We start from the raw sequence: 71,410 nt of genomic DNA, 5'->3' as shown, positions 1-71,410 counted from the left end.
GAGAAGATTGGTAGGAGAGGCATTATAGTCCCAAAGAGTAGGGGAACCAAGTGTCCAAGACGAGTGGTCATTCCTTAAGGAGACGATCCTCCGAGCCCAAGTGGTGACAGTCCCAACGTGAGTCAAAGGGGGCAAGAGTGCTCAAAAGCCCCCTTGGCTCGCCAAAGCCATTCAGGAGCACCTGAAAGCCAAAAAGGAGGGGTACATCCAGTGGAAGGGGGGTGCTATCACCAAAGAGGATTATACCTCCATCGCGCAAGTCTGTAGGGGGGCTGTTGGGAAGCCTAAGGCAGAGACAGAACTAGGACTAGCATCAAGGATCAAGGACAACAAAAAGTCCTTTTTTTAAATACATAGGGAGTAAAAAGAAGGCACCAGGCAACGTGGGGCCCCTGCAGGATACGCTTGGCAATCTGGTGGTTGCACCAGATGGTAAAGCTGACCTTTTAATTTTTTGCCTCCATTTTTCTGAGCGGGGACCGGGACATCCCCACCACATTGGCATTCAGGATGGACTCTGGAGAGACTCCTCCAGGCCTAGGTTCAAAGAGAACTGAGTTAGGGAACTCGGACGCTCTTCACCCCAGGGTGTTGAGGGAATTGGCAGGAGTCATCGCGGGGCCCCTGGCACGGCTTTACGAGCACTCATGGTGCTCTGGCCAGGTGCCAGACGACTGGAAGAAGGCCAATGTGGTCCCCATTTTCAAAAAAGGGAGGAGGGAGGACCCGGGCAACTATAAGCCCGTTAGTCTTACTTTGGTCCTGGGGAAGCTCTTTGAGAAAATTATCCAGGAGCACATCTGGGAGGGACCGGCAGCAGGGATGATGCTCAGGGGCAACCAACACAGGTTCATTAGAGGCAGGCCCTGTCAGACCAACCTGGTGGCCTTCTACGATCAGGTCACAAAAGCATTGGACGTAGGTGTCGCAGTGGATGTAGTCTTTCTGGACTTCAGGAAGGCCTTTGACATGGTCTCTCACCCTACTCTCATTAAAAAAACTAGGGGACTGTGGTGTCGATGCCTACACAGTCAGATGAGTCGCTAACTGGCTGGAGGGCCACACACAGGGAGTGGTGGTGGACAGGTCTTATTCAACCTGGAGGGATGTGGGCAGTGGGGTTCCCCAGGGCTTGGTCCTCGGGCCCGCACTGTTCAATTTCGTTATTAGCGACTTGGACGAGGGGGTAAAAAGCACCCTGTTCAAATTTGCTGACGACACCAAGATTTGGGGCAAGGTGGGCATGCTGGAAGGGAGGGACAGGCTACAACTGGACCTGGACAGGTTACAGGGGTGGGTGGATGAGAACAGGATGGGTTTCAACACTGACAAGTGCAAGGTGCTGCACCTGGGGGGGAAGAACCAGCAGCAGACCTACAGGCTGGGGAACTCCCTTCTCGTCAGTGCAGAGGCAGAAAAGGATCTTGGAGTCATTATTGATGCCAAAATGAACATGGGCTGACAAAGTGGGGACGCGGTCAGGAACGCCAACCGCACCTTGTCATGCATCCACAGATGCATCTCGAGCAGGTCCAAGGAGGTGATCCTCCCCCTCTACGCGACACTGGTCACACCGCAGCTGGAGTACTGCGTCCGGTTCAGGAGGGATGTGGACAGCATGGAGAGGGTCCAGAGGAGGGCCACCTGCATGATCTGGAGGCAGCAGGGCAGACTCTACAAGGAGAGGCTACGTGACCTGAACCTGTTCAGCCTCCATAAGAAAAGGCTGAGGGGGATCTAGTGGCCGTTTACACACTTACCAGGGGGGACCAGAGAGGGATGGGCGAGACCCTGTTCCCCCGAGCACCTTCTGGAGTAATAAGGAACAATGGCCACAAGTTGGTGGAGAGTAGGTTCAGGCTGGACATCAGGAGGCACTACTTCACAGTCGGGGCAGCTAGGATCTGGAACCAGCTTCCAAAGGAAATGGTGCTCGCTCCTGCCCTGGGGGTCTTTAAAAGTAGGCTTGATAATTACCTAGCCGGGGTTATATGAGCTTAAACTTACCAGGAGGCATATGAGCCCAGTAATCATTCCTGCCCAGGGCAGGGGGGTCAGACTTGATGATCTGCTCAGGTCCCTTCTGACCCTACGTCTATGAACCTAATTAGTGGATATTTCCAGAAGCTTGGATAAGACTGGCTTAATTAGTAATGTCACCACAGTCTGAAAGTGTTGCTGTGACTGAGCTCACGTACTAGGGTTTTACAAGGCTGTAACAAAGAGGTATTCTCCACTGTTCTGAAAAGGTGTAATGGGGAGATATGAGATGTTTAATGGGGTAAGATTGACATGAGGGTGCACAGGCTGCCCAGGTCCTGGCTAGTGGCTCAAGAAAACTGGTATTTTCAGAGGATGAATCTGTGAAAAAGGAAGGAAGAGCGTATAGTGGCTTCATAGGAAATTGGAGTGTCAGGGATGCTGGTTCTACGTATGGCTTTGTTGCTGGCTTCTTGTAACAAAGCAGTCCTATTAGGTCACAGCTCTTCTATTTCCAAATTTCTGCTCTGTAAACTGAGGATCCTTCCATACCTCAGGATGCATGGGAGAGCTGGTGAGTCAACGTCTGCAAAGTGCATTGAGATCTTCAGGCAGAAGATGCTCTCTATAGAAAAGGTTACAACTATGCGTGAGATCCTGGAGTAAAATAAGACTCCCTCTTCCCTGGCATAATGGCTGAGAGATGTCCAAGGATCTGCATGTATTTGGAAATGACCCACAGTGGATGGCGATTGCTAGCAGTGGTTCGCTTTTTGCTGAACGAGTGAAGATGTGACAAAATGGTTTTCAATGCTGTCGCAGAAGAGGTGACTGCAGCATGGCACATGGCAGGTGAGCTAAAACAGGTAAGTCTTTCCTTGATGTGGCCCCAGACTTTAGGTCTAGACGTCTTTCTTGGGTGGTCGTTAGCTAGCAGTGAAACTAGACAGACAGCAAACAGATTTGTGGAATGTGGAAATGTGGAAAGAATGCAATCCTGGAGTGATTTTTTGTTTTTAGCCCTAAAAAAAGCCAGAATATCTCAGTGTTTTCTACTATGGGATTCGCCTCCCATTTAGAGATATACAGAAGATACTGCAGGTGGAGTCAGTGCAGCAGAGCTGCTCTGTTCATTTCCATGAAGGTGATTCAGACTCATGTAAATGAGGAAGAACCGGCCTGGTGATAAATTTTACTAACACCGAAAACCTAAACTCCTCTAGTGTAACTTTAGTCCCAAATCAGTCCACACACAGAGTTAATGCACTTTAACACCTGCATGTGTAGATACCGGCCTATTCCTGCTTGCTGCGCAGTAAATTTAAGCCGGCGTAAATGCACGTGTAGACATGCCCAGATACACACACACAAACACACCCTCCGTAAACTGGTAATAACTTGTTTCCTTTGCACACACAGACACACACCCCCTCCACAAGCTGGAAATAGCTTGTTTGCTTGACACACACACCTCCCTGCAGAAGAAGCATCTCACTTCCATTGATAGCTGATGGCCAAATTCTACCGCTAGATATTTCAACCACATCCTTAGTGAAATAACGCTTTTTTACACAGGGAAATAGGAATTGCCATATTAGATCAGATATATGCTCCATCTTGTTCACTGTCCTGTCTCATAGATTATGAGGCTGGAAGGAACCTCAGAAGATCATTGGGTCCAGCCCCCTGCACCAGGTAGGAAAGATAACTAGGGTCAGGTAACCCCAGTAAGGTGACTGTCCAGTCTCCTCTTGATTTCCAGAGTAGGCGATTGCACCACTTCTGGAGGGATCTCATTTCACAGTCTGGACACTGTGACTGTGAAGAAGCGTTTCCTAATGTTGAGCCTGAAACGGTCTTCCAGGAGTTTGTGGTCATTACTCCTGGTTTTCCCCAAGGGTGCCCTGGTGAACAGTTGTTCACCAAGCCCTTGATGATCCCCGCCAGTGTTGTGGTAAGCTGCTACCAAGTCCCCTCCCAGCCTTCTCTTTTTCAAGCTGAAGAGTCCCAGGTCCCTCAGCTTGTCTTTGTCTGGCTTGTGTCCATCAGATAAGTGTTGTTGCATCTCTGATGCCCTGGGCTATGACCCAATGACATAGTGCTCAGCTCCATGGATTTTCCTACTTTCATTTCTCTTAGTGTACTTTAATTATGTCCCATGTTGCGTAGGCACCTTGGAAAGTTGGATATGAGAGCAAGGATGTTAAGATAGAGAGCTGTGCATGTGGCACTTGGAAGTTGGTAAGCCTTGCATCGATGCAGCCCCAGTAGACCTGTAACTACTGTTCTGTAGAGAAAGCAGCTGCTCCCGCTTCTTTTCCAGTCAGCTGTGGCTTGACTTCCTCAATCCATTTATTATAAAAATTACGTATGTGAAAAGGGGTCTGAGGGCATGACTGCACTGCTGCCCTCAGCTAGCTTCAGCCACCAGCCCAGTCCATGTTACCTTGGGGTGGCTGCAGGTGAAGCACAAAGGGAGAGACAAATAGTGGGCAGTCTGATTCCCAGAAGGGCTCTGTGCAAGGACCAGGCTTTATATCTGTGCTCAGCTACAATTATAGGCAATAGGGACAAGATGCAGTGTGCAGAAGGACTGGAAGTCAGGCACACCAAGTTGTGGGATTGCTGCTGAAAACATCTTATGCTTGAGGAGTGCGGTGCTCAGGTGAGTGCTGCAGGGAGGAGGCTTGATCCCAGCACCTGATGCTTGGCCGAGAGTCTGGAGCCAGTTAGGTGTTTCTAATGTAGATGGTGAATGGGCTTGAGCTGGACGGCAGCCTTGAGCCCCCCTGAGCAGTGCGGGTTTCATAGAAAATGAGGGTGGGAAGGGACCTCGGGAGGTCACATCTAATCCAACCCCCTGCTCAAAGCAAGGCCATCCCAAACTACAACATCCCACACCCCAAGCAGGGGCTAATTTGAGTTAATTGCCAGTCAAACTCCCTGTGTGATTATCCCACACCTGTTTTAATGCGAGTCAGACCCGGGATAAGCCTGACATCTGTTTTTAACCAGTGACTTCTGCAGAAGTCAGGTGAGATCTCCATGGGGGAGGGATCGATCCCTGCCTGCTGAAAACCAGACCAGACCAATTTAGGTGCCCGGCTTTAGGCAGCTAATTGTAAAAATTCTGGCCAGGGTTGGTTTTAAGTCATTCTAATCATAACATGTAGGTCAACGTGCTGAGATAAAAGCCTAACGCTTACAAGTACAAAGCTAATTCTATTAATTATCTCTTACTCATCTAGCATTTCCTAACGCCGACAGGCTACTTGTTTTCTCTGCTGCCCATCAAATAGTTTCAAAGAAAACAGCTACCTGAAAAGCCATTAGCAGAAGAAATAAAAGGAACGGCCATGTGTAAAATTAACTGTTTTATCATGCGTCATCGATAGCACCTTTACAGATGACAGTAATTGGTCTTGCTGCTACCCTTTTAGAGGATTAATTCCTGGAATATTAGCATAATCGTTTGATCATTTCCTAGAAGCAGAATCCCTGTTCTGCCAGATTAGTTTGATACTATAGGGTTAGTCATCTATAAGGTGTGGCATGCAGCTGAGCTGCTCCAAAGGAGCTGTGGGAAGGACTCAAAGCATATTTATCTTGTTTATGGTATGTAAATATTTCATAGGGAAAAAACTATGGGATACTAAAGAGCTCTGATTCTAGCAGAGAAAGCAGAACAAGAATCGACGGATGCAAGTTAAAGCCACACAAGCTCAAATTAGCAATGTTTAATAAAGGGGTACAAACTAATGTTAGCTTACCCCTTGTGTTCCCAGAATGTCTTTTATTTCATAGAAAATGAGGGTTGGAAGGTCATTTAGTCCAACCTCCTGCTCAAAAGCAGGACTGGCCCAAAGCCAAGGCTTTGTCTACCCAGGCCTTAAAATCCTTCAAGGATGGAGAGTCCATCACCTCTCTGGGTAACCTGTTCCAGTATTTCCCTACCCTCCTCATGAGAGAGTTTTTCCTAATCTCCAACCTCAACGTCCCTTGCTGCAACTTGAGCCCATTGCTCCTTGTTCTGCCACCTGCCCTCACTGAGAACAGCACTTTGCATGGCAATGAACTGCACTCCCAGAAGGTTTTGCACTCATGTTACACACTCCACGGTGCTAGATACAGCAACACAGCAGAAAAAACAGGATAAAGGATCCTAAGAAAGTAGAGCTGAATGATGCACAGGAAACACACACCCTATACTGGGGCTTGCTTAGTACAAATGTTTGTAAGATGTGCTAATTTTCTGGAATGGTTTATTCAAAACAAGATGGAAGATGAGTAGAAACTTGATTAGTAAGACTCTGATTAATGCACAGAATAGTCTTTTGGAAACCAGAGGGGTATAGATAAAAGCATGTCTAATGAGTCTGCTTCATCCCATAGCTGTAGCTGCTGTCACTCCTGGACTGCTGACACACAACTCTATACCTTGCTGTTTGCATGTGAGTTTAATCAAGAAACTGAGCTTGATTCTTGCAGTCCTTTTCTTAAAAGATTAGTTTTTGTCAGGAACAACAAATAGACAGTGCTCCCAAGAGCGGTGGGGAATTCTCTGTCTCTTGAAGTCTCCCGATCCAGGCTGGAAGACAGTTTCAGCAAACACAAGTTATCAGGCCCTATAATTATTTGCTTTAAATGGTAGAAAAGGAGACTTCCTGGTATATTGGATCTCAAGAGCAACTGCTTTCTTGTTAGGAAGACAGTAGAGTGGACCACCCAGGGAAAGGGTGGAATCTCTTTCATTGGAAATTTTCAGGAAGAGGCTAAGATGATTTTACAGAAACTTCAGGGATGATTAAAGAATAGGATCCTTGTGTTTGTGGAAAGGGTTGGGCCATGTGACCCTTGAGGTTCTTTCCAACCCCATGATCCTGGGATAATGCTGGGGATCAGAGTGGACTTGAAAGGCCTGTGGAATAGCAGTGGTTCAACCAGCTGATCTAAGCGACCAGAAGAAGTGTGAAGATGTGCAACCTTTTCAGATCCCCTCCCCTGTGACCTCACTGTGATGCATGGGGGAGTAGCACAGCAGCAGAGGAGGGTGTAACCAGTATTGTTCTCTTGATCACATTCAGCTGGATCATATTCTGACCTGAAGTAATTAAAGAAGGGGGAAAATGAACCTGGCACCTTCCAAACTATAGCATGCTACACCCAAAAGAAATGTATTCATTTTTTGCTCATGATCTTTCAAAATATCAATAAGGCAAAATGCATCCCTATGGGGAGGGGTCAAGACCTGATCCCTGCATGATTTATGTGATATTTAAGTCTTAATGTCTCTTTGTGCAAAAGTCAGCATGGAGTCTATTCATCGTTTTAAATCTTGCTGGATTTCAAGGGTGCGTTGGCCTTGGGGTAAGGTGTGAGTAGAAGTGAATTTCACTTGGTGCATATGTAGATGATGGGGATATCTGGAGCGGGACTTGTATCATGTCTACGGGTATTGACAAGTACCAATTGGAATTTCTAGGTGGAGTATTATGTTAGCAGGACTGTGAAAAGGTTAATTAACCTCTGCAAACCTTTAAAAGTAGAATTAGTGTTTACTCAGGGTATTGCCAGACAAGAATATTAATGGCGTTGAGATCATTGCATGGAAGGTCTTATAAGTGAGTCAGGTAGTTTGTACTTGCTGGTAGCTTGTTTTTTTTGTTGCTCTTGGCTTTAATCCTCCTGTTTTGTTTCTTTTCATTTTTATACTGACACTAGGTTTCCACGGGTTACCTGTATTTATTTTAGAGCGGAGAGCGGCAGATTGAAATGTCAGCAAAACTGATTATGCCCTTTGTAAATGTCAACCGCAGTGAAGATAAGCAGGACTCCTTCGTTCCGGTGATATTTGTCTACGAGTGATTCGACTCCCCTCCTCACTCCTGTGTCCCATTGATCACTGTTTCCCCTCAAGCCTTTCTATTAAATCAGAGAGGTGGACTGGAGTTGCTTTATATAGAACTGGTCGTTATAGCTCAAGTGCATTGAAACAGGAATCATTTGTTGGCTGAGGAATGAGACTTGCTACAGAACACACTTCTACTAAGGTTTCTTGCCATACAGGACTTGTAGTAGAGGTGATATCTTTTATTAGACCAACTAGATTTTTGCAAATGCGATTCTTTAATTGCAAGCTTTTGGGCACTAACACCCTTCATCAGGTGTCGGAGAAAAGATTGTAAAAGTTCTCCTGGGTAGAAATGAAAGTTCATGTTTCAAAGGTGGTGTTGAAGGTGTTAAAATCTGTTTGGAAAAGTTCATTTTATATGCAGACTAGGCTCAAAGTTGGAATCGTCTGCTTACATCTGCTTGATAATGACCTTGTTCCTTTACTCAGGTTCGTAAGCATGGCTCTGGGGAGCTTTCAAATTCCTCCTGCCCTGCAACAGCCTTTTTTTTTTTTCACTTTGTTCAGTGGAATTTATTCTGGAGTGCAAAGGAGTCCCATTAAGACAGAAAGAGTTTTAATGGGGAAGTATAAATGTGATTTTTTTTTTTTCTGTACGACACCTAACCCAATATGACCTTGACCTTTGACTGGGTCCTTTACTTTCTGAGGCAATATAGATAATCTCACCAAAATAGAAACCTCGTTCAGTAGTACAGGTATGAGAAAGCCCAAAGCAGTTTGATTAATTTGGATATAAGGAAAAACATCTTCACGGTTCGTGTGAGCCGACTCTGCAAGAGACTCCCAGCGGGGGTGATGCAGGCCCCTACCCTGGACATCTTCAAAAGGAGACTGGACGTGCACCTTGCTGGGGTAATTTGGGTCTTTCCTGCCCCAAGCAGGGGGGGCTGGACCCAATGATCTCCTGAGGTCCCTTCCAGCCCTATACTTTGGTGAATCTGTGAATTCCTCTGCCTTTGGTTTATTGCTGTTATTTAGTCGCACCATCAAGGAAATAATCTCCCTCACCCATTCAAACTCTGTGCTCATGTACCCTGGAAATGAGGTGGGAAAGGTGTCTGGGATTGTAGCGCATTCAAAAATGATGGCATGGGGCACATCCAGGGTGTTACCACCTCCTGTCTGGAATGGGAAGTGGAGTGGGGCTTATTTCCTGAATGGTCTGTCTGCCACCAATAGTTCAAAACTACCCCCAGTAATGATCACAATCAAGTTCATCTTGATCTGTGCATGGGCAAAAAAGGTAGCAATCTAGGGGAGAGGAGTTAGGATCTTTGGGAGAAAGAGCGATCTGGCAAATGATTTGAAAAAGAATAGACAGCAAAATGGGAACATTAAGCGTTTGTAATTATAACAGCATTCAAGCCTCACCTCTGTTTTAGTTGTTCGTGTTGGTATAGATTTCAGTCTGTGGAAGGAGTACATTCAAGGTTGCGTGTCCTCTAGCATTGAATCCGCATACTGCTCCTTTGGAGATTCGGGTTTGGAATGACCTTTCTCCCTTCGCTTAACCTCTGTGCATCTCAATTCCCCTGGGCTAGCAACACCCGTTGCATTTGTCCCTGGATAAGTTGCACCAGTGTTTGTCCCAGGACAAATATATCCTAGGCTCGGCTTTTACAAAGATCACCCTTCAGAGTGGCTGAATGCACTGCCACTTTCCTGCCATTGATTCAGTGGCTCAATCTTGGGATAACTGTACAGATGTCCTTTGCAATATCCCAGGATAAATGACTACTACCTCTCATTGGGGAAACTTTTCTAGGATGTATACCAGCACAACAGACAGGGCCATCTGTACAATGGCACTACATCCCAGGATAAAATGGTTTATTTGGGGATAATGTGACATCCATTTGCAGCCCCAGATTCCAAGCCAATCCCTTGTTCATGCTTAGTTAGGAGCTGTAAAGCACAGCTGTGCGGTATGCAAGTACTAGAGGTGTCTCCATCCCCCCGTTTGCACTGTAGCTACGGTCCTACATGACCACAGAGGTGGCTAAGGAGTAGGGAAATTAGGGCAACTGGTTGTAAATCCGAAGCATCCAGCTAGCCTCGGCTTGGAGGAGCAGAGGCTGCTCTGGTCTTACACACTCAGACTCAGCTGTGGTGCACAGAGCCTTTTTTGTCGTGACCAGAGGTAGAGCATGATGCAGGGCAAAGCACAAAAGAAGTGCAAGTTGGCAACAGCTGTGGCTGGTCTGATTTGAGATTGAACCCAAGAACGCACGCCGCTTGCAAAAACAGCAGGACACACCACACTCATTTTCTTTCTGTTGTTACTTTACTATTGTTGTTCTTGGTCTGCTTGGAGACAGATATGGCTAGCAGGGTTTGGGGAGACTTAAGAGAACTTGCATTGACCTTAGCCCAGAAGATGTGAAGGCAAAGAAGCTGAAGATTTTCCCTTTGTTTTATCTGACAGGTTGCTGAGCTATGCCAGCACCTTGCTGGATCCTGAGGCTGAACTAGAGATATCTGAGAAACCTATTATTTATCCAACATGCCAGCTGGGCCTATGGGAAGTAAAGGGAGAAAGCAGAGAAGGGAGATGAGTTTTCAAAATATCAGCTGCAGGCTGTATGGATGCCCCTGGCATCACAGACAATGCAGTATCAACCTTTTTAGGATGTATACCAGGACAACAGACAGGGCCATCTGTATAATGGTGCTACACCCCAGGATTAAATGGTTTATTTTGAGAAAATACTTCAAACAAAAAGATCTCCAGGCGATAAACTTTAACCGTGTCCTTGCCACCCTCCACTGCTTAACTAGACCCAACGTTTGGCGCAGTCGGAAAGCGCCAGCGTCAGCTTGCATTTTTTGTTCAGCTTGACAGGACATTTTGCGATGGGGCGGTCTTCCCGAAGCATGCGCTGAATTGTGTGTGTTTGCTGTTTATTACCTTTCCTTGCAACCATTTCTAATGAGTATTCATTGTTTGCCTTACACTAATGTACAGAGATGCCACTGGGATCATCCCAGTGAAGCCCGGTGCTGTGTTGTACCTGGGGCTCTACAAAGGGTAAGGGACATTTCCTATTTCATAATCTAAATAGATGAAAACGAAGTGGGGAAAAAAAAGAAAGGTGTAGAAAGGGAAAACAGCTTGCACAAAGCCAAGTCTCCTCCCCTACCTGCTCCGTAGAAGGGTTTTTTTCTGCTCAACGACCCATGTTCTTCCATTATCTCCGACTTTTGTCTCTGTAGAAGAAACTGCATCGCTGATGGTTGTATCGGGCTGTTTCCCCAGCACCGTTTCGGGACGGCCGGTGATGCTTTTGCATTTGGTAGCCACAAAAAGCAGCAATCCAGCTGCATTCGCATGCAACCAGCTGAGCTATGGGAAGGTTGCAGACATTTGGCTGCCGTTGAACCTGTTGGCTACTGAGCTCTCCTTCATCGCTGGACCCCTGGCAGGCGCCAGCCACTGGGAGGCAATGGGGTCAAAGGAAGACGAGTAGTTAGGACAGTGGTATAAGCTGGTGTCAGGGCTTCCTTCCTTCCTCTGCTATGTTACCTACTCCTACTTTGTTGGGAGCTGGGGTCAAAAATCCCCATCGCGCACCCGCGCAGGGGACCAGAGTGTGAAGGGAAAGCGCCGTGCAAACCAGCCACGAAGACGTTTCACAAGTGATGTGGAACCTCTTAGTGGCTGGTTAGCCATGTCGCTCCGGGGAGGGATCAGTTTTAACAGGCCACAGGTTCACTTTCTCGCACGACTCGCACGTGAACAGTGTGAGACACGTTAATGCCTGTCAGGCCATCGCAGCTCCCGCCAAACGCTGCACGGGGAGACATGCAGGCACCCCTGTGAGGGCAGCTCGGGCCCTGGGGTGTCCCCTTGCACCCAGGCCTGGGCAGGTGCGAGCACCACGGGTGGTTGCCTTGGCAACGCAGCCATGAAGACACCCAGCCTAACAGGGCGCATGAGGGGGCGGGGCTACAGGTTCCTAATTCCCGCCCAGCAGTCCTGCGCCTGCGCACAACCCCACCTCCTCCGTTTGCCCTTCGTCTGCCACCACCTCTTCACACTGCGCCTGCGCGCACTACCCTTCTAACCCCCCCCACCCGGCGCCGCCTGCCTCAGATTTCACAATGCGCTTGCGCACATTGCCCTTTCCTCGCCTCCCTCAGATTTCACACTGCGCCTGCGCATCTGACTCCATGAGCCTTGCCTTCTCTGGTATGCGCTTGCGCACTGTAGGCGGGGCGCGCGCCAGACTGCGCCTGCGCCGCGCGCCTCTCTGGGGTGGGGCCCGAAGGCCACGCCCCCTCCCTTCCCCACCCCGGGAGCCGCCCGGCCCGGCCCGGCCTGAGGGACTCGCTCCGGCGGCGGCCATGGAGGTAGGGTCCCGGGCCGGGATCGTGACCCTCTGCCCGCAACCCGCCCTATGGCCTAGGGGGGCCCTCGATCCTTTCAGGGGTGCTGCGAGATCCTGTCCAGGGTGCCGTGGGGGGCCCGGGGATCCTTCCAGGGGGTCTGAGATCTTTTCAGGGGTGCCGCGAGTGCCCTGAGACCCTGTCAGGGGTGCCGCGGGGTGCCCCAACATCGTGTCCAGGGTCTGCGGGGAGCCCCGAGACCCTGCCGGGGTGCTGCGGAGTGCCGTAAGACCCCGTCAGGGGTGCCGCGGAGTGCCCCAAATTCGTGTCCAGGGCCCGTGGGGTGCCCCGAGACCCTGCCGGGGTGCTGCGGGGTGCCCCAAGATGGTGCCCAGGGCCTGCGCCCCGCCTTGTCTTCTGGACACCAGTAGCTCTTGCACGTGAACTGCTTTCTTGCTTGTTTTAAACTATAGGATGATTTTTCTCCTTGCACGTTGTACGATTTGTGAATTAGATGGTGTGTTGTTGTTTTTTTTTAACGAATGAAGAGGCTACACCAGAAGTTGGTCTGAGCAGAAGTCTGTTTTGTCGACTTGGAGGAATCGGGGAATTTTCTTTTTTTCCTGACGTCCTTCCAAAAGATGTTCTTTATCCTTTCCAGATGCCAGATGTAATGAGGCAAAGTAAAATTGCAGAACTGAAGAACTTCCGCTGCAATCCTAAGGTAAAGTGTGTAGAGCGTCGACGTCGCTCTAACTGCTTTCAGCACATTTTGTACAAATGTCCAGACCAGGGTCCCCAAACTGTGGTATGTGTATCCCTTGGGGTACGTACGCAAGACAGCTTTGCGGGGGGCACGCGGGAGAAATTGCACAATGGCAGATTTAATTTTTGTTATAATAATCATCATTTAAGGGGTTAAAATATAAAATGTATGCTGGTAGGGGATATGCAGGCAGCTGGTGAATCACAAAGTAGGTAGGTGATAAGAAAAAGTTTGGAAACCTCTGGTCTAGACCCTTGTAAGTCCTATGAAAATGTGTATTCTTGGTTCAGGGGGGAATTCGGTCTCTAAGGCCCCCTCTACTTGTGCAGGTAAAGACTCAATGGGATCTAATGAAGGATCCACACAGTCACAACTCCTGCCCTGCCACATGTGAAAGGCAGGAGGCACGATTGTGGGATTGTGCATTAGGTCCCATCCTGCCTTGTTGCCGATGCAGGGAGAGCCCGATTCCAGTCTCCCCTTGCACCAGCAAGACACAAGTTTCTGTGGCAGGAAGCCCCCTCAGCTGGCGCAGTCTCCCAGCTCCAGGGGTGCCACACATCTGCAGGACTGGTAGATCACAGCCGTGCCTCATGGCTGCTGGGACGCAGAGTGGTTCCCTTGCAGCCCATCACCGAGCTGGGCAGATGCAGGGGAGGGCTGGGGGGCAGCGCGCTCCCAGGCAGACCCGGAAGCAAACCGGAAGTATTTCCAGTCCACTTTAGGGTTTGCCGCTGAGCACGTGGATGGCCCCCACCCCCGCACTTCGGTGGGATGCTCGACGTGCTCCAGCATTGCAGCATTTGCAAGCCGTGCCTGCTACCTCAACGTACATAGAAAAAACTTAAAGCTGTGTCTGTCTTAATTGCTGATTATCCAAATAGGCATCGAATCTTCAGATTCAGAATCGTCCAAATTGAAACGGGGCAGTGATCCGAATCAGGGACAGCAATTTGATTCATTGATTCGGGCTGAATCCGAATCTGAATCGAATAGGGCCCGCTTCTCGCACCCCTACTACTTGGCATGTGTAGCTGCTCTTCAGGTAATTGTGCAGGTAACCAGTTCATTATGCGGTACCTGTAACTTGTGGAGGGGGCTATATGTACATACAGCTTAATTGTTCTTTAACACCTTCAGAAATCAGTCTGGCTCCTTTTACATCTGTTGCTGTTCTTTGCATTTCTTCCACTTTCTCAGTATATTTCTCGTAACAAAGTGTCCAAAATCAGAGGCACATTTTAGTTGACAACCCATCCAAAAAAAATGCCTAGAGGGCTGTTTTCTCCCAGAACCTCTACTGAAATTATCCTGGACATTAGACATATAAATGCATGCTACCTTTGCTGCCTAACTTGTTAAGGGTATTCTTAACCAACCTTTATTTTCATTGTTTGTTTCTGTCTGAACCTGATAAACTTGTTAGGCAAGGCACACTTTGTGTTTTTTATTTAGTTGACTTTTGGGTGTTTTTTGAGTTGATAATGGTTCTTCTTCCTTGATGGACTTGAAGAATCTGTGTGTTCATTGCAAGAGAAAAACCTCTTGTCCTTCATGCTTTTACATGGTGGTAGTTTTATGGTCAAACCATTCTGTAAATAAAACAGACATGCTGTCATATGGGTATTGACTTAAAGGGAACAAACCTGCCTGGATGTGCTACAGCGCAGATGAGCTTATCTAAACAACCCAGACTGGAGAGACACGTCACTAAGTGCCAAGGCAGTAGAGTTTGAGTTGGCTTTTTAATGATTTTCTGATTTAATGTGTCTTGGTACTGTTCCCACATCCAATTCTGTCACAAGTTCAGCTGCTTTGGGAAAAAAAATATAAAAAATAAGTATCTTGTAGCTCTGGTATTTGAAATATTTCTTGATTGAAAGTTAGCAACTGAAAGTAAGATTGCTGGTAAGGAAATATGTTAGATAGCCTTATTTCCGTAAGTAAGAAATGTCATATCTGATAATTTTTGGCCAGTCTCTTAAGAGCAGGAAAAATTCTTATCTTGTAGTCGTATGAAATAAAAAAATCCACTTCCTAGAAAGTATTCACCTCTGAGTATTCTTCAGTAATATGAAAAGATAATCTGAAAGATTCTTGCTTTGAGTGGCTGTAGGAAGAAATTTGTCCTCTATATTTTTTCCTTCAATTTAAATAACTTAACCTTCTGCCCTGAGGGTCAGAGAAACTGATTTGCTTAAGTCAATTTAAGTGTAATTATGGTTATCTTCCCCTTCTGAAATAACATATCTCTGGAGCACCAAAGTAATTTTGCAATGGAGTTTGGCTTGATGGACATTGCTTTCGACTGGAATTCCATTGCCTTTGATCAGCAGCAAAAAGCAGCCTTTTTGTTGCCTGTTGCAATTATTTTCATGAAGGAAGAGTGCAAGAGTCCCCCTTCTTCCTTCAAGAAAGTAAATTCAATACACTTAAGGTTACCATATTTCCAGTTCCAAAAAAGAGGATGCCTGTCGGGAGGATACCTCACTCCCAACTCATAGCCCCCTGGCCCTGGCAGTGCCCCTCACTCCCGACCTACAGACTCCTGGCCCTACCGGAGCCCCTCGCTCCACACCTACTGTCCCTTGCCTCCCTGGGCTAAGCTGGTGCCCCTTAGTCCCCCATCCCTGCTGCTGGCCCTCATTCCTGACCTGCAGACACCTGGCCCTGCCAGTGCCCCTCACTCCTGATCCAGTCCCTCATTTCCCCCGAGTCGCTCGCTCCCAAGCTGCAGCCCCCTGGCACTGCCGGTGCCCTGCACTCCTGACCCATAGCTTGCACTCCCCAACCCTGCTGGTGCCCCTTACTCCCAACTGGCAGCCCCATGCCCCAACCCTGCTGCTGCCCCTCACTCCCGACCTAGACACCTGGCCCTGCTAGTGCCCCTCTCCCAATCCACAGTCCCTTGTTTCCCACCCCCCGGCCACTGACTCCTGAGCTGCAGCCCCCTGCCACTGCTGGTGCCTTGCACTCCTGACCTACAGCTGCTGCCCCCCTCACCCCCCCCAGCCCTGCCAGTGCCCCTCACACCCAACCTACAGCCCCCTGTCCCCCCAGCCCTGCTGGTGTCCCCCACTACCAACCTGCAGCCTTCTGCTCCCCCCAGCCCTGCCAGAGAGGGCCCCCAGCTGCTCCCAACTGGGCTGGAGCTTGGTGGCTCCAATTTGTGTGGGTGATGGGGAAGCAAGTCCAGCCCCGGTGTCGGCTGGAGGGAAGAGGAGAGGATGCCTGTGGCATCCCCTACCCTCGGCGGAGGCTTCAGCACCATGCCAGGCACCCTGGCCATGTCCCTACTTCCTCCCTGCCAGGCAGTGTCTCCTGGGGTCCCCTGGCCCACATAAGCACAGGTGCCGGCCCGGCCACAGAGCTCCCCGCTGCCCTCAAAGGGCCCCCCGCACCTTCCCCCACTGGAGGGGCAGCTGCCTCCCCTGCCCCACTGCAGCCCCAGCACTGCCCCTGCCTCCAGTTGCCCTCCCCTGCTGCTCCTGCCAGCAAAGCAGAACAAAATCCTGGACATTGGTTTCTATTTCACCCGGACAGAGATAGGAGGACTCAAAAAAACCCAAAAGGGCATGTCTGGGAAAACCCAGATGTATGATAACCCTAAATACACTGACACATGGTTTTCAATGCACAAAGCAGTTTATATCCTATTAGAATTGGATTGTAATCCCATAGAAGGTTTCCACATGGTGTTTTCTTTTAATTATTCTTTTGTTCTTCAATTATACTGCCATACCCTTTCATCTTTATTATTGATTTTTAATTGAATGCAGTCAGGCCATTGGCTTTTCCACTTCCCCCACCTCTTTTTCCCCTTACAAACAAGTGAACTGGATCATTTCTACTCTTATTTTTTAAGTCATTTCAAGTCTGCTTTGTGCATGCTTTGGACTAATAAAATTATCTGGTGCAATTCTGGTAACCTTATTTTGCTATCGTATCTGTCCAGTGGAGATAATGAGTCTTCCCTACTGTGCGAGTGGTCTGGGAAACAGCCAGTTTCTTTAAAAGCCTGTAAAAGTGCCTATCTTAAATATAAGTACATCTTATCAAGAGGAAAAAATGCTGCTTAATATTTATACTACGCAAAAGCTACCTTCTCCTAATAGGGTTTTTTAAATCTTGTCTTCTGTCGCGTTAATGTTCTTTACTGTCCAAACATGGCTAATTATGCACAAACAGTGAATTGAGAGTGGGTGGAACCCGATCTTCCTGCTAGCTTGCAAAGTGTGAGATCCACCCAGTGCTGGAAGGCCTGACTCGGCACCCACGGAAACCCCACGGTTATCTTCCCAGAAAAGTGGGTAGGTGAGCAATCATTTGATGGTTATCTGCAGCCTGTGCATGCAGGAGAGATGGCTTGTTCAAAATCAGAGCAGAGGCAGTTACAGGGGACAGGCCCAAAGAGCAACCTCTGGACCCATTTCTGCGGAGAAGCTGTGGCTCCGTATCCCTGCATCAGGAATCTGAAGGGCCAAGGCTGTTGTTGGAAAGTGCACAGTGCCGAGGTAATGCTCGTGGCAGGCTAAGTTGTAGTTTTAATCTATTTTAGCTTTCCTTGAAGTCTAACCACTTGAACTTTGTGTTTAATTTTTCAGAATATTGTAATCTTACTAAGATGTGGCGATAAAGAGGGGTGTTCTTTTATATTTCATCTTTGTCCTGGGGAAAGACTGCCATAACCCAAATTAGCTGTGATGGCTAGGTAATCTTTACTGACCCACGGGAAACTTTATCACTGCTTCATTTGTCAAATGCCCGATATAAATACATGGTCAGAATCTGAAACCGATTTCTTTATTGAACTGATCTCTTTTGCTGAAGCAGTTGCCATGCAGAGCAAGATGCTCTATTTGACGCGATGCTGGAAAGACCAGTATGACTATTCCCGGGGCTGCTTTCTCTCTGAACTCATGCAGCTCTTTTGGCTGCTGGCAGCGCGCTGTCCTTCAGAGTTGACATAATTGTTGGCGTTGTTTGCAATGAAGCAGCATTGAACTTGCTGATCTTGGCATGCCCCAGCAGGATCCCTGCCTGCCACATGAGTCGTGTCTGACCGTCGCAGCCGTGTGTCGTGATATACTCTGTGGAGGCTGGTCCAGGGCCGCTGTGCAGCTGAGCATTGGGAGGAGATTTTGGCTGGACTTCGTTGGCCAAAACTTTAATGCTAGATGCCTGAAGTTAAACTCTCATGTATCTAAATATGGATTTAACTTGATGTGGCTTGACTGTCAAAAGCTCTGAGCATGCTCAACCCCACTTGAAGGCTTTGGGAGTTGAAGGGGTTCAGCACTTTGGCAGGTTGAGCTGCTTTTAATTGGATGTCTGTGTGTACTTTGCAGGCCTGCAGTCCAAATGTTGGAGTCATAATCTTGGCCTTTGTAAAATAACCCAAATCCTGGGAAGAAAAGGCTTTAGCCCTACTCAGAAGGTACAGGGTATTCCTCGTATGTCTAGGGAGAGTCTTTTACTTGGTGCTGTTTAGCCGGCAGAAGCAGACTCAGGATTTTCAAGCCCTGATTAGTAAGGTTTTATGAAGGGTTACAGTGGGCTGCAGTTGTGGGTGAAGAAGTCTCCTTATTTGGGTTTTTGGATGGAGGAGTCTCCTTACTTGATTTTTCAGAGGTTCAGGGAATTTTGTAATTTGTGTATTTATGTATATAACACATATTTGTAAGTACTCACTGCCGTGGGCTGAGAATATACTGTGCTGTCGGTGTTTGTTCTTGGAAACGGTTTCCAAGTAGTGAACTTCTGGGTGTTGGTTTTGGGATCTGTCAGCCCCAAACGGTGTGGAACCATTCCTCTTTCCCTTCCCCCCTCATGGCCACGACAGTGGATATTATCTCAGTCAATTTACTGTTGGTTACCAGGGATGAAATTGGGATTGGGGTCCTTCTTTTCAGGGGACAATCTCTGGGGTCCTGGGATCTTGTTTGCATTTGTCACCGTGGAAATCTCTGCACATCAATGCCACAATTTTAAAATGGGACTAATACTGTTTTCTACCTTGCCTTTGGATTGTACAGCTGTCAGCGCAGGGACTGCCTTTTGCCATATGTTTGTACAGAGCCTAACACACAAGAGGTCAAAGCCCTATTGGAGCCTGCAGGCCCCGCTGAAATACATACAGCAAAGCTAGGAAGACTTGTGAATCCAAATATGCTTTTGTTTCTTTTCAGCTACAGAATAATCTTACTTCCAGTCCTGTTGTCGAGGCAAATGGTGGTCTGGCTCTCTATTCAAACTCCTTTTGTGCAGTGAAGTCACTCCAACACAGACCAGGTATTTACTTCCTCTGCTTAAGTCTCATAAATATTGGTCTCCGTCACTGATGTGTCCAGGTGACCTCCAGTTGTTTCCAACCAGGTGAAGAGTTTTTTGGTTTTGTTGGGTTTTGGCATTTTGCACACGATGAGAAGAATACTCGTTTATGGAAAGCGAGGTTAGAAGTTGATGTGCAGACAGATAAATATTTCACTTTAAAAGTGGCAGGGGAAGCTACCCTGGTTCACCTGAATCTTTTGCAACCGTTTTGTCTATCCACACTTTTTCTGCATGGCGTTGAAGCAGGACTGCAATCATTTCTCCCAAATTAAAACAGGTGGCTAATTTTTGCAGCTTTTATTTTTGCTTTACTGCAAGATAGCAATGGATGGACGAGAACGGTTACAGTGGAGTAGCTGACATGCACTTGTGGGCAGTAAGTCTGCTTCTCTGCTCAGTCATTTTCAAGTGCTCTTAAGGAAAGAAAGTTTTCTCACATAGTATAGTTTCTGCATATTTTTAAAGGGGTCACTCTTCCTAGGGTTTGAGTGATTTTTGGGGGGGGGGATTGTTTTAAACTATAGGGCTTTGCATCCTTGTAAATGTATTGCATTGTATTCTGCCCGCAGAGAAGCCTGTGGTTATTTGCTGTTTTGGTAGTAGGCTGATGATCTTGTTCTTTCTTTAGTATTTACTATCTTTTTCCTGTGGCATATGGATTTGTTTGGGCCAAAGTGGCTGCTGTGAGGGGTCATTGTAGCAGAGGTGGGACTTCTTTGAGGTACCCAGACCCATCCCTTGGGTTTTTTCAGTACCACGCAGGTTAAGTGTTAGCTTTTACTACCAATTTACTTCTAGATGCAGAAGACCCTATACCAGCAATATGTGGGACTTGAAAGAATTGCTGTTCATAAAGCATACTCTCCTTAGCCTGCCCCGTTGTCCCTGAATATTGCATGTAAAGATGAGGGCTGCTTTGAGTTACATTATTCTTCAGTGTCAAGACCCAGTAGAAGGGAAGATAAGGTCAGAACCTGTGTCTGAATCATGAAACCTGTCATTTTTCCTGCTCTTAACAGATTCTAGTCTGAAAACAGTCCATTTGAAAACAGTCCCATACAAAAAAAGGACAATTATCCTTTACCCAGCTGTTTCAAAGGGGCTGAATGCTGTGATCAGTAAGACATTTTTCATTAATAAATGCTTTAGGCCAGGGGTTGGCAACCTACTGCCTGTAGGCTGGATCCAGCCTGTGAAGCCTGGATGTCGGCAACATTTCGGTGGCAGGAGGAATTTTGGGATAGGCCACAGGCATGGAGGTGGGGAGAAGTGATGGCAGCGAGGTCAGAAGCAGAGGCCTGCCTAGGACTGAGCTGTGTTGTTGTCCTATCGCTCAAAAAAAGTTGCCGACCTCTTCTCTGAGCATCTTAAGAGTCAGCGTCCTGCATCCTTAAACTGCCTTTCCCAAATCCAGGATTGACTGTTGGAAAGATGGGTGATCGGGTCTGTGGGAGAAGGGGTTTAATCTCAAACCCAAATGTAAAGCTGTTGTTGATGACAGATAAATGTTTCCCTTAGTCTGTCCAATCTTATCAGTGGTAAAAACTTATTTTTCATATGTGCTTGCACCCAAATTTATGCAATTAGGAAGGCAAAGCCCTTAAAACAAATTGTGGGGCTAACGGGGGGCGTTATCTCAGGCCATTGCTAGCCCCATGCCCTGGTATAGTGTATTAGAGCAGTGTATTAAGGACAAGGGTTCGGGTACACAAGCAGAGCAGCAGATAGGGCTGGGGAAGAGGATCAGAGTGACACTTGTGGGGTGCGTGTGGTTAATTTGTGGCATGCCTGCCGAAAAGGTTGGACCTGTCTAGATTAACGGAAACCTGCCCTGACTTTTTCTCTTAAAGTAGCTTCCATGAAACAGAACAATTAAATAGCATACTACGGAAATGGCAGAGTCCAGGCAGGAAAAAAAAACCCTCCCGTAACCAAATGCGTATGTCTGTCTGCTATAGAATGGAAATTGAAAATGCCAACTCCTCCTTAATTCAGCTTGTAGCTAAATAAATAACGTCTTGATGTTAAGGAAGTTGTCCCTGCCGCTTGGGGCTGGAGTCTGATGGGGGAACTGAAGTACTGTGGTGGATGGTTCAGTATGTAATTATAAAAGAGGTGAGCCAGCCGGCAGCAAAAGAAGTTGTAGCAAAGAAATATATCTTCTCTGTCCACTTGTAGATTCAATTCCTCTGTCACAGCGGCCAGTCTTCAATATAACTATTACATTCACTGAAAGGTCACGGTGCAGTGGGATGTAGTTGTTAAGTTTGACTTGCAGCATGCCATGTCATTTTAATGACTTACTCTTCCTTATCCTTCCCAGTAAGTAGAATCCTCCTGCAAACAAAACCTCTCTAGCTTCAGCATTGTTGCACTATAGAATAAAATGCCTAATTACAGTTTCAAATTGGATATTAACTGAGATGAAATTTAGCTCAAAATTCACTGCAAAGGCTAGCTTTGTTTTCATGTTAAAATCTAAAGTCATTGAAGGGTCTTGACTTCAGAGAAGGAAGACTTTGTTGTTTCAGAAGCTGGTAATATTACACACTTTACATCCTATTCTATCCCTGCCCTAAATTGTTACCTGCTGAGATGCACCTTGAACTAAGCCACCGAGCCCCCCCCCCCTTTAAAAATCCTGCTACAGGTGTGAAGATGAGGCTTTTAACTATAGACCTGAAGATGGTTTGGGCTTTGAAAGCTCCATTAAGTATTTCAGTAAGCCAGCATTAATGAGACACTTATCTCAAAATAACATTTGTCTGAAAATTTTATACATAACATGCAGCAGTTATAAGTGACACCCATAATTATCATCACTGAAAGATGTTGGCAAGGCAAAATGCTTTTTTCTGTTTCGTTTTCTTGTACGTTGACAGCACTTTGTGTAGCTTGTCATTTACTTCATAGTTTCTCCTGTACTAAAAAAAAAGACCCATAGAATTATTATAGAGAGAGAGGGAAAAAAAACCCTTAAGTTTTTTAAAGGGATAATGAAAAGATGAACTACTATTTTTTTTTTTAAATAAATAATTTAAAGGCATCCTGTGAACATTTGTTTTTCCCTTTTTAACCTCTGCTCTGCTTCTTCTGACGGTATGTCCAAGATTATGACTTCCAAGGAGATTTGTCCATTGCTTTTTTTAGCACAGTAACAGATTTCTTTTTTTTATTTTTTATTTATTTATTTATTTTTTAAGTATACTGGTCTGTTCAGGAATCCTACCGACAAATGTTCTGGAAAATGGTTGACAGGGTTTTGTCAAAACCATGCTAATGGTTTGAGCTCTGATCTAATTATCATGGCCAGCGTGGATGGTACAAGAGGTATGAAATAGTATTAAAAAATTAAATAGTTCTGTTCAGAGGGAGAAGAATGTGAAATAGAGAATGGTAGGGGGTGCAAATCCAGAGGCTTTATAGCTCCTTTCTCCCCAAAATAAAAGGATGTGAAATAAAGTTGTAAGGAAGTATAGTATTTATTATCTTGTGGCAACGAGTTCCTTTGCTGGAAGTCAAGAGCATAGTTCAAATCACATGAGGACTGAATATTTACGGGGATAGGATAACCACTGAGCATGTCACATATGTGTCAATTGGTATGGTATTAGCAGTGGAGGCTGACCTTTTTGGCAGACATACCACCAGTTAACACGCATCCTCCCCGAGTATCACTCCACTCAGTCCTCAGTCCTATCTGCTTTGCTTTTTGCTTCCTGCCCTATCTGCTATTGTGCTCCCTGCTCCCTCTCCACATCTGCTACGTGCCACGCAGAAGCTGCCCATGTCACTTGTGGCACCTGCGCCACAGGTTGACCACCCATGAGGCAGAGCAATGTTCACTGTAGCTTTATGATGGTTGCCTACTTGTGTTTCTGTTTTTACGTTATTTTTCTGTTTTATCAACTCCCCACCTAATCGGCTTCCCGATTGCCTTTTTAGGTTTCTTCTGATTTTTAGTGAGAGCTGGTCTGCTTATGATGAAGAAAAGCAGTGACAGTTGTGGATGGTTTAAGGCTCTGTTCACTGCCTTCTGACATACAGTTGGTTTGATTGTACATTAAAACCACCTTTATGTTCTGCCACACAGAGATGGTCATCAGTCAGCCTTTCCCCATACCAGATAATGGCAAAAGGAAAAAGAAAAAGAGAACCAGAGCCACAGACCATCTCCCTGGGAAGTTTGAAGGTTGGTGTCAGTTTGCAGTGTATCGTAATTTTAACACGTACAGTCTTTATTCCTTAGCTCCTGTCTGTTTTCTAAACTTAACCTTAGTTGCTGATGGTCAACAAAAAGAAAATTCATGTTATTTCATCCCGTGTCTCTACCTGTTTCCCCCCGTTTACATTCCGTTCCTTAATTATCGTGGTGATGTCTCTACTTCCGTTTTCATTATAAACTTTTTATTTTGCTTTGGAGTAGACAAGGTACCACGCCTTTAAAAAGTTTCTTCCTTGAGAATGAATGCCTGTAAATGATGTTAAGTCATGTGTACGTAAAATCCCAACTCATGTTATCAATGTTACCGATTAGCTCAATGCAGTTGAACTAATCAATAACATCTTTTATGAAGTTGCACTGATAGGAAACCCAGTTTCAATTACTGAAGTTTAAACTTCAAAATTACAGTGTTATGTAAGGTATTTGTGAGGAACTTGGAGTTACTGCAGATTTCTTAAGCTAAAGCATTTTTTGATAAAGCAGTGATTAAATATGTTCCACTTCAGGAAAAATGTACCCACAGCGCTAAATATTTAAATTCCCCAATAGGTAAGAAAATGGGAATATGTGAAAAGTAGACAACATTCCCCAGTCATTGAGTTAGAAAATGTTTCCAATAGGGTCAGGATTGTAATTTCACTCCTACGATGAAATTCATTTTAACTTTGTTTGGGTGATGAGCACAAGAGATGAAAAATGAAGCATAATTAAACCTGATGCATCTGACTGAAAATGCTGCATAAATCCAACTCCCCCAGTTTATTACCAAGAGAGTTCTCTCGGCTCCTATCATATCAGAAATGTTCATCAAATGAGTAGCTTGTCTCTTTGCTATTCGCTGAAATGCTTCTCTTTACTGATTGCTTTGTGCTGGATTTCTCTGCCAGATTTGTATAAACTGACGACTGAGCTGCTTGGTGAGGGAGCCTATGCCAAGGTTCAGGGTGCTGTTAGTCTGCAAACTGGGAAAGAGTATGCAGTAAAAGTAAGTACAGCATCCAAAAAGAGAGCCATTGGCACTTGCAGTGTTTTATTCCTGATATGTCAGTGATGAATGCCTGTAATTGAGCAGGTAATATCAAGGGCTTTCTAAAAGAGATTTCAGTGCTTGAAACAAAGTCTTCACTATCATACCTTCAGGCTGAAATTGAAATTTCAGCAATGGGCAGAGCTTGCACAGAATACTAATACTGTGCAGTGGTTAGACCCCAGATCCTGACCCCCCATTAACATTTTCTTTCATTTCCATTTTGAATGGAATATGAGCAGCTGGTGCCTTGATGCAGGAAAGTTAGAGGGGAAATGTCCAGCAGAAGCATTTTTTTTTCAGTTTGCTTGAATAACCTTTGATCCACCACAGTGCATTTACTTTTCTGATTGGAGAGCAAGCAATTAGGATGGTTTATTCAGTAGCTTTTGGCAGAGTAGCCCAATGGATAAAGTGTTCCATTTACCACCGTGGTTTCACGTATTGTCGTTTCTTATTATTTGATAGAGGTAAATACTATGGCACAGACTTTTTTTTCATGGCATCTCCCGTGGGGTATTAAAGCATTTGGGGCCTACTTTGACAGACTCATTTTTTGTCTGTATTTTGAGTCAGCAGTTAATTGCAAGTGAAAGTGCTAGTTTAGGCATCTCACTGATTGTCTTAGGATGCAGGCAAGTAAGAGTGTATTATGTGGACACCCACATTGAAGTTGGTTTGAGGCCTCTATAGCAGTCTGGCCCTATAGTTGCTGAAACCTATTGCATTTGAATTTGTTGAAAGTGAAAAACTGACTGGAGCACTAGCAGCTTTATGAATAAACTGCAGTACAGAACTTGCTACCTTGCAGTACTGGCCTATGGGTTTCTTTTTTCATGGGTGCCATTTTCGTGCTCATGAAAGGGAGAAACTAGCATTCAAGACAGAGAATGACAGTACTTGAAGCTACTTCATAGACTTTTGAACCTTATACCTCTCATTTAATCTCACCTCTTTTGCATCATCCTCTTATTTCCACTCCTGTCTCTTCCTCCTTTAGCAGTGTTGCATTATGTACTTTGAGGACCCCATACTTGTGGTTTTCATGTGAGGAGGTTTCTGATTGAGATCTACAGAGGGACATTTGCACTAACAACTCAAACTCTGATCTAGCAAAACCACTTCATTAGATGCTGTAGCAACTTTGTGCTTTTCTTTTTAGTGGTATAAAACACTTTCTTGCAAAAGCTCAACAGGATTTCCTCTTCTATTTACACATAGTTAAAAGTGGCAGGAAAAAACTTGCAACTGATAAACCAGCTTGTGGGTTCTGTTTCCCTTTTTCTCGTCTCTCTTCTTGTTCTTATAATTGCTCTCAATACCAGAGTAATCTGGCTGCCTTCCAGAACTTAATTAGTTGAAGCGATTATAATACTTACCGCATGTGACACTTAGGAAGCCATATATGTATATCCTTGTGACAAGGCATGACTAAAATTTTAACTCTGAATGTCTGGCATCCAAAGCCAAATCCAAAGTTTTTTTTTAAATAGAGACTCCAATTTTTTTAACAGATAATTGAGAAGAAGGTTGGACACAGTCGGAGTAGGGTTTTTCGGGAAGTGGAAACATTGTACCAGTGTCAGGGTAACAAGTAAGTGTTGAGTCTCATATTTTATTTTTAATCGGCGTTTCTTGTAAGTGTGGGATTGGGTGGGGCAAGACACCTTTTTGTCCCCATTCCCACCCCTTCAGATCAGGTTAGAATCCAACTTCTGTTTTGAATGGGTAACTTTCACTTCTGCTAGGTTTGCATTTTGTCTAAAAGTTGGAAAAAATATTTAGAAAAAGGGGGGAGGCTTCAAACCTGTGGTATCCAGATTAGTATGGAAGTAATATGGGTGGATGATGAATGGCCTTTTTTTTTGGCTTTTCCAGTTGTGTCTTGAGAGACCTAAGTACTCTTATTATCTCAATATTTGTAATGTCCCATATTTATGTACACAGCTTTCCTATGTCAGGCTCTTTACAATTAGCTACTTAATATTGGGCACATTATGGCAATATTGCAAAACAGCTCATACTTAGTCATCGAAGGCAACTGAAAAAACGTGTCTGGATCAAACACTAGTGCCTTGTGCTGATACTTTTGGTAAAGCCTCTTTTAAAACAAATTTATACACTAGGCTGATAGACCTTTGTTAGCTTTTCTAGGGGGAGAAATTGCTACATCTCCATTTCTGTTATGCAGCTAATGCTGTGTATGAGCATATAGCATGTCGGTGATAAAAACTGGAACTGTAACGACAGTGTGAAGTATAGATTTCGAATATACCGTAAACGTAGAATAGTCTTAACAATAAATCTAATTCTTAAGATGCCAAGAGATATTTATACTTTCTGCTGCAGAGGACACAGCCTAGCTGCTCTGTACTTAGTTGTGACCACTAGGTAATTGTGCTGAGCCCAAAGTATAGCTGACAGATGCTGCTGTCTCCTTTGAGCGCCTTGAGCCTTCTGCCCTGTAACTTGCAGAGAAGAAAAGCAAGTAATTATTTTTGTTCTTGCCTTTGGGACAGATGTCCTGTTCCAAATTATTAACTACAGCCTATTAGAGGTTATCTTCTTTTCAAGTGAACGGTAACACGGCTCTTTTTATAACCTTGCTTGGTGTACCGCATTATGTTTCAGTGACTGAAATTTAAGTAGTGGAGTCTGACTATTGTGAGGTGATGGAAAATGCATCCTTTTAAAATGACAGTTTATCACAGCAGCTCATTAATTAGTGATTTTTATTTTTGTTAATTATTTTAAAATAGATAAATAGATATTCAATACACTCTTCCCATTGTTTGTTTTTTTATTTTCTCCTCTTTAAGGAACATTTTGGAGTTAATAGAATTTTTTGAAGATGACACAAGGTATTACCTTGTCTTCGAGAAATTGCGAGGAGGTACTGTACAGTATATTTGTGCATTTTTCATTAACAGTTGGTTTGATCTGTTCTTCCCTCTGCTTTTGAGAGCTTTTAAGGCAAAAGATGAAGAATTAATTTTAAATGCATATATGCTTATGGGGAAAAAAATTGAAATCATTTATAGAGTTTGAAATGTAGCTTTTTAGTATGCTCTCCAAGACTTGTCTTCATAAAAGAAAATAGATCTTGTTATATGTTTTACAGATCTGCTTTATAATTAAGCAGTGACAATGTTAACTTTATCAGGATGGAGGACGTGGAGTATAATTATCAAATCAATGGTTGCCTCTAGGTGAAGTGGTAGAATGCACAATTTGAAGTGTTTTTACATTATCTTAACAGAAGCAAAAATACTGGGGGTATATAACATGGAGACAAGGAAGCCTGGCGGTATCTTACTTCACCATACTGTGGTTTTCATGTGCTATCATTTATTTTTTTCCTGGAAATTTAGGGGGAAATATCTTGTGATTGTAATCACAAGACATTTGCAAAATGCCTTGCTAATGTCCTGTCTTGAAGTCCTGGTCAAATTCATTATTCCTTTTTACCGGTTCTCAGACCCTATGTACAACTTTTTTTTTTTGTGCTTAAAACCTCAGCTGGATTGAAGTATTTCACAAAGCCACATGCTTTGCTTGTCTCTAAATGTCTGCCTTCTGATGTCACTGTCCCCAAAGCTGTCTGCTGTTGAACCACATGATGCACAGGAAATGCATGCTTTTTCAGTACAAACTAATTGCCTTATCTCCAGTAGTCACGTTTTGGCATTGAATTCATTCTGCATTGAATTAAGTTCCTCTTTTTTTTTCTCTTAATGGTCTACCATTTCATGCTGACTTCTTTTAAAGCTGCATTTACTTCATTGAGGCAAAGATTTCGTAGTTGAGTTGTAAGCTATTGGCTTTTTTCTTTCTTTAAGGTGCTGTCAGTATGGTTCCTACATCAGTTTGCAGGTAGATTATTTAAGAGGGACTCTCATTCATTCTTTCCTTACCCTTCTATCTTTTTCTGCTTCTAAAGCATCTTGCATAGCATCTAGGGGGTAAGGAACTGAGTTTGGGACCAGAGGATGTAATTTTGTATCTTTTACATATAGTTATAATCTGGTTGCATTACCGCCATTATTTAGTGCAATTCATTTGTGAGGGGGTTTGGCAGACCAATGATGAGCAAAGAAGTGATCTAAAGTAGGCTTGTTTAAAAGAAAAGAGAAAAAAGGCTTGTTTCTTTCTACCAAGTGAAATGCATACCTTTTGATTGATCTGGGCCATTTCATTTGTTGCCTTTCTGTAGAGTCCCCAGGAACTGCTTCATAAGGGCAGACAGGAAAGCTTATTGCTTTCTAGAGCTATACATAACAGCTCTACAGGAAAGACCCTCTGAACTCAGTCTGCTATAAAGGGGCAAAGCTTAGCAAGCTAGTAGGTACTGCCATCAGCAAAGAAGAGCTCTTACGTGATTTGACATTTTCCAGACTCTACCTTAGGAGTAGGCTTCCTCCGGGCCTTTTGAAGCATTGTTTCCTAAGCTCAAAAAGAATCTTTTTGTCCGTGCTCCAAGACCTAATAAAGTAAGTATAGCCTAGTGATCAGAAGCTTAGTTTTACCGATCTGTTCCAATAGCCAGCCATTTCCCTTTTCTATCTGTGGCACTATTTAAGCAGGAGTGGTAGCAGCAGCACAATGGATAATTGTTGGGGAACATCACCCTCCATAGCCCAGGGTACAAAGTTTCCTTCCTAGAACTTAAAAACAATAGAGTTGAAGTAGTTTAGAGTATAAACCTCTACTGCAGTGATTTTCAATCAGGCTGTCCCAAGATCCTTTCAAGGGTTGACAGCAATGATAGCACGGTGCCACAAAATGGTAGCATGGTTGCGTGTGCAGACATGATTCACAAGGTAAACCCAGGGATTTTGAGTAGGAATCCAAGGACTCCCACACACGTGTGCGGAGCCTGCTCTGACACGTTGGAAATCCAGCGTGTCGGAGCAGACTCGATTCATTCAGTCTGCTGGAGCACACAAGTTGACGTGCTCTGGCAGCCTTCCGTGTCACGTGTCAGCATCCCCGCATGTCTCCATGCTGAAAAAATGGTGGTGGGGTGCTTTGAAATAAAACACGTTCAGTGAGCTTTTGTTCAAAGCACTCCACCACCATTTTTTTCAGCACGGGAACCCGTAGGGATGCTGATACACGTGACACACAGGCGCTTTTAATTTGCCCAACTCGCTAATTAAAAGTGCCTGGCACCACGTCCCAGCATGTGTAAAAATTCCCCAAAGTATCTGCAAATGCTACCTCAGCCTGACAAAGGGTATTTGTGCCCAAAAACTTGCTAAGAAGAATTTTTCCAACTATTTGAGTTGGTCTAATAAAAGATAACAGATTTACCCAAAGAACCTTGTCTGCCCACGTCCTTAGACCAACACAGCTACAACTTACACCCCCAAAGTATTAAAAAAATTCTGAGCTGTTGTTGTCTTTCTGGGTCCTTTACAACAGAAAAATAGTAAAGCAAACTCTGTAGTTAAAAAAATATGTGAAAACTAAAAGCTGGCATTTTCTAACAGGTGCTTTGAGTCTAAGGAGGTTGACAACCACTGCTCTGCTGCCTCAGGGCTTTCATTTTGGGTGGCTAGTCTCCTTCTGTGCTTGACTTCTAGGGCAATTTACCACTTCAGTGCATGTTACACAAAATAGGTGATACCTGGCTCATTTGGTTGCATGGCAGAGACTGGCTTTTATGATCCTCCTAACATTTGGTGGCAGCTGAGGTCCTAAGACCTTAGATGAGATTTTTGAAATGTATAGAAAACTTACACAACTTCTCTAATATCCTGATGTGGTAAGAAATGGGTATTCTCCTCCCCTTGCCCCCTTAAGCTTTCCTGGCACTCTAGAGCTGTGGTGCTCAGTCTTTTGACCCAGGTGGGTGGTACAGAACCCATCCTTGGGCTGGATCGGGCTGTCTGCGGGCCTGATCTGGATGTGGGGCCCAAAACTGTTCCCTCGCCCCCTGCATGCCAGGGAGCTGGGAATTTGGCAGTGGGGGAGCAGTGCCATGGATGACATGGCACCCCAGGCTGGAGGTTGAGCACCCTTGCTCTAGAGCATCTGCTCTCTGGCCAAATTATACATTGGGTATGCCTCCTCATTTCTTAAATCCTTACTCTGTTCAGTCCGTATGTGCTATTTACCAGGAGATAATCTGAAAGATGATACTAGATACAGGATTAAGGTTACTAGTCATTCCCTGTAATTTTTTAAATGAAAAGCATGTAGATGTGATGATGAATGAAACCAAAACCATGTAAATCTGTCCTTTTGGGCAAATTTGAAACCCTCTCTTAGTCTAATTACAGATAGTTGATGTAATTGAATTCCCTTTTGGCCCTGTTCATTCTGAGGTTTGCCCTCTGTTATAAATACACCGTCACTAATGCATCTCATCTTGAAGTAGACCAGACCTTTTACCAATATAGGTGATATTTTGCATGAAGTAGCACTTCTGTTTTGTCTGTCACCTTCACAGGTTCCATCTTGGCTCATATACAAAAGCGAAAACACTTCAATGAACGCGAAGCCAGCAGGGTGGTGAGAGATGTTGCCTATGCTCTGGATTTTCTGCATACAAAAGGTGAAAAAAAAATCCTCCATCTATTCACTAGTTTGTCTTGATCTTTCCTTTTTTGGAATAAAGCCAGTTAAATGAGACTCTGGGGATCACTATAATATTGAAAGTTGCATCTGTTTTTGATGTACCTTATTGATTAAGCCAGTGTGGAAAGGCTGCTTTTACATTTTGATCTTCTGTTTTAGTCCTATGTGGAATCTTTTTTTAAGATACTTACCTGGGGTACTCTGATTATAGAAGTACATGTGTGTATTACAGACAAGGTTCTGTGGGTAGATGTGATATCTTTCATTAGACCAACTCAAATAGTTGAAAAAATTCTTCTTTGCAAGTTTTCAGGCACAAATACCTTTTGAAGGTTTGCAAAGAGGCCTGAAAGCTTGCAAAGAAGATTTTTTTTCCAACTATTTGAGTTGGTTTAATAAAAGATACCAGATTTACCCAAAGAACCTTGTCTGCCTATGTCCTTAGACCAACACGGCTACAGCTTATATCCCTGTGTGTATTGCAGATTCTTTTCATCATTCAAGGAGACAAGTGTAAGCAAACCTCCCTCCTTGCTTGAAGCAGAGTGATTTCAATAGGGCTAGGTCCAGGTGCAGAGATCTGTCTGTGCACATCTGCTTGGGGAGAATCATCTTACTGAAAATCTTATTTTCTGTCCTTTTTCAGTTTGGAGCAATTCAAAAATCAAAATGTACAGAAGTGCTTTGTATAGTTTAGGTATATTAGCATGGGAATTGTTTGGTACAAGTAAAGCTAAATTGTTACAATCTGGATTGCAGACCCTCTATAGATTAAATTGTGTTGTTAATGGCGTGCTTTCATCATTGTATTACTGGAGTATGAGAGTGGATTGCAAGTAACCAGACCTTAAATCAACAGCAGGTGGTGTAAACTTGCTTACTTCCTGGATTTGTATCCTCCCCACTGACCACAATCTCATAGGACATTAGGGCTGGAAGGAATCATAGAATCACAGACGATGAGGGTTGGAAGGGACCTCAGGGGGTCACATCTAGAACAGCGCCCTGCTCAAAGCAGGACCAGCCCCAACTACATCATCCCAGCCAAATGTCAGGAAGTCATCTTGTCCAAACTCTTGTTCAGGGTAATATTGTCCTGTTCTATGCCATCTAAGCTGAGTGTCCAACCTGCACTTAAAAACCGAGCAATGGCAATTCCACAACCTCTTTAGATAATATTGCACTGCTGAGCCACCTTTTGTATATAGAAGGTGCTTCCTAATATTCAGTCTACATTTCCCCTGTTGCAATTTCCCCTGTTTCTACTTGTTCTGTTCCTGGCCCAGAGTAGCTGATCACATCCTCCTTAACTACCCACCCCCACCTTTCTTTTTAATTTGAAACCTGTTATCAAACTCTTCCCTCCATGCCACCCCCTCCCACCCCCTTCTTCCTGGAGACAAAGTAATCCCAATTTTTCTAGTCTTTTCTGTAGTACCGCAGCCCAGCTAGTTCTCAATTTATACTTGTGCATGTAATTTTGCAGACTAAATGCAGTATTTTGACATTGTCCTTATTGAATTGTATCCTATTTATTCCAGATGCTTTCTTCAATTTCTTAAGGTCATTTTGAATCCTAATGCTTTTCTCCAGAGTGTCTGCTCCCCACTCAGCTTGATGTCATCAGCAAATTTACGTAGTGTGCACTCAATTCCCTTCTCTAGCAGGAGACCTGCCCTTTGTATAGTGTTGCCCAGGAAGCTTATGACACTTCTGCAAAATGATTTCATAAATTGCGTCCCTTGTCCTGTGTTGAATTTGATTATACGGCACAGATCAGTAGAGCAGGGATATTGCTGCAGAATGGGCTTGCAGTAGTATCTCCTTTGATTCCCACCCCCCCCCCCATATACTTTATGAGTCTATTGTGTGGCATTGAAATAATTAGTCAAGTGACACACAGAACATTTCATGCAAACAGGAAATTAAAGCCGTTCTATTGTAGATTGCTTTGTGGTGGAAGCACTGCTTTAGACAACTGCTTCACTCAAGCTAACGCAACTATTGATGTCGTTGGCAAACTCATTTGGGTGATAGTGTACCCTTTACACTTACTCTGAGGCAAACATGGCTGACAGCTGCCTAATAAACCATTGCATAAATATTTGGAAACTAGGTGCTTGGTTTCCTCAGCACTGTGGTGTAATTATAATATAGAACTTGAATGAAGTTGTTACAGGACTGGGTTGAAGAGCTAAGGGACTTAAATGTAGAAGTGGCATGAAGTTATTTTAAGGCAAGAATACAAATAGTATCAGGAGCTTGCATCCCAAGCAAGAGGGGAAAAATTAATAAGGTCGAAGGTCTAAAAACCTGCGTGGATGAACAGCCACCTCAAATGGGCTATTAAGCATTGGGAAATAGGATTGATAGATAAGGAGAAATAGCTTTCTATTAGAGGTGTGCGAAATTTCGCCCGACGTTTTGTTTTGAAGCCGTTTCAGTGCATTTCGAGCTTGAAACAGCAAAATCAAAATGAAACAAAAGCCTTCGAAACAGCTTTGAAAAGAAACAAGGGAACTCGAAACGCTTCAAACTGTTTCGAGTTTCAAAGTCGGGCTTACTGGCTTCAGCACCGGTCCCAGGCAGCAGCACCCACCTCCTTTCATCCAGCAGGCAGATCGGGGGCTCCTCGCACCCCCAGGAAGGCTGCGGGGGCAGTGCCTGAGTCCCCCCAGGGATGCAGGGCTCCAATCTGCCTGCTAGATGACAGACCGGTGCTGAGCACAGTCCACACCCAGCACCAGGAGGACTCCGGCACAGCCCCCAGAGCCCTCCCGGGGGTGCTAGCAGGCCCCCGATCTGCCTGCTGGCTGACAGGAGCCAGCTGCTGCCGCCTGGGGTCAGCGGGGCCGGGGCAGATTAGCTTGGGAGCAGACCAGGGCAGGGGAGGGTCCCTGCACGAACTGATCTGCCCCGGGCCTCCACCTGGCTGGCTCTGGTAGGGGGCGGGGTGGATCAACTGGTGCGGGGACCCACCGCCTGGATCCCCAGGCAGGGGAGTGTCCCTGCACCAGCTGATCTGCCCAGCCCGCTACCGGAGCCAACCAGGTGGGGGGCCTGGGATGAGAGGAGCCTGGGACTGGCGGCAGCAATCTTCCCAGTGCTGGGTGTGGGCTGCGCCCAGCACCGGTCTGTCATCTGGCAGGCAAATGGGGGGCTCACCCCCGCAGGAGGACTCATGCACAGCCCTGGCAGTGCTCCCAGGGGTGCGGGCAAACCCGTGATCTGCCTGCGTGCTGCATTTTATGTTTCCCCATAATAACCTACAGGCAAAACATCGAAACAGCATCAAAACAGCAAAACAGTTTCAACGAAGCAAAACTCAAAATGAAACACTGTTCCATCGAAACAGAAGTCGAATTGAAACGATGTTGTTTCGCACAGCCCTACTTTCTATGGTCAAAGAATTCAGAAAGTGAGAATGCCGAAGGCTTAGTGAAATTAGACCTTGTGAAGACTATGAAGACAGCAAAAACTTTCTTGGTCACGTAACCCCCCACCCTCCAAATCATTCACCCAGTGAGTTCTTGGGTGAATGATTGCCCATGAAATGCAGGATAGATGTTAGGGTCAGGAAGATCCCATCCAATCCTGTCTTCCTGTAATGGATCAGAGATGCAAATTTGAATCCACATCCCACAAAAACATAATAAACAGCAGAGAAATCCAGGATAGATGTTAGGGTCAAATATTGGGGAAACTTGTTACCCCACTGTAAATCTGTCGTGGACCACCCTAGAGGAATTGTTTATCTCATTAATCTTCTTCCATGCAAAGGAAAGTGGTGTAGCCTGCACTGCTATCAATATTTTGAAGATTCCTTTGGGGTAGAGATCTAATTATTGCTATAGATTTTAAGCAAGTTTGTGTCCTGATCTAATAGATTTTGATTCTCTCCTCTTGAACATTTATGAAGTCCCCTCTAAAGGCATAGATTGGGAGTGCCCAAGTTTAGCCACTGTGATGCTGGAACCATTATTAAATTACAAACAAGTTAGTTTTGTGGCTTGAAGATCATTTGATGCAACTTCCTTTCTCATTTAATTCAGATAAGGTTGGTTGAAAAAGCTTGTGGTAATGACCTGTTTTAGGGCTTTGAAAAAAATTATTTGGCACCCTACAACTGCCTTCATGTGTTGTTTGCACAGATGGGTGTTTAAAATCCTACCTGAAGACTTCTTCCATCAGCAATCAAGCACATTAATTACTTGGAAGGTTCCCTCCGTAAGGCTTTTTAATGCATCTTATCTGTACTAGTTTGGGAATTCCCCATCATCTCTTGTTTTACACAGCAATGAACATACTACAATATCTTAATTAATGGAACATCATTTTCCCCTGATAAACAATCCTTTTTATTTGCCTCAAAGATAGTTATTTTCTTGCTGCTATTGTCACCAGCCAGTCTCAGTGAAAAGGCAAACTGTACTATTAAGAAGGTTAAAAAATTCTTTGGTTCAATTATTGTGTATGTAAATACACCACCTTACAGCTGACTTTCTTTTCTTGGCTAATTTTGTACACGTTTAGAATTATAAAAAGATATAGCAGGACTTGTAGAATTGTATTGTACAAATGTACATCACAAGTAAGCTGTTTACTCCATCATTAAAGGGACTTGAAACAGACTGAGAACCACAATGTAGAATAAGGTGCCCTGGTAGCGAAGACAGGTAAAATGGGATGAACATATTAAATTTTTCCTTTATACACAGTTTTTAATAATGTTTTTCCTTCTGTTTTAGGGATTGCTCACCGAGACCTGAAGCCTGAAAATATATTGTGTGAATCTCCAGAAAAGGTGCTCTTCAATTTTTTTTTCTTAATAGCTTTTTTATACCACTGGTCTTGATGCCTACGGTCTTGTTTCATTAATTCCTGGCTTCCATACCTTAACCTTCCCCCCACCCCCATGTGTTTTCAGGTATCACCAGTGAAAATATGTGACTTTGACCTTGGCAGCGGAGTGAAGTTGAACAGCGCGTGTACTCCAATAACTACTCCCGAATTAACTACTCCAGTACGTAAACTAGGCCTTTTCTGCTTCGCTTGTAAAGCAGTTTGCTGAAATGAAGAGAGTTTATAAAGAGTGAACTGCAACTATTTTGACTATGGAGAGATCATATTTAATATTACTTGTTTAGTGTCAGATGTTGTGGGCATTCTGTAATTAAAGGAATAAAACATAGAGATCAGTATTCATCCACTTAGGCACCAAATTAGCCTATATAAGCAGATGTTCATTATTACATTTGCAAGTTGCATCTTGTCTTAAATTAGATTGTGAGTTGTTTAAGATGAGGGGCTGTGATTATATTTTGTATAGCAACTTGCACAATAGGTCAGCCATCCAGATTGAGGTCTGTGGGTGCTGATGCAATATGAATAATAAAATAGCAGGGCAGAAAACAAATGCCACACGGTTTCAGTGCTCTCAAATGTGCTCTTTGCAATTCTAGTTTTAGTGAACTTCCACTTGAAATGATGTTCTCTTGGGGGAAAGGGACAAATCACCGTAAGACGGCTCTATTGCTTTTTTCTTAAAAGAATCCTTCTCTAAATAGTGAAGGATTCAAAATTCACAGTAGAAATGATGCCTCTACTGAGCCCAGAATTAGTGGGTAGGACCTCTCTATCTTTTATCTGCTGTCCTGAATCTCCCATTTGATGAGGGAAAAGATGGTACCATTTCATAGCAGAATGTGCTTTGCTGTTCATTATCTACCATGTGAAATGCAACTTATTTGATGCACATGATTTTTCTTAAGTAGTTGCAAAAAAATAAATGTTTAAGTTGATATTGCTTTTGGTTGCAAGACTTGAGTTTTCTTAGAGAGTGCAACACAAAAATAAGAGGACAGGAAAGTGTCCGTTGTCCTATCTTTCACAGGCTAAAGGAACTTACCAGTTCTGATTTTATTTATTTGATGACAAATTTCTGCGAGCAACTTTCACATGATTTCTCTCCTTCAAATGCCATCACGATTCTTGCTGTACCGTCCCAAAGCCAGGGGTAGTTACTTTTACCGTATGTTGAAACATACCATGTGCATTAGCTGGAGCTTGTGCACAATCTATTTGACTTTATGACTCACAGCCGAGAAGACAAATTGTATCAGGATTTGGGGGTTCTTTAAAATACTCAAATGAAAACTTGTTTAGAAATTAGTGATTATCATAAGTCAGCCGACTTTTGTTCGAAGGTATATTCAGGACCACTTTTCATGCGTGTTACATATTAAATATTGTTATCATGATTGCGCAGTCTAAGGAAACCAAATTTTTGTACATTTACTTCCACTTTAATTCTTGCAGTTGCCAAGCAACTGGCATAGTAACTGATTATTTAGCTGTTTTACTTTGTTTGTCATTTACTTTGTGGCGTGAGATCTGCCATCACTAAAATTCCTCTTCCTCATTTTTTCTGTTGAAAGGGGGCTTTTTGCATTGCTTTTATTTTTATGGTGATAACTGGGTTTAAATGGCAATTTTCACTGCTTTTCAGTATTTCAGGTTGGTAGCTGGCTGTTGGAGGACTCAGTAGTTATCTGCAGTAAGAATGTCAAGCTTTCCACAGTCTCTGTAATTTATAAGCATATCCTCACATAAAGCCAGAGTACTACTTTTTGGCAGTGCAGTGAAAAGATTGTCTATCAGTGGAGCAGGAGGCTTTTTAAAGAATTTTATTTAAACAATAAATAAACCAGCCCCCATTAATTAATTTACTTTTTATAGCCATGCTTGATCGTGGCAATTATGATTTTAAAATAGCATGCAAATGGAATATTCTGACTCACTTCTCCCCAGCTGTAAGTCACACTTAACTACTTTCCATTCTGACAAGACTTCCGACTGCCCTTCCTTCTCTGAGTTCTGCGTTGGTCCCATGCCGTCAGAAGCTACAGTTAGATAACTTTTTTTTGGAATTGCTTGCTTTTTCCACGTTCAAAACACTTTCTTCATCATAAGCTTCTCAGAATCCGAGTCTTACTCTTGCAACATGCAAAAAGCAGAATGGTTTTGTCTTGAAGCCACTATTGATATTGGAGATGAGATTAGAAGTCCCTGACTTCCAGTCCTGTATTTAGACTGCTTCAGTCATTTCAGTGTTCCTCTAAGTAGCAAAAGGTTAAAATCTGGCCTGTTTTCATTGCCTGCTTTTTGCTGTTTGATTTGGGTGCACTAGCGATAACCGCTATTTAGATTATTTTCTTTTCTGTCCCCTAGTGCGGTTCTGCAGAATACATGGCACCAGAGGTTGTGGAAGTCTTCACAGAGGAGGCCACGTTCTATGACAAACGCTGTGATCTGTGGAGTCTCGGGGTGATTTTGTACATCATGCTCAGCGGCTACCCTCCTTTCGTGGGGAACTGTGGCACAGACTGCGGCTGGGACAGGGGAGAAGTTTGCAGAGTTTGCCAGGTGCCTCTATCATGTGTGGATCTCTTGGGGAGAGCTGTAGGTAGCCTTGTTATCTGGGACAGGAGACTGGGTTACCGAGCAAGCTGTACTGACTTCCTCACATAGCTCAGCCCTTTAAGAAAATAAGTCTCAACTGAAAAGTGGGGGAGTGACTTAATGATATGTACAAAATGCCCCTTTTAACTTCTCAGATGAGAATTAGCAGCCCCTCTTCCTTTTGGGGGGGGGGGGGAGGTTTAGAGGGTGAAATCTCAGGACTGGGTCCCATATTCCATTATCCCCAAGTAAGTTTAACATACCCAGAATCCTCCAGCTAAAAGTGGGATGCTATCTCCTTAGGCATAGGGCTTGGAGTATCATACAGGGCTAATACATGGTGCAAATGGCTGGGCTTTTTTTGTAGAACAAGCTCTTTGAGAGTATCCAGGAAGGCAAGTACGAGTTCCCTGACAAAGACTGGTCTCATATTTCCAGTGATGCCAAAGACCTCATCTCAAAGTTGCTTGTTCGCGATGCCAAAGAAAGACTGAGTGCTGCTCAGGTTCTGAAGCATCCATGGTTACAAGGGGTAAGTAGAATAACTCCTCTTGGTTTGGACACAAGGCTGTTACTTCAGGCTTTGGCATTCTTCAGGTATAGAATTTATTCCTCGTTATGCTATTTGTATCATAGATGTAGGATTTTGTCTAAGGCCCCTGGCGCACGTTACACTTAAGAAGTGATTAACCAGTTAATCACATCTTAAGTAGTTGCTTGGCTACACTTTAATTCAGCTAATGGTCTGATAAAGCAAGGAATAAGCCACAAAGTTATTACGCTAAATATGTGTAGTAACTTTAAAGCTGGTTCATAGCATGCCATTAATTGAACATGTGGACAGGCTAATTGGGGCTCTCAGCTTTGTAAGCCCATCAGAATCAAAGGCTCTGATGTGCCCCTGAGGCTGGGAGCTGCAATCAGCTGCCACTCCCAGCTGCCGGGCTGCATTGGAGCCCTCGATTCCTGATATGTCCCTTCAGCTGGGAGCAGCGGCAGATTGGGGCTGCCAGCTGCAGGGCACAGCTGGACTCGAGCTCCACTGCACCCCCCGTGGCTGGGAGCCCTGTCAGCTGATGGGGCTCCCAGCGGTGGGAGGCATGGTGTGCTCCCGAGGCTGGGAGCCCAGATCAGCTGCTGGGGCTCCCAGCGGTGGGAGCTTGCTACTTACCAGTGCAAGGGCAGCCTGGGATCAGGACATACGTGGCAGGAAGCACAGTTGTGGGGATTGCACATCCGATCCCATTGCACCTTTAAGTGTACATCTGCTGGGGGCACAAGTATTTAGTATAAGCCAAGTTTTTGCTGTCTCGCATTCCTGGCCTCTGCATTTATAAAGAGTTTTCCCTGTGGCTGTGAGGCACTGTACCTAGGAAATTAGGGGCACGTGTGTGTTCGTGTGTGTGTTTTCTAATATGATACCAAAAAACCCAAGTGTATTCTAGTTTATGTATTGCAGTCCCTAAATGTTTTGCATGATCTTGCTTTTTTTTTTTTTTTTTTTTTTGCTTCCAGTATCATATTTTATGCAGGTTCTAAACAGGGCTTGTTTTTGTCAGCTTTGTAATTGAATTAATGCAGTCTCAATTGCATGAATTACGGCAGCGCTATGGGATGGCCTTTTAAGATAGGAAAGTTAAAAAGAATATGATAATCGTGGGCTTGTTATCATATCTTAGAAAATATATCTGCAACTAAATATCTAGTGTGCTTTGGTTATAAAGATGGAAAGGGAAGTTTTCTGTTTAAGAGGACTACAAATCTTGGTTGCCACAAAGCAGAGACAACAAGTAAACATCTTTCTTTTTTTAATTAAATTTTACAGCAGGCTCCTGAAAGGGGATTACCTACGCCACAAGTTCTTCAAAGGTAACCGTTTCTTGTTAATCTGAAGTCAGGAAGAATGCAGGGTAGAGATGCACCTTAGAAACAAATTAAATTGGAGATGTATACACTTTCATAAGCAAGAACTTATTTTGTCAGGTGCTCTGAATGGATATGGGGAGAGCAGGCTATCCAAATAGAGATTTATTTGAACAAAAAAGACAAGGAAGGAAAGAATTAGCTTTTCTGACTCCTATGTCCATTTGGATTTATTACTTTAATACTTTCCTCTTTTCAGCAATGCCCCCCCCACCACTTCCCTGTCTTTTTTTGTAGTCAACTCACTCTGGTTGATAGTCTTTTCTCTGCAGCCCTTATTTATAATACATAGATAGTTATACATATATACATATACATACACATGCACGCATATAATGGTCTCTGTTTATAATACATAATCTATTTTTGATTCAGTAATGGGTAAGGTATTTGAAGTTGTTTCAGTAGTAGGAACGCAACATTAAGAGAATCTATTTTTTTTATGAGGAATTTGGAGAAATCCTGAGGTGGTTTGGATCACAGAAGGAAAAAAGACAGTGGTGCCAAAGAGACATTAAGCATCCTCCCATCATTGAAATATTACACCAGTAGGATTTGTTCTTGCTCTCATTGAAGTCTGGGCCATTCATATGAAATCGAGTAGGTCAGGCATCATTCCAAGTGATTTTTGATTAAAGGTTATGAGCTACAGGCAATGTAGCAAAGTGGTTTTGTGATCTAGAAACCCCAGCTCCTGTTCCCAGCACGAAAAAGCATCTCACTGTAAACTGATCTGGCCCTTGTCAGGTGCATGGCTGGGAGTTTCTGTGCCCATTATTAATTCTTCTCCTTTTTCCTTCCAAAAGGAATAGTAGCACGAAAGACTTGACGCTTTTTGCAGCAGAAGCCATTGCCCTGAACCGGCAGCTGTCTCAGCATGAGAACGAACTGAATGAAGAACAGGAGAACATCGCTGAAGCCATGTGTTCCATGAAGCTCTCTCCTCCGTCCAAATCCCGTCTGGCCAAACGAAGAGCAGTGACTCAGGCCACCAAAAACGGTGACTTCCAGCCAGTTTTTCATGCTGCCCTTTGACATCATTTCCCTGCTGTTGCTGCTAATGAGAGAAGTCACCTTTTCCCTATTTTAAAGACAGATAGTTACATCAAGGCCAAATGACTTTTATCAGGAAGCTCATTATAAAGTGGCTTCCAGCTTTAAGGGGCAATTTTTATGCAGTCTATTTTGGTGCAGTAAGGTATTTAACAGAAGTTTTTTAAACAAAAGAAATGTGAGTTCACTGCTATGTTACTTCAGAGGATCAACCACTAAGCTCTCCTCATTTGTCTTAAAAGCACACTTGAGAATGCAGGCTTGAGGATATTAGAGAAGTGCTTCTCGTGTTTTGCACTTAAGGGCTCCTCAGATCTGCCACCCCTGCAGGTAAATCTTAAGACTTTGCCCCTCCTTGGAAGCCTTTCAGTTCTGCTCCTGTAGCCCACAGGAGAGCTCGCTGATGGACTGGTCAAAAAGCATAATGACTCCAGAAGTGAAGAGAATACACTAATCTGGGTCCTGCATGTTGATGAGAGGTCCCAGATCCTACTTCATTTGGGATAAAGAGCACCTTGCAAGCTACTATAGATGCACAGCAAAATCAGGTCCATGACCTTGAATACAAAGGCAGGGATATGGGGCTCTTCTCTGTGCTGGGTGTGTATGCAAACTTGTAAATATGGGGGGATATTTTGTTTCCTTAGCTAATACTTCTGTGTTCTTGTAAGTAGGTCATATATATACTCTCAGTTCTTCCCATTTTTTCAGCTGTTTTTATCATTCTGCCTTTTCTTACAGTTCCATTCTTAAATCTGAAACTAGTTTAGGCGATGAACTTGACATGGGATGTTGTTTTTTCCACAAATACTTTTCTTGGTGCTCTTCAAGATCTGAAGCTAGACCTGTCTCCAATGACTTCTTCATTTATCATCTGGATTGTATGTTTTGAGATGGGAGGGACTGGCTCCAATGACTTATTTTGGTGAGAAATCTGAGCCTTTCCCACCAGTGCACAGGTATTGCATGTAGCAGTCAGCGCCTTGAGGCCATCGAAACAAATGAACGGGGTTTAGATCAGATTTTCTTTTTTTTTAACCCTGTATTATAGCTCTCTGTGTGACCCAGAGTGCCTTGAGAGCTGCCGTAGAAGTTAATTCAGCAGATTTTTGCAAGGTTGCACAAGATTTTTTGGGGTGTCCAGTGTGGGCTCACCTCACAAGCACTTTATATATTTTTTTAAGAAAGTGCTCAGCATATAAACTGTGAAAATTGGGCGATTTAAGGTGTGTCAGGTTGGCCCCCCAATGTGTTAGGAGACATTTTTGAACATTTATGCCCATGTGTTGTGTGCAAGGTGAAAAATACATTATCTGCAAATGCCAGTAGTAATAATCTTAAGCTGCAGGAGGACGGACACAAGAAACAAATTCAACATCCCGTTGGAAGTAGAGAAGTAGTCTATACTAGAACAGGTTCACACTTTGCCTTTTAGAAATGTGCACTTTGTAAATAATATTTTGATACAACCTAATGTATTGGTGATGAAAGAAAATGGTTATACTTAAATTATTTTATATGTTGTGCCAGTGATACAGGTTATGTACCTTAGCTTTGGTTTTATTAAAAAAATTTTTAGCTATAAATTTAACACATTCCATAATTGCCTGTGCCTTTTCGGTCTGATTTTTGGAGACTTCGACTACTCGGGAAACAACCATTTATTCTTCTGTGACACTTTTAACTTGTGTGCTGAAAATTAAATGTACCTCATTTCTACAATGCCTCATTTCTTTATCCGTCTCTGGAGCTTCATATAATCTCTTTGTGATGAAATGAAGGCATGCATAGACTTTTTCTTCCCAGAAAGGACCATTATGATATAGTCTGACCTGCATAATGTGCCCCAGGGAATTTCACCAAGTGATTTTAAGCCCAGGATTGTGAGCCTGAACTCGAGACATAGGTCCAGTTTCTTTCCTCTTCTTTGAATCAAGGCCAAATTCTTAACTCTCAGCTCAGATCAGATCAGCATTGGGAGTGATGATGGTGATTTGGAGCCAGGGAGTGACTGCATTTGGCAGCATGCTCCGTGACCAGAGAGCAGGGATTCGCAAATGCGGGGTTTGACTGGGAGCTTATGCGAGAAGTAACATCCGTGTCCAGGCAGCGTGGTGGGAGCCAGGGAGAGGGCAGGCCGGTGGAGCAGAGACCACAGCACCCCTCTGCTCACTGGGCCAAACTCCCTGCTGCATCAGCTGGGATGGAAGGGAGGGGGGAAGCATGTCCTATGCATGTGTGTGTCACAACCCAAAGGTGTGATTTTTGTTTGTGTGTGCTTCGGCACTGCTAAATTATTTTCCCGCCGCTTGTAGCTTTCTTTGCAGGGTGCATTTCTAGGTTGCAAAAAGAGAAATGCACAGTGCAAAGAGTTCCCGCCATTCGTATGCAGATTTGTGTCCCACTATTGGCTAGTTCTAAATTATTCCCACGTGGTGGCTAGTGATTGGCTTGCTAGCCGTATAAGAGGCTTGAGCAGTTTCCGCCCAAGTTGGAGGACTCCACGACTATCAGGAGGAAGAGAACTGTACGTCTCGTGAAGATCTCTAAGCGCTGTGGAGCCTATTGGACCCAGCGTGTATATCAAGAAGGCTACAGGGGTCTGATCAGCCTCTCGCCTCTCCCCGTTGCCGCCTAATCCCTCGACGTACCCTTCCCTGCGCGCAAGTTCCACGAAGCCTAGCAAACTTCGTGTGAGTGTATCCAGAGCTCTGTCCGAGTCGAGTTGAAACTGCAACGTAAGCGAAGTTTTCCGGGAAGTTTTCCTGCCTTCACCGCGACCATCCACGGTGTAAGTAAACAATCTTAAACAACCACTAAGCTTCCGTGCCTAATTCTAGCGTGTCGCCTGCCTTCCCCGACCCGGCATGTCCGGGCTGCTGGCTACAGTCCGCCGCGCGAAAAAAGGGCCTCGGACCGCTCCCGGCCCGCACAGTGTGCACACGGGAGCATGCCACATCAATTTGCAAGTCCTATTTTCTTGCCTTTTGGCACTGCACAAGGGAGGATGGGGTGAACATTTCAGTACCTCTTTCCATAGCATCTGTCAGCTTTTGTGTATGCAGGTTGCGCTGTTTTGATTAGACAATGCTGCATTGTTCTGTACAAAACAAAGGCTTAAACTCCACTAAGATCCGTACCTGTGAGTTGGATGTGGCCTTTCTATGCACCCTAGATCTATAAAAACTTCCATGCACATGGGGAGAAGAGAAATTCTTAGTTATTGGATGTATAGAATGCATTAGATATTCCTGAATTATCCCTTGGAGAATATTCCTTTTAATTCTGGTGGGTAATACGTACCTGGTGTCCAACAACAGCTGATTCAGGAATTGTAAGCTTTACCTGATTTTCTCTGGTCTCTTCTGAGAGTTTGATTTGATTTGCTTTTTGGCATGTCAATGAGAGTTGAAGTTGGAAGAATTTGAGGAGGAGAAACACAGTCATAGCATTAAATTCAGCTGATGCTTTATTTTTAAGCATGCAAAAGTAAAAAATGTGAATTCACTTGTAGGGTTTTGGTTTCTTTTCTTACAAAGTTAGGAACTAAGCGAACCTTTCGAGACCAGCTTGTTTTTTGTTTTTAATTACCTGTTTTAACTACGAAGTGAACGGAAGGGTGATTTGATAGCGGTTATATTGTCACCTAGCACTCCTTCACCTGCACCCAATTTGGAGACTTCGGTTGCCAGTGGTGACTACAGTTGGTGGTCATTGGGGTGGGGGGTGAACAGGGGTTGCATTATTTGCCCCCTGGATTCTGGCACAGCTGGTACAGCACCTTCCAAGTTGTGCTGGCCAGCTGTTGCTCTGCTACCAGAGGTGGGCCGTCCAGCCTGTGGGACCTAATGAGTTGTACACCCCTGGCTTAGAGGATCATAAAAACTAGGACCATGCGAAATTTCGCCAGGTGTTTTGTTTTGATGCTGTTTCAACTCATTTTGAGCTCGAAACAGTGAAATCGAAACAAAACAAAAGACTTTTTTTCCCAGAAGCCCCTGCACCTATGTGCTTGAAACTTGGCAGGCTTTGTGCCCTCAGAAGGGGCTACCATCCCTGCTGTTTTCATCCAAATCTGCTAAGAAATGACAAAGTTATAGGCAGTTTTGTGCTTCCCCATTAGAGCCTCCGGGCGAAACAGTTTCAACGAAACAAAACGGAACAGTGCTTCGAAACGAAACGAAACTCTAAACGAAATGCTGTCCTGTTGAAATGGAAGTCGAAACGAAACAGCACCGTTTCGCACAGCCCTAATAAAAACGCTTCTCCGTGTATGTGCGTGTGTAGCACTAATTCCAGAAGTGAAGCACCGAATTCCTTTGGCAGCACGGGTTGACCTACGAAAACTAAAGCTGGGACAGACAAGTTGAAAGCCGCTGTTGTAGTCAGGAAATCTTCACGAATACCTCGGAACATAGCCAGAATTCAAAGCCCAGCTGCCGATGCCTCTGCATCAGCCTTGCTGAGAACTTGAGTCTTGCCCTCATTAAAAAAAAAAGGCAGCCCTCTGGACGTATTCAATCCCAGGTTTTGTTAAATTGTGCTGTAAAATCGTGTCTTTGCCCCTGTCTCCTACATGGAGCAAGGACTGCCTCTAATGTTGTTCTCCGTAAACAGAAGTATGCTTGAAGTTGGGCAGAAGGCAAGGTAAGTTTGCACCAACTGATTCGGAGATGAGCTTTGATAAGTGGAGGGGGTTATTTCATCAGAGGGGGACACTATCCTTTCATAGCAGCTGATTGAATAAGCTTTCCTAAGCAGAAGACCAATTTAATCAGTTGCTGTGAAGGGATGATTTCCCCTCTGAAATAAGCCCTCTGCTTACAAAATCTTATGCTACACACATCTCTGATTTAGTTTGTCTACAAAGTGCAACTTTACCTTGCCTTCCGACTTAATAAATAAGAAAGAAGTGGTGTGGTAGGGAATGTAGCCGCTAAGCAGCTAGTAATTGTTCTTGAGAGCTGTTGCCTTCCTAAGTCAAATGTACCTGATGATAATACCAGACCTTTGTTCTTGCCCATCTTACCTCCTGTACCTTTTTCTATTGAAATCAGAATAGAAATATTAAAAACCCTTAGCCTTTAGAAGAGAAGTAGTGTTCATTCAATGTGTTCAGCTTTTTCTTTTTTTTTTCCCTCCCCCTGTAAATGAAAAATTTGAACTTCTGCCAGCAGCTTTAAAATGACTCAGTTCACTTTCATCTGAAAGATGGGAACATAGCCCTTGACTCACAAGATTAGGTATTGGCTGAATAGTGTCTCTTTGAAGCATCACTGGCTTTGTGCTTGTTTTCAGGTGGCCTAGAGAAAGTGTTTCATTTTCCTCCCTAAATCACACCACACACACTGGGTCAATGCCGCAGGGACTCACTCCAGTGAATCACTCAGGTTAGCAGTGGAGAGGCTGAATAGGTAGCTTTATGCTTCTGCCATTTCCCTTGACCTATTAGGATGACTCAAGGTGCTGCCATTTAAACAGGGTGGCAAAATGTCATCACAGATCGGTCAGCAACTCAGTAGGTAAGCAGTCACCATTGCATGTCTTTGAATCACTCCCACAGCTCCCAGTAAGCAGTGGTAACTGGTGCTCCTAACTGCTGCTCTTTTCAAGCATCCCACATCCTCCCTTCCCCTTTTATTCAGATTAATAAAATCAGGATTGATTTAATTAGGATCAAAGTAAGGAACTAGGATTGACCTCAGAATTAGGATCCATTTAAGGAAAGTTGCACGCCCTAAAAAAAGGGAATCGTGCATCATCTTAACTGTCCTGAATCAAAGTTTGTCCCTCCCCTCCTTCGGGGTCTTCATTGTGAACTTGCAATCCCATTGTGGGGCTTGAGTAGACCTTGGGTCTACATGAGACACTAATGTGCAGCAGATTAATTCAACTGTGCATTAACACGGCAGGCAAAAACCGTGCTAATGCTCTAATGCACAGGAGAATTAGTCTACCATGCATTAGCGTCACCTAAAAAGTGTGCTGGCACTACTGCACAGTAGCATTGATTATGGTGCGTTATGTTAGCAGCTGTAATAGCAAGTACAAAATGTAATGCACTGGGACTACCGTGCGTTAATGAACATGTAGACGTGCTCCTTGTGATCTAACCAGCAGGGTCAGCCGTGAGGCTTATGTTGTAGAGCTTGAAGGTGGGCCAAGAATTTCACCTAGTAAATTGTTCTGGATTCACAAGTCCTAGGCAAGACATTGCAAGTCAAGGGAAAGGGACTCCTCGGTATTTAATTTCAAAGCGTTTTAGGTCCTTCACTAAAGTTTTGCAGCAAAAGCCTGTGTAAACTCCCTGCTTGACGCGTGTTAAAGTGGCTTTAACAACAATATCCAGTGCTGGATTTCTTTGTAGGTATTTATTTATGGGGATGGAGCTTTTCAGAAGCCTTTTCCTTTCTGTCTGTCCCTTGGGATGCCGGGGTGGGTGGGTCGATACGGGTCTTGTTCGCTCTTTATCGAGCTCCCTCCGTCTCCCTCTTTATTTAATCCTTCTGTCAGGAATAGAAAGCCAGGTTTATTGTTTGTGGGTGTTGGTGGGAGGCTCGGTTTACAATTGACAAGTAACTTGGCTAATTTCCAAGGCTAGTAATTTTACCGTGGACCCTCAGAGTGGCAGGAATAGGCTTCGGATTTGGCTTCCATAGAAACACATTGCCATGGCAACCAAAAAGGCCTGAAGATTTTGAGGCACTGTGATTGCACCCAGACTCGGGGCTCCCCCTTCCCTCTGCTTGGTGCCATCTCCGTGTGCGCGCGTGTTGCCTCTGCCACATTTTAATAGATGCGTTGGGAATGCTCGACGTGGCAAAGGGCATTTAACTTGGAAGCCCAAGTTGTTCAAAGACTTTGGTGGCTTCATTGCCCGAAGAGCTGCTGTAAGAAAGACGATCGGCAGGGAGGGCTCCGCTACGGGCACCAAAAGAGAACTTCAAAAGGGCTCCAGAGCTGCAACCGGCTCTGCCGCATAATTGCCTGGGGCTCTTGAGGGGGGAAATGCTAGCGCAAATTTTGGAGATCCTTTTTCATTGCGTGCATTGGCCATGCCTTTTCTGCAGTTGTGAATAATGCAACACCTATCAGTCACGGTGCAAGGGATCTGATGCGGGGGTTGGCAGTCTTTTAGGAACAGCGGGCCAATCGCAGCTTGGCTGCTCTTTGCAACCTGGCTACAGCTGCACTGATTTTTCTCCTCCACCACCCTTTCTTTCCCCCTTTCTCTCCCACCCCCACTGCCAAATCCCCACCAGTGTCACGGATCTGTCCTGTGGGCTGAATCTCTGATCTAACGTCCTATAGTTTTTGTATTATTATTGAACGAGCAGAGAGCGTTTGCTGTAGTTCATCTAGGAATGCTTCCCCTTTGGTGTCTAAGACGTGCTCAGGAAGCATGTGGCCCGTTCATTGGGACTGAATGCATCTGATCTAAATTTCAGGGCTGTATTTGGTAGCTGTGTTGGTCATGAACCCAGAGGAACAGACTTCCACCTTGAGCTGCTTCTGTGCAAAAATTAAGCTTATTTTCTACCTATGTGACTTTTTACCATGTTTAATTTTCCCTGAGCCTGAGGGAGGACACATGAGCCAGAAAGCTTGCAGAAAAAGATTCTTGCAATTTCTTAGTTGGTCTAATAAAAGGTATCATCTCTGAACCAAGAGTTTGAGAGGTTTTTTTCTTTCCTTTCTGATCTAAATGTTTGCAATAGGGATTAGTGGTAATGAACTGCTTTATTAATTGCTTGGTGCACAACTTACAATCTGCAATACCAAGCCCTTGCTGGCCTGCCTATTGTAGAGTTTTGTACTGTCCAGCGAAGTGCAATGCATTTAATTAATAAAGGGGTGTGTGTGGGGGGGGGGGTGATTGTGTAATTACAACTGCATCATGATGTAGACTCACAAAAGCTGTACTGCACAGTCTTTATGTTCTTTGAATGCGGTGTGTGTACATAATACTTCAAGGTTTCTATAGTATTTTGACATCTTAATAGGAAAAGTGCTCAATGGTTTTTAATTGCAATTGAACTTTGTGAGATATTAATCTCATCTGTTAGGGGGTTATCTTCAGAGATACAAATCTGATCTCTGGTCTTAGAAGTTATGATGGGGGAACCTTTTCGTTTCCTTTCTTCAAAGAGAGATGGCCCGGACAGTGGGATTCAGGGTGCCATTAAAGTTGGAGCTCAAGGTTCAGATTTTTAATCAACCCCGTAAAGGATGCCAGGATTTGTAGCTCTAATTGTGGCATTGAGGGCAGGGAGTAGAAGGCATCTCTATGGGTCTATCCTTTTAGCGAGCCATTTTCTGTCCTGTATGGATTCAGGCGATGGTCTTAGCACAGAAGCTCCTCTATGTCCTCCATTCTTATTGTTCCTATGTCCCCTACAGAAACAATGGAGGGGGAGCAACCAGCTCCGGTATTCACCTGATAAGCCAGGAAAAGGGAGAACCCTACATCCCAGAAGAAAGCAAAGGTGGGTGATTGAGTCACGGCAAGAAAGAATGACTTTGACTACTGAACCCCAGAAATAGATAAATCACATGTTTCTGGGCTGTTTGTCCTTGAAAAATCAATGTGACATCCTAGACCGAAATACTCCCAAAGTATAGTGGGTTTGGATTTGAAGTTTAAAGTCAAGTCCCTTTCTCCTTAGAGAAAGGGAAAAAAAATTGTATCTGTAGAAAGCATGAAAGTTCTTGCAATGTGGATGAACGGATATATTGGGAAACAAAAACATACAGACTGTTACTTAAAAGACCTACTCTTTCGCAAGCTGGACTCTCACCCTTTGCCATTTCACAAATATACACCAAAGCGAATTGCGAGAATGATGGAGTTGGGGTGAGTAGACACAGCAGACAGCATGTCATGCCTCAGACCTTGTTCTCGTTCTTCTGTGCGTGAATCCTGTTAGCACGAAGCCCTAGGTTGCTGCTTTACACAACGGTGCATCACATAGCTACAGTGGCCCAAACGTCTTTGGTGTCTTTGGCTTCAGCACTAACGTTTTTTCCCCATTGCTCCTCTAGCTGGTTCAAGTGAGCTTCAATCCCTTTCAGAGACGTATTGCTCATAGGATGTTTCATAGTGACATGGACCAAACCTTTCAAAACACACCAACATCTATTGGTGTCTACATGTGTGCCTGGGACTGTAGCATGTTGAGCTGGGTTGGAGCAGCCCTGGTTGGCAGGGGACCCAGGGGGTCAGTGTGCCAGCCCGGGGCTGCTCCTCCCGACTTAGTGTGCTGCAAAGGGGCTGGCTCGGGCACGAGGGTGCTTTGAAGCATTGAAGCATCCTTGTGCCCCAGCCAGCCCAGCCAGCGTCTACACATGCATTGCTGAGCACTGCAGAACGCTGCTGCAGGATAGTACTTGTGTTTACAAGGACTAACCTACAGCAGAGTTAATTGGTTTCCTGTGCCCTAATAGGGCCGCATGTGTAGACACCACGACTTTACTGCAGAGTTCATTAGGCCACTCCACAGTAAATGTCTTGTGTAGATGTGCCCATCATGTCTTGAGCCCTCCGTGCTTTTGCTCTAACCCTGTTTGCATATGTTCTGCCTCCCCTAGCTGCCGGTCATTAAAAGTTGGTGTCTGTGGCTTAGGAAAAATGGTGTGCCGTTTTCACGAGAGGCATGTGGAAATCATCTGTGCTCTATGCACTCCAAGCATTAATATTGGACTTTGCTAAAGAAAAGAGTAAACTTTGATTAATTCACCTATGAGATAATTCACCTCTAAACGCTTAATCCACCATTGTTTTGATTCCCTGCCAGCACCCCCTCCCCAATTATCAACTCCTGTTAATTAGTCCATACCGGATAATTTGTCATTGGTTGCGTTCCCTTGGGGAATGGTGAATTGCAGAAATAAGGCACTGATTTATCTAATCAGTCACATCTATTTTTTTTGTTTTGGGACAAGAACCACTGGTTTTGTTCCATGTCTAGCATCCTGGCTTGTTGCTAGTTACAAATAAATAATTTATCAAATAAAGCGTTCACAGGGATAAGCGTGAAGTTGGTTATGGGTTTTTTTTCTTTCATTTTAATTTTTGAAGCTCTGAACATTTCAAATTTTGAAACAGCTGACATTTTAATTTTGGCAACTCTGAACATTTTGGCCAGCTTTGAAAAACGTTTTGGCCAGCTAGAAAAATTCTTCCAATTTATTTGCAGGCCAGGGTCTCGGAGTAGATGTGGTATCTCTTGTTAGACCAACTGAGTAGTTGGAAAACAAAGTTCTTGGCAAGCTTTTGGGTGCAATCGCCCTTCTTCAGGCACAGGGAGTCTCTGCTGGTCTGAGACTCCAAGGATCCAATTTATTTGAAATTTTGGGCAATTTCATTGACATTTCAAAAAACAAAGACAAACTTATCTCACCTATTAATGTGGGGTAGTTGGTTCAGACTGGTAATGGTTGGGATGAGAATACAGTGGTTTGACGTCCATTGCCCGGGCTAACCTCCAGAAAATGTCCAGTGCTATGATTAGTGAAAGAGCAGCCCGCGTTTATCCTCCGTGCCTCGAGAACTCGGTGATCATGTGTCGCTGAATTTCGGAGATGGCAGATTGCGATGCCTTCCAAAAACTTAATTACTTTTACAATGATGGTGCAACTGGAGGCAAGATAGCTCGTATAACAAAGGAAGAAGCTCCGATGGAGAGGAAATGAAGGGCATAGAGGGATCCGCTCAAAACTCCCATCACTAATGCTTAAATCTTGGTGCATCTCATTAAACTGTTTGTAATCATTCATATTTGTCCTTCTGCTGCATGGTTCATCAGTCTTATTTCTTTGTTCCCTTCCCTTCGTTTGGCTGGCTATATATTTTTTTTCTCTATATGTTTTCCCCCCTCACTTTATTTAATCTGAAATTTCCTTTGTGCTCCTCAGTGGAGTGAATATCCTGGCATAGCATTATATTCTTTTTTAGTTGTCTTGGCCAATAATTGAGAGAGCCATCAGCTCTCCGTGTTTCCATCCTGCTTTATAACAAACACCTGATGATACCATTTATCACCCAAAGCCTCCAGTGCATACAAATAAGGTGAACTGCTCGTACTAGGAGTGACCTACGAGATCCTTAGAAAGGTGATCATAGCTCAGCAGCAGCAGCAGGAGCAGTTAATTATACCGTATCCTGGTTAATTAATTTCTGTTGGACTAAATTAACATTCCTTTGCACAGCTTCCATGCTGAAGAATCTGCCAGGGGTCAGGTCGGCAACAGAAGCTGTGCTTTAACCCATAACACAAAAGCAGGAATTTTCCATGGTTTCTCACCTCCCCACCTCCCGCTTCTTGGTTTCCATGGAAAAAAATATGCAAGTTCTAGTTCAATTATTTTAAGACCGTTTTAAACCAATTGATACCTATACCTATATAAAAAAGCCTGGGTGGAAAAGTTGTTGAAAAAGCTGCATTTGTCATCCATTGATGGCACCTACTTAAAGTCTTTTCAGTGTAGCAGGCCAGGATTGAGCTGGACACTACCAGACTGTTTCCATAGGACTACCAGCACTTATATTTTTTGGTGCATTGTCTCTGCATACTTCACATGCCCAGGACAGAGCTGGCCCAGAAGCTGGAAGACAGCCCAGGCAGCATGAAAGAGTCGGGGCTGCTCGAACGAAGGGGGCTGGTCCAGGGGTTAGGATGTTGAACCTGGAAGTTAATGCACCTGGGTTAAATTCCTGGCTCTTGTCTTCCTATGTGATGTGTGATGTAGTGTCTTTATGCTTCAGGTCTCCGCTGGTAACCTAAATCTTTTGCTACCTCACAGGGATGTTGAGAAGACGATGGATACTATAGCAATCGAGAGCCTGGTAAGTATCTACGATGGACCCAGAAGGCAGGGACTTCTGTGGTTATTGTCCTCTGTCTCTTATCGTGTCTACTATGCCATTCATAAGATGATCCAGCTCCCTCTCAAAAAAAAAAAGAGAAATCTGTTGGGGCTTTTTTTTAAATTTCTTCTATTATAATTGAAAGGACTCCCAAACCTCATTCTCTTGACGGTTAGAAACCCAACTTCTGGCCTAAATTTCTTTGCAGCCAGTTTATGCCTGCTTGTTCTTATGCCATCAGCTTAACCAATGCTTTCTACCCAGGTTCTACTAGGCAGTAGCGATATCTCCTCTCAGCCTTTATTATTTTTTAAAATGCAAGCTCATTCAGGCTCCTCTCATCTTTTAAACAAAGCACTAAGATGTAGCTTGACTTTTCCTTGAAGAAGGCAGGATACATTTGCACTTATAGACTAACTAAATCAAGGAAATATAACAGAAGCTTTCATGAACTCAAGCTTCCTACATATCAGATCCTTAAAGGGCCAGTCTAGGAATCAGTCTTTGGAGTACTTGTCTCTCCTTCCAGGTCTGTGTTGTGCAGAGACAGTAGAGAGAGATGTAGAATTAGAAAATTAGGGCTAGACGGGACCTCAGGAGGTCATCTAGTCCAACCCCCAGTGTAAAATGGCTGGAAGTCAGGAACAGGGAGTCATGGGATTGCTATAGGAGGACTTCATGTATAACTGCAAGGTGGGTAAGGAGTTGGAATAAGAGGTTATACAATGGGTTATATTGAAAGGGAAGTTGTCTGATGGGAGAGAAATTATTTTTTATGGGATGAGAGATGGGAGAGAGAACACGGTGGTGTTCAGAAATCGGTCTTCACAACCATCTTATTTAACACACATTAGTGATCTCCGTGCAACAAGTAGATACAGACTTGTGGGATCTGAGGAAGTTTGTATGCCAAACGGAAATGTAGTGTAGGCAGTAGTTGCAGAGCAGTGGGTTGAAAAATGCCTGACACCTAAATCGAGACCATCGGTGGTCAAAGAGGATGATAAATGCCTAAGGAGATTTCAGACTCTTTGTCCAAGTGCACTGCTGGAAGTTCCCCTGGGGCTGTCTGACCTTGGCTATATCAGGCAAGTGCCTTTTACTGTGATTTTCCCATTGATGGTCCAAGAGCACTAGGTTGGGAGGCGCTGTCCTTATAGAGAAGGATCAGATTATACAGGGAAAATACAAGACCCCTGGGAAACAGAGCAACAGAAATGGGGTGCAGTGCAAAGTCATGCACTCAGGAGCTTGGCTTTAAGGTCAAGGCTCAGAGCTCAGTGTCTTCATGGCGGGGTTGAAATGAGTGATATACATGTGGATAGCTTTGCAGAATGGGAGATGTCTCTTCCCAGTGCTTCAAGGCTTCACTGGGATGGGCCAGGAGGAATTATTTTTCCTTCTCTGTGTTTGGATTGGGAAGATCTGTTGGGTGGATTTTGCCTCCCTCCATACTATGGGGCAGGGATGGCTTCCTAGCATCATCCGAGCACATTTTACCTAACAAATTCCCTGCTATTACAGTAGCCAAGACAATAGTGTTCCTCTTGCTCTGGGTGTCTCCTGGGATGCTTTATTAAGTGCTTTGTAATTTTATAGTGTGTAAGAAATCTTTTTGGATAAATACAGAAACCCAGATTCAACGTCTTGGGAGCTCCCTTCCAGTCCTCCGATCAAATTGTGCATGCATGGGTAAGTCCCAGACACGCTGCAGACAGATAAGAGAAGAGGCAAGGTGCAGAAGTCAACCTCCGTGCCGAGACGTTTCAACAAAACTTCTAGGCTTGGTTTAGGCTGCCGCCAGATGTTGACCTTGCAATTTATACAGAGCAGATGTGGGCTTTCAGGCAATGTTAGGTTGACTCTAGCTGTCAGTATAGACCACTGGTTGTCAACCTTTTTGGACTCAAGACAACCCTCCATCACTGGGCAATGCCCGGTTTCAAAACCTAATGTATATATTGCAAAGCTTACCTCCCTGTGGTCGGGCCACATCACCCTGGTTGAGAATCACTGCTGCAGACAAAAAATCCAGCCAAGTAAATAAGCCCAAGTGCAAATGGTTCCTGGTTTGAGAGATTTATGCAAGGCGATCCCCCAATACAAAACAGAATTCATAATATATTGAGATCCCCCAAACTGTCCCAACCTTCAAAACATCTTTCCCCATTAATGTCAGAGCTGGGCTGTGTAGTTATCAGTTCCAGAGGATAGTCAGGTCTCAATTATTTACAGCAGGCTTTGTTGGCTGTCTCAGAGCCATTTAGCCTGACATGCATTCTTTGAGCTGTTTAATCCCCTGGTGCATTTTCAAGGAACAAAGCCAGACTTTTCTGACGGTGTCAATGCTTCCCCCACTACTTTCTGAAGGCTGTCATTTCTTTCGCTGATGAATTATTCATCCTATATGCTAGAGTTCAAGTCCTTGAGAGATGTGTTCCCTGATGAGGGAAGTGGTTTGCCAACTTTTGTCTTTCCAGCCATTTGCTCGCAAATGAACATCATTAGCAAACTCGCTCTGGAATAAAGCTGCAAACACTAACCACGGTGTTGCTTGTGAACTTAAGTAGGCACGGAAAAAGTAAGTAGAGTTAAACAGCAGCAGCACGCTGAGCTAAAAGTGTTGTAGAGGTGTTACACATGTGTGAAAGGAAGACTTCACAATGAAAAGATCTTGACAGCATCATTTAATTACATTCCCCGCTACAAACAGGCCAGCGCTTGGGGAAGACAAATGCTGTTTCTCCAAAGACTTAACACCATTAAGAGAGTGATGGTAGGCCCTTCTTGTCCCATCTAGGACATGTCTTCATGGATGTTTCTTAGGATTATGCCTTGCATCCTGGAGCTAAAGATGTGTTGCTTTTTTAACTAATGACTTTTGCTACCAAATAAAATGAAAGGCTTCTCTTTGCAAGTTCAAGTTCCCTTAAGGGACAGGAAAAGGTTGCTTTACAAGCCAGATGGCATCTCCAGGCACAAAGGTGACAAACACACTGGACTCATTTCTAGCGGTTTGTGTGTTTAAAATCAAGCTTCTTCTCATTAATGTCCTACCAGGCTCATCAACTCTTTGGCACCTCCTTAAGTTACTGGTGAAGGGAATTAAAAAAATGTCTTGCATGATAGATTTCCTCTCTGGGAGTGACCCGGGTGGCTGTCAGGATGTCCGAGCGTTGTTACTCGCAGTTGTTGTCCTTGCAGTTGGAAGGCAATGGCATCATCTTCGAGTGCAACCAGAAACACTTGTTTTGGGTGCCTGGGCTTGTCTGCTCTCTAATGGCAGATGGACAAAGAGGGACCTGAGCTGATAGTCAAGGAGTCAATGGTGTACAGTGGCACTCTCCTCTTCGCTTGGTGGAGCTACACGGATTGACCCCAGCTGTGGATCTAATCACTTTTCCTTTTGTTCTTCACTTGCTTCCAGCTCACAGCATGACTCTCTTATTTCTATCTCTCTCTAAATAAATAATATGCAGTTCACCCCAATACTTCTGCTCTTCATTCTCATGCCAGGTATTAACGCCTATCTTTTCTCAGCATCTATTGCATCATTTGCATCAAACTTCATCTTGAAGGAGCAATGATCTTCTAGTTTTGAACATTGTTGGGTCCCCTGCTTTTTGAGCTTGTGACAACTCAGTTGCTTAAGACTAGAGAAGTACCGAGCTATACACAAGTGCTCCTTTTAGTTGTTAACCTCGAGGGGAAATGATCACGTGATGAGCAATAACCTTGTAGTCCCACAGCTTTGCAGGCTGGGCTGGTTCTTCAGTCCTTGCTGTCCGTGCGGCGTTCGTGCCTCTTCGTTTTTGCTCTAATATTCTGCAAAATGGAAGGAAGAGAGAATTCCCTTTATGATGCATAAATGCAAGTATGGGTCAGTGCATGTTCAGCATTTCTTCTCCGTGTCTGAACCAAAGCAGACATGGGGCGCTTACAGCTACCAGCATGTAGACCTGTGCCTTTCAATGAAGCTATTGAAACTCCTGTTCTTGGCTCTGGAGAGGCCATGTTCAATTCCCAGGGGTGACTGATGTGACTTGTTGCACAAAGAGAAAGTCCTATTAGGGTGAAGCTTTAAAAAAGTGTGCTATGGATTTTTTTTTTTCAGTCTTCAGAAGCCTGGCTCCTCACTTTTTCTTCCTATCCTGGAAGACCGAGGCAGTGATCCAGGCCAGTGGCGGGTCCCTGGACGGTCACTGTCTGGCCCCTAAATAAGATTAAGTTTCATATGTGGCATCCCCCCCTGCATCTGCTTTGCGATGTTAAGGAAATCTTGTGAGCTCAGGTCTTCTCAGGAGAGATTTGGTTATGTGCAGACTCATCCTCATCAATAGGAGATTGGACTCTCTGGGTAGGAACAGATGTCACCAGACGTTGCATTTGTGCTGCCATAAAAAAAATTACTAAAAAAACATTTTTTGATCAGCAAATAGACATCCCTATCCTTTGTGGTGTGGGAAAAGGAAGAGTTAATACTGCTGCTTTATTGCAATGGATGACTATTTGCTCTGAAGCAGGAGAGTGTGTGCATCCTGGACCTGCCCACACTGCCCAGCCACCCCGGGCAGCTCGATCCTGTGCACCTCGGGAGTTCCCATGAAGGATTGGGACCTCCAAGCCCCATGCAACATCTGCCTGGCTTTGCCTGGTTATAGAGAAGTGCCCCTCGAGGCATGTCTCTATAAATGAGAAAGGTTTGGGTTCCCTGACTACAGAAACCCACCCTGGGATCTTCAAGGTGCATCCATAAGTTTAAGTGGATGCATGCTGGGAATCCCTGCTGCCCCGTGCCTCCACACCAGGCCCCATGCAGCCTTTGCCTTGATGCTGAGACCTCGCACCAACCCATGCTTCACATGGAGGTGTGGGGCAGCGCTGGCCCCAGGGACTTCCCAGCACCCTGCTAGTGTAATAGTGCATGGGAATGCCCTGGGATGCAGCATCTCCAGTGCACAGAAGATGCTCCCTTGACTCAAGGTTTGATTTCCTTGCTTAGACCTCACCTGAATGAGAAAGGGTGAGACGCAAAGGTGGCAAGGCTGGCTACAGAAGCAACACGGGAAGCTCTTAGCGTGGGAGGTTGGCTGGAAATTCACCCTCCGAAGCAATGCGTCACCTCGCTGTGCCAGGCGTGGATGTGGTGCTTTCCCCTTCCCTCTGCTCTTGTTAGCTCGCTGCCGGACACGCCATTTCTGCGGCTTGGCATGCCACGTACCTGGGGAGCCCTTTGCAGTTCCCAGCATGCACAGCTCAGTTCAATGACACCCAAGATCTTTACACTGCTAATAAACTAGAGCGTTATATCTGTGTTTAATCAAAAGAGACAGCTACGTGGGGGGAGAGAGAGAGAGAGAGAGACCTAGGCAGAATAGGAGCCATCCCCTGCCTTGTTGTCTCTCACTCCACAGCACAAATTAAAATGAGATTTGATTAGTTACCATGGCGATAGCTACCCCAGCATCGTGTTGCATCACACACAGACTCGGTGAAGCGAAAGAGCACTTTCCAACTTGCGCTCCTCGTTTTAGGGACATGGGGGATTCAGTTCAACCCCAAGGGTGTGCAGTGTTCGACGTCCCTGTTTGCAACTGCCGGATGCTTTCCCCTGGCTTCTTAATATGGACGAGGGCCTCCGAGATGCCAGCAGCTCCAGTTGGTTGCCAATGACTTCTCCAGTATTTTTTTTTTTTTGCCTTTCTAAAAAGAAACCATAAGACTAATTAACAGGCTCCAGGTAATGGCAGGATGAAATCTTCACCAGGTCTAATCTTCCACTTGAGTTGAGATCCGCTGCATTTCTGTAACATTATTGCTTCTGGATGATATAACACTGCAGACCAAGGCATGGAGAAGTGGGAAGGTTGTGGTCATGCCAGTCACCTCCCTGTCTAGTGCTTCTTGTGTCCGGGAGAACCGCGGGGCACGTGCTTGCTGTCCTTTGCACCCACTGCAAATTTGGTCCCACTTGCCTGTTTGCACCCTCCAGAGAAAGCACTTTAAAAGCCTCCACGGTGGCAGTTCACCTCTGCAGAGGCAGCGTGTTTCTGGGCAGAGCACCGGGTGCTGAGCTCTCTAGGGGAGACGGGAATAGTTCTGCCAGGCTTCCCCTGGGACACGAGATGATCCCCTTCGGACAGAAAGCTGCTGGATGAGAGTTAGGGAAGGGCACAAGCCTGCAGGATCAGGCTGCACTCCTGGCTCTGCCACCTGACCTGCTGGGTGATTTTTTTTTTTTATTTTTTGCTAGGATTTCTCTCTCTGTAAAATGGGGACAATGCAGCTGCTGTCAGGAGGGCAGCTGCCAAGTGTTGCATGCAAACTGGATGCATCCTTAGCAGGGCAAGCCATGGGCTGAGGAGTGAAAATAGTAGAGCATTTACCTTCCTGGAAGGGAGGGTCCCCTCGAGAGCTCGGGGAGGCAGCATGCTCTGGTGGGGAGGGCACCGGGACAGGAGGCAGGAGAGAGTTGGGGGGAAAGTCGGTTTGGTGATTCTGCTACTGAACTACTATAGGACCTGGGAAAGTCACTTCACTTCTCTCTCCCATTCCTCCCTGCAGCCCTTTGTTCTCTCTTGCCTGTTTACGCTGTTAAGCCCTTGAGGCAAGGAGCGGAGAGTAAAGACCGTAGGTAGGGAAGGGGAGATGGTGCAGTGACCGACAAGGACCAAGCAAATCAATGCAAGTTGAGGTACAGTCTTTGAATAGGTCAGCAGTGGACTAAGAAGACGATCTCTTTACCAATGCCTGTGGCACTGATGAGAGGAGTTGTGAACACTACACACAGTCCCTGCACCCTCGTTTGAGAGAGGAGGCTTGAAAACTGGAGAGGGGGCCAAAGAAGACGCTGACACGACCGTGCGGCTGGATAAATGCCTGACAATGAGAGATTCGAAGAGCTTGATCTGATGTGAAAGGTGATTTATATTACAGCGTACAAATATTTGCAAGGGGGAAAGAAAAAAGATGGGTTGTCTGTCAGCTAGCATGACAAGAGCCAACGACTGAAAGCTGAAACAATACAAGTCGCATGAGATTTAAGGCCCAGGATTTTTAACAGGGAAGGTGATGAAGTGCTGGAACAAATTTCCTAGAAGTGGGGGATTCTCCCCCTTTCTGTCTTTGGATAATGCCTGGATGCCTTTCTGGAAGGACATGGTCATTTGGCTCAGCACAGAGGTAAGAGAGTGAAGTGCAATGGGCAGCGACGTGCGCCATGCAGGAGATGAGAGCAGATGAATTGTGTGTGTGCAACACCCTGGGACTTTTCAGCATTACACCAATATGAATAATAAATGGTAACTAATTCACAATGAGTGGGAGAAGTCGCTCCTTATGAATTAGTTACTCATAAAAGATCGACATTTGTGAATTAGTAAAATAGAAAGCAGATGTAGGTAAAACTGTCAAGGAAACCAAATCACCCAACTGTCTCGGTTCGTTTGTTCTGACAACTGCAGCTCGGGTTTTAATAATTTATACGAATGCTTTAGATAATATAAAAGTAAATGCCTGATAGGATTTGGAGACAAAATGATGATGCCTTGGCAATATGAGATCTCTCTCAGCTTTTCAATCTTCTCTTAATATGGGGTGAAATCACAAGCCTGATAATTAACAGGAAAACCCAGCAGGGTAAAGAAATAAGAACAAGCAAAGCAACGATGCCGTAGTTGATGGGAAGCAACTGTGATCGGGCAGGATTAACATGCCTTTATTTTCTTGTTCCAGATACAAATTGCTGTTGGCAAGTCATGTTTAATCCCTGGCATCGTTTGGAAATCTCTTGGCCAATCATTGGTTCTTGCTTGATGTCTCTGAAATGTCTGAAAGTCGGCCAAACTGGGATCAATGCCAGACTGTCTGGGGCAAGGTGTTTCATTTTAGCCTTCTCCTCCAATAATAGGATCACAGGAAAGTAGGGCTGGAAGGGACCTCACCAGGTCATCTAGTCCATCCCCCTGCTCAAGGCAGGGTCCCCCCTGACTAACCCATCCCAGGCAAGGGTCTACTTAACCTGCTTTCAAAAACCTCCAAGGATGGAGATGCCTCAGTTTCTCTAGGTAGCCTGTTTCAGTGCTGGACCGCTCTCATAGTCAGGTTAGCCTATGCTGATTTGAGTTCCGTGGGAGATTTCCATTGACTGGATGATTTCGATGGAAAGTGCAATTCCTGTAACACATGAACTACTTAAGAGAGTGAAGTGTGATGGGCAGCGCCGTGCTCCATGCAGGAGATGAGAACAGATGAATTGTGTGTGTGCAACACCCTGGGATTTGTCAGCATTGATTTTGGCACAAGTTTTCCGTGTTCCTCTGGGAATGCCAGAACAGAAGAGTTTGTTTTAGGTCATCTGAAGCTGAATCTAATGCTTGTGCATTGAAGTGATTGGAGCTGCTTGCTCAGAAAAAATTCAATATTAGACTGTCCTTTCCAATGGGGGCCACATTGCCCCGTGGCAGGTGTAGCCTGGGCATCACGTGCACTCTTTCTTTCCTATGCACCGGGCTCTTTGACTGGCCTACATTACCCATGATGCAAAGCAGATTCCTCTCTGGCTGATCTGAGTGCTGCATCGTGGGAGCTGTTTGACCGCGGGAATGTTGAAGTGTTGCATTCCTGTTTTAAAACGCCCGAACTACTCTGCATGCATTAGCCAAAAAATGCCCCAACTGCCCCCCCTTTCTGAACTGAACTTTGTTGGAAATTTTCCATTTGACAAAGATAAATATCTAAACAACCGTTCGTACCACTTTAAAGGCTAGACTATTGGAATTGCTAGTGGGATTCATCCGTCTAATTTTTTGCTCAAGTCTAAGACGTCACTAGGTTGTTACCAAGCCAAGCCCCTTGTTGCGGCGGGGTTACCACCCAAAGATATGGCACTGAGGATCTGGGTAGACTCTTTAAAGTGTCTTAAATGGAAAGCAATTTGCATCGAGTTAGATGGAAGGTGCGTCGTGTTGTCGAAACGGGTATGTCATCCTGCTTGTACTTGTTTGGGACCTGGCTTCAGCTTTTCTCTTTTGGAATAGGCGTCTCTTGAGACCACGCTTTTAGAAGAAAGCAAGCCCCAAGTAAAGAGTAAAACGGAACAGTCTCAGTGGGTTTTATTCTGTTCGCAACGTCTGGATCTTGCTTCCCCTGGGCTCTGGTTGGAAGAAGAAAATAACAGCTCATCCTTGAAGCAAAATACCAAATAGGGATGCATGGGTTTGAACTAGTTGCCTCTCTTTTTGGGCTAACGCTACTTGAGAATTTTCTGAGAAATGTGGTGGTGTCAGTCAACTTGCACTTGTCAACATCTAGGTGCTTTGGAGAAATGTAATGGTTTCAGGTCACTTCTCAGATGGCTCATCTATCAAGTCCTCAAGGCACCAGGGCTTCCAGTATCTATGGCTCTAGTGTTTGGCCTCATCATGTCGACTATCCCTGCCTTGGGACTCTCCAGGACTTGCAGGAGCACTGGACTTCCTGAGCTGCCCGACTCTCCAAGCATCCAGCTCCCTGCACAGCAGGAGTTGGGTAGCCCCAGGAGCCAGGTATCTTTTCATCAGGTACCAAAGTTTTAGTTGCTAAGGGACTGGAGCGCTGAGTCTGCGAACAGTAACTGCAACCTTTTCCCCTGCCAATGGCCATATCGCATCCAGCGCATCAATCCTGGGTACTTTGTGTATCTCATGCGCTAGCCCAGCATGAGATAACATGGGGCACTGGGGGCACCTGAACCTTGAAGAGCTTCCAGAAGTTGGAGACTCCTGAATCTCCTTTGCTTTAAGGCCACAGACAGCTGGCCAAAGGACTCGATGCATGGGGCACTTGAAAACCAAGGATGGACAAAGCACCACAAGGGCTGCGTGGGCAAGAAACCTTTCCTCCAGCTTGCTTTTGTACACTCTTCACTTGATAAGAGGTCCCATGGCGCCCAAAAGAGCTTACAAATTTCATAGATTTCATAGATATTCGGGCTGGAAGGGACCTCAGAAGATCATCGAGTCCAGCCCCCCGCCCAAAGGGCAGGAAGTCAGCTAGGGTCACGGGATCCCAGCAAGATAAGCATCCAAATGTGTCTTAAAAGAGTCCAGAGTAGGTGCTTGCACCACCGCTGGAGGGAAATGCAATCTCCGAGCCTAAAAAGATATTCAGATGCAAAAATAAAGCTCTCCCTTTTGCAGCATTAGTGATGATAGATTGAAGGTTGCCTCTGTGGTTTTTATTCCATGTGGTTTTCTTACTGCTTGTACACCAGAAATACAACCCCCTCTTTTCCTCCTGTTTGAGGAAGGCGATGGAAGGATTTTCAAAGGTGAGCATTAGTCTGCTTCGCAGGCATATAACTATGATGGAGTGACCAGGCACGGACCCAGGCACTTGGCAGCTTCATTGCACCTCTTCTGTGTGTGCTGGGATTTTAGCCACTAGCATAGCACCACTACAAGACCCTTGTGTGGACAGTTATACTGGTTCACTGTGTTTTTGTCCTTTTGTAGCTTGGGGTGGGTGAGTGGAGCATGAGGTCTGGGCATAGACTAAGAGAGAGGGCATCACAAAGCTGCCGGGCAGGAGGTGTTGGCACATCCAGCAGCTAGAGGGGTTCACAGAGCAGCTGCCCAGTGTTGCTCCCCTCCTCGCTGTGGTTTTCACCCCCAAATTTACCTTTGCCCGTTGTCCTTGGCAAAGGATTTGGGTCGCAGCTGCAGCAGGGGCAGGTGAAGTTGGCAGCTGTTGTATTAACCCCTTCACAGCTGATGGTGCCAGCACCTCCCCCTGCTGAGTGGCATCTAGCACTGCTGTGACCTTGACCACGCCAAAGTGGCTGACCACGGGCCATATCATTTATGCCTCAAGTAATAAAGGCAGTAACAAGACCCCTACCCCTAGACCTGTTTGAGTAATTGGTTCAGTGCATCAAAGATTCAGAGATCCCCCTTCTTGTCCATCAGGAGAAACATTGCAGCTTTATTCGATGGCAATAATTGGGTGCGATCCAGAAAAGAGAGGGGACCTTCCTGGACTTCCCAGAAAAAAATCAAACCTCTGGAAGGGAAGATGGGGGGTTGGAAATAGGTTGCATCTCTTCTTTGGTACATATGCACAGAGACAGGCTTTTCATACCCGGTGACTATATTCTTACAGCTGTAAGAGCAGAAGTGTATTATTAGGACTAATTGTACTAATTAAATTTGTGCATCTGCTTGTGTAAAGAACATGGGGTTGATAATGGTTTTATTCGAGCAGAGAGCACAGGACCCGGAGAGCATATTCATTTGCAAAAAAAAAAAAAAAGAAAAAAGAAAGAAAAGAACCCAACTTGAATGCATCTGTGCCATGGTTTCTGATGGGCTCTGTTTTTGTTATTACCACCCAGCCTGGAGAAAAGATTTCTTTCGCCGTCTTTGAGCCAGAAAGCTGCTAAAAATAATACATTACCCTTCTCTCATGTGATTCACCAAGGCTGTTCGTATGCATTCATTGATGGTAAGCTGGAGAGCGCTGCTTCTTGGGGAAGACAGGTCAAAATATTGGATTGGGATGCACATCTGAGCAGATTTCTTTAGTTGAGCCATGAACTTCTGGGACCTTAAGTGAGCTGTCCTCATTGCTCCGTGCCTCAGTTTACCTTCAGTGGAGGATTGGGATGGGAGGATAAGGCTGCTTTTGTTTTGCCTGTTTTACTTAGACCACAGCGTATCTGAAATCTGGGTGGCGGGGGGCCACATATACCGCATGGATGACTGGCCGTGGGCCACTCACTGCATAGGCTGCTGCAGCGGCTGTACTCACTGTTGGCCAAGGTAGGTAACTGAGACCAGAGTTTGGGTGACTTAAAGTCATAGATTCATAGATGTTAGGGTCGGAAGGGACCTCAATAGATCATCGAGTCCGACCCCCTGCATAGGCAGGAAAGAGTGCTGGGTCTAGATGACCCCAGCTAGATGCCTATCTAACCTCCTCTTGAAGACCCCCAGGGTAGGGGAGAGCACCACCTCCCTTGGGAGCCCGTTCCAGACCTTGGCCACTCGAACTGTGAAGAAGTTCTTCCTAATGTCCAGTCTAAATCTGCTCTCTGCTAGCTTGTGGCCATTGTTTCTTGTAACCCCTGGGGGCGCCTTGGTGAATAAATCCTCACCAATTCCCTTCTGTGCCCCCGTGATGAACTCATAGGCAGCCACAAGGTCGCCTCTCAACCTTCTCTTGCGGAGGCTGAAAAGGTCCAGTTTCTCTAGTCTCTCCTCGTAGGGCTTGGTCTGCAGGCCCTTGACCATACGAGCTGCCCTTCTCTGGACCCTCTCCAGGTTATCCGCATCCTTCTTGAAGTGTGGCGCCCAGAATTGCACGCAGTACTCCAACTGCGGTCTGACCAACGCCCGATAGAGGGGAAGTATCACCTCCTTGGACCTATTCGTCATGCATCTGCTGATGCACGATAAAGTGCCATTGGCTTTTCTGATGGCTTCGTCACACTGCCGGCTCATGTTCATCTTGGAGTCCACTAGGACTCCGAGATCCCTTTCCACCTCTGTGCCACCCAGCAGGCCATTCCCTAGGCTGTAGGTGTGCTGGACATTTTTCCTCCCTAGGTGCAGCACTTTGCATTTCTCCTTGTTGAACTGCATCCTGCTGTTTTCTGCCCACTTGTCCAACCTGTCCAGGTCCGCCTGCAGCTGTTCCCTGCCCTCCGGTGTGTCCACTTCTCCCCATAGCTTTGTGTCATCTGCAAACTTGGACAGAGTACATTTGACTCCCTCGTCCAAGTCACTGATGAAGACATTAAAGAGTATCGGTCCAAGGACCGAGCCCTGCGGGACCCCACTGCCCACACCCTTCCAGGTGGAGACTGACCCATCCACCACGACTCTTTGGGTGCGACCCTCTAGCCAATTCGCCACCCACCGGACTATGCAGTCATCCACGTCACAGCCTCTTAACTTGTTCACCAGTATGGGGTGGGATACCGTATCGAAGGCCTTCCTGAAGTCTAAGTATACGACATCCACCCCTCCTCCTGTGTCCAGGCGTTTCGTAACCTGGTCATAGAAAGAGACTAGATTGGTCAGGCACGATCTGCCCGCCACGAACCCGTGCTGATTTCCCCTCAGCATAATTTGTCTTGCCGGGCTCTCACAAATGTGAGCCTTGCTAATTTTTTCAAATACTTTACCAAGGATGGAGGTGAGACTGACCAGCCTATAGTTGCCCGGGTCCTCCTTCCTCCCCTTTTTGAGAATGGGGACCACGTTAGCCCTTTTCCAGTCCTCCGGGACTTGGCCCGTGCGCCACGAGCATTCGAATATTCCCGCCAGTGGCTCTGCAATGACGTCGGCCAGTGCCTTCAGCACCCTCGGATGGAGCCCATCCGGGCCTGCCGACTTAAAGGCATCCAGTTCTTCCAAGTGACTCTGCACCACCTCGGGGTCTACGCATGGCAGTCTGGCGCCTTGCTGCTGCCTCTCTACAACCCCCGTGAGAGACTTGTCGTGCCCCTCGCTTAGGAACACTGAGGCAAAGAACTCGTTGAGGAGTTCAGCCTTGTCCCCCCTGTCTGTCACCAATTGTTTCTGCCCATTTAGCAGGGGTCCTATTCCTCCCTGGGCCTTCCTTTTACTCCCTATATATCTAAAAAACAATTTCTTGTTGTCTTTTACTTGGGTTGCCATCCTCAGCTCCATGGTAGCTTTGGCCCGCCTAACTGCCTCCCTACAAGCACGAGCAGAGGAGGTATATTCATCTTTAGTGATCTCACCCTGTTTCCACTTTTTATGTGCTCCCCTTTTGGCCCTTAGGCTGCCCTGGATTTCTCTGGTCAGCCAGGGAAGCCTCCTGGCCCCTTTCCCTTTTTTGCATCGCTTGTGGATCGTCTTGCTTTGTGCCCGAAGGATCGTTTCCTTTAGGCACAGCCACCCTTCTTGGGCTCCCATCCCTTCAAAACTCCTACTCTGCAGTGCTTCCTTGACTAATCGCCTGAGTGCAATGAGATCAGCTTTCCTAAAGTCTAGCACTTTCACCCTACTAGTTACCTTACCCACTCGCCGCCTTATGTTGAATTCTATCATAAGGTGATCACTGTCTCCCAGATAGCTACCGATCTGGAGGTCCCCTATCATGTCATCTCCCGTTGCCAATACCAGATCCAGTATGGCATTCCCCCTAGTGGGACCATACACCTCCTGTGTCAGGGGGAGGTCCTGTACACAAGTTAGAAACCTGCGTGAGCGATGGGACCTTGCTGTCTGCGTCTCCCAGCAGATGTCCGGGTAGTTTAGGTCCCCCATGACTACCGCCTCTTTAGCTTTTATGGTCTCCGAGAGTTGCCTCAGGAGCCCCGCATCTATTTCTTCCCCTTGGTGTGGGGGTCTGTAACAGACCCCTACCACCAAATCCCTTTCTCCTTGCCCCCCATGTAGCCTAACCCACAATCCTTCTACTTCCTCAACTTCGGATTCTGTCTTGATGAGGGTTGATGTATATTGCTCATTGACATAGAGTGCAACCCCCCCCCCCTTTATAGTCAAAGACTATAAAGCTACAAATAAAACCCTGGGGTCCTGGTCCCCTTTTCCAGCCCCTAGAAACTTTCTCTCATTATCAGATGTCACTCCCAGCATCTTTGTGTTGAACGTGATGCTGTTTTCCAGCGAACCGGGGACCAAGCACGATCCCAGCCATTAGCTGCAGCCTTGCCAACCTTTGCAAGGAAATGTAGGCCTGGCTTTGGAGACTCAGGCCTTCAGGTGCATTGCCACCAGACACTTGGGTCTCTGCTCTTTGACGTCACTCTTTGCAGGGGACTATAAATACAGCGCTTGCTTTGATCTTTTCTGCTCCGCTTTTTGTTCCTGGCATTTAGGTCCTTGCTGCACAGAGCTAAATTAAGACACCAGCTTCAAGGTGCGGCACTCTTTATTCTGCTTTCCCCTTATCTGCGGCTACATGCAACCAGCTGCTCAAGGTCTCAGTGGGAGAGAAGCACAGTCGATCAACACAAGTGCTTTGTTTACCGGCAGGAAGACGAGTTCTGCAATAACACTCGGGTCAGGATGGTTCTGACTTACAAAGACTGAAAATTGCCTCATCTCCAAAGAGGGTTTTTTTTTCCCCCCACTCACCCTTGCTTTTCCACTCCATGCAAAAAGGTATTGGACAAATTCTTGGAGGAAAGGGGCACCAGTATCTATTGAGTACTGGAGTGAGGAGCACAGCCTCTGAATCTGAACTTCCTAGACCTTAAATATTGTAGGCTTCAAGTGGGAGAGGAACGGTGGAAATACCCCTGGTCAGACCGAGCTCAGTCTCCTTCCCAGCATCCGCTCTCTGCCCCTGTGTGACCCCCTGGGCGAGACGGACCTAGGGGCTGAGCCAGGAAATAGCAGTTCTTATGTCCTTATGTGAGCACTGGATTTCTCTCCATTGTTTTGGGGATGGCTGTTAGGTCCCCTCCAACTCGAATATTTTCACTCTTAACAACTCTGATCCTGGCCCAAATGCAGGACGCCTTGTTCCTAGATCATCCTGATCATCTGCCTCTTTTTGAAACTTGCTAGGGAAAGCAACTCAACAATGTCCCCGGGCAGCTTGGTCCACTGTCCTGCTGGTCTGACATTTAGGGACTATTTTTTCCTGAGGTTTGGTGTCCATTTGCTTTGCTGCAGTTTAAGCCCCCGTTGCCTTGCGTCCTGCTCCCTGTGGCAGGGAGGGCGGTGTTTCTCACATCTTTGTTGTTGCAGCTTTTCAAATAGTTGAAGACGGCTATTGCGTATGGAGGTGCTTGGCCCCTCAAGGGCTCAGAAACTGGCTTCAGGTGGCCAACTGGTAATAGTCTGCCTGGCTGGGAGGCTTGGGGCCAGTGGGAAGCAATAATCAGCTTGTCATTGGTGAGCCCCCACGGTCGAGGATGGGTCAAGCAAAAGGTTGTAGATGAGTCGGTTGAAGGCCAAGAAAGCCAATCCTAGAGCCCCAAGTGGTGGTCAATGGGAGGGTGGGATCACACATTTCTTGGTCTTCTTTCCTTTCCATCCATTTCTGTTGTCTTGTCCTGGATGTGGAAAAACAACCGTAGGATGCACCTTTTCTCAGAAGGCGTCACCATGCGATGATCAGCCGATGAGCCTAGAAAAGTGGATTAAGAGCTCCAAGAGGCGAGTGCTGGGGAGAAGCCTAGGACTAAAATTGCCCCTTCTCCTAATGTCCAGTAAGGACCGAGGGTTTTGGATCGTTTTGGGAAGAATAAAACAGGTCTGAGGAGCTGAGGATGGAGCTGACTCTCCTGTTGAAGGCAGCAGGGTAAGTGACCCCTCTTACCTCCCCCTTGAATATCCCTTTTTCTCACTTAACCATGTTGAACTCCTTCAACTTCTCCTCATGCAGCTGCTTTCCAACCCCTCTATCATCTTCGTCATTCCCCTCTGGATCTTCTCCCATTTCTCTGTATCTTTAAAATGAAGAGCCCAGAACGGCACACAATACTCCAGCTGAGGCCTAACCGGTGCTGGGTAGAGGGGTGCTATTATCTCATGTTTTGCATTTTCCAAGTTGCATTTCTCTTCTTGATCAACACAGGATCCATTGCACAAAGGATACTGTAGTGGATCTACAACCGAAGAAGACATCTTGGTGCCTAGTGGGGCAGTGGGGCCAAGCTTTTTGGCTGGTGTGCCATAAATTAAGCCCTATGCCCTCCCCAACTGCCATACCAATGCCTTTCCTCTGCCTGATCTGCTGCTCTGCTTTCTGCTTTATCTGCCCCATGTTACACACAGAGGCTGCCCATGCCATTTGTGATGAATGTAACGCTTCCTTGCTGGTCTAGTGGTTAGGATTTGGTGCTCTTATTACAAGGGTCTGGGTTTGATTCCTGGTCAGGGAAGTACTTTTGAACCTGGAATGGGTTTCCAAGGGAGGTGATGCTCTCCCCTACCTTGGGGGTCTTCAAGAGGAGACTGGACAAGTACCCTGCTGGGGTCGCATGAGCCCAGCGCTCTTTCCTGCCCAGGCAGGGGGTTGGTTGGACTCAATGACCTACTGAGGTCCCTTCCAACCCTAACATCTATGGATCTATATGCTGATGCTACAAGGTTCATGACAACATCTCAGGCAGACTTGGATCTTCCCCCAACAGAAGTGGTAGCCCCTTTTATTGAGCTGAAATAAAATAATGGGAGCGTACCGGTTCCTTGCGTTGGAGGTAACAGGTCAAAGGGAGGTAATTGGATATGCATGCCAAAAGGCCTGGGAATATTTCAGAGAGAAGGGAATGTGTATACATATAACACATGCATTGATATTTCTGGCAATCAGTTGTTTTCTGTTGTTGTTGGACCCTATCAGAGCCGTCGTTGCTGTTGTCCTCATTGGGTATTATTGATGTGTTTTTAGTGCCGAGGTCTCGACAAAGTCACAGCACCACTTTTGTCTTAGAGAATGACCACAGGCTCAGTTCAGTGGCAAAGATTTGGCCAGGTTTATTGCCTACACATACAGCAGGGTTTGGTCTAACAAGTGCATCAGACCAGGAGTTAAGGCAATTGTACCTGTGACAACATAGCTGCACAACACCATAGAGGCTCCCCTGGGCCGCGACAAAGTTCCCATACTTTGCAATCCCCCTTTCATGCAGCAGTCAAAGCAAATCATGGATTATGTTTCATCTTGAATATCGTAGACCATCCTGTGCCGGGGGCTTGTTTTACATCCTGATCTGAGTGTCCCTATTCCAGCCTTATCATCCTGGTGCTGAATATCCTACCTCTTGTGCAGCCATCTCCCCCTCCCATCTCCTGGCAGATGTGCACATCTGGACCACATTCTGACAGGAGTTCGTGCATTGGTCAGGTTTGCTAGGCAGGCCAACTCTGCCCAATGCTTTAGCAAAGCCTTTGTGTGGGCAGTATATATTGCTCAATGTTCCAGCAAGGCCTACATCTGTGTCTGGGGACAGGGCAAGAAGTCATGGG

The 71,410-nt window shown here is 45.3% G+C and overlaps 1 protein-coding gene across 4 annotated transcripts; it reads left to right on the top strand.

The window, feature by feature from the left end:
• Positions 1–12,137: 12,137 nt before the first annotated feature.
• On the top strand, positions 12,138–43,312 carry MKNK1 (MAPK interacting serine/threonine kinase 1). Of its 4 annotated transcripts, none has more exons than XM_006264038.4 (14): positions 12,138–12,244; positions 12,882–12,944; positions 19,175–19,277; positions 23,413–23,511; positions 24,432–24,529; positions 26,086–26,165; positions 27,391–27,464; positions 31,026–31,130; positions 35,902–35,957; positions 36,081–36,176; positions 38,384–38,578; positions 38,982–39,146; positions 40,440–40,483; positions 41,344–43,312. In XM_006264038.4, exons 1-14 carry the CDS (start codon positions 12,239–12,241, stop codon positions 41,570–41,572), a joined length of 1,413 nt encoding a protein of 470 aa, XP_006264100.2. In that variant the 5' UTR covers positions 12,138–12,238; the 3' UTR covers positions 41,573–43,312. The 4 variants fall into 4 exon arrangements, with proteins under 4 accessions (XP_006264100.2, XP_019334838.1, XP_019334836.1 ...); XM_019479291.2 differs by having other exon boundaries at positions 12,153–12,244; positions 12,769–12,944; XM_019479293.2 differs by lacking the exon at positions 19,175–19,277.
• The last annotated feature ends 28,098 nt before the right edge of the window (positions 43,313–71,410 follow it).

This window comes from Alligator mississippiensis, chromosome 5, assembly GCF_030867095.1.
Source record: "Alligator mississippiensis isolate rAllMis1 chromosome 5, rAllMis1, whole genome shotgun sequence".
Classification (NCBI taxonomy): Eukaryota; Metazoa; Chordata; order Crocodylia; family Alligatoridae; genus Alligator; species Alligator mississippiensis.
Note: the sequence above shows the minus strand (reverse complement) of the source record. Positions and strands in the feature narration are given on the sequence as shown.

What these genes read in the sequence shown, in the direction of transcription:
- MKNK1 (XM_006264038.4), top strand. An exon ending in GGAAAGAGTATGCAGTAAAA is followed by an intron (nt 24,530 to 26,085) that starts GTAAGTACAGCA and finishes TTTTTTTAACAG; the next exon opens with ATAATTGAGAAGAAGGTTGG. An exon ending in CTCCCGAATTAACTACTCCA is followed by an intron (nt 36,177 to 38,383) that starts GTACGTAAACTA and finishes TCTGTCCCCTAG; the next exon opens with TGCGGTTCTGCAGAATACAT.